General features: G+C 42.7%; 1 protein-coding gene and 1 pseudogene across 1 annotated transcript; both read right to left on the bottom strand.

Annotated features, from left to right (window-relative positions):
* Positions 1-21,639: 21,639 nt before the first annotated feature.
* On the bottom strand, positions 21,640-36,468 carry LOC116861877 (zinc finger protein 345-like). The gene is made up of 7 exons (XM_032848744.1): positions 36,442-36,468; positions 35,153-35,260; positions 29,783-30,713; positions 29,002-29,629; positions 28,492-28,833; positions 27,820-28,049; positions 21,640-21,869 (listed from the first exon to the last, which is right to left on the bottom strand). The coding sequence occupies exons 1-7, from the start codon at positions 36,466-36,468 to the stop codon at positions 21,640-21,642; spliced, it is 2,496 nt and encodes an 831-aa protein (XP_032704635.1).
* A 10,314-nt stretch (positions 36,469-46,782) lies between these two features.
* LOC116861876 lies at positions 46,783-55,913 on the bottom strand (annotated as a pseudogene).
* Positions 55,914-67,857: the final 11,944 nt, after the last annotated feature.

Here is a 67,857-nt window from a genome sequence, read left to right as displayed (position 1 = left end):
ATCCCACCTCCTAGGGCTAAATGTCTGAATTAATATCCAGTGGCCATTCATCTCTCTAATCTCAATTAACTCTTTGGAAGACACTCTCACCACAACTCGGGAAAAAAAGAATGGCTCTGATGCCTATGCAGCTGGAAAGTAAAATGAGGAAAAATACAACTGCAAATCAGGAGGTAACTAGGAAATAAAACAAGCAGAAATTATTTTTTAAATCCACAGCCAGCACTGTCATATGAGCATGTGAACTTCACAGACACATCAAAGGAACACCCCCACTAGAAAGTGGGGAACACAGCTTTTTAGAGCCCACGATTCAGTGCTTTAGAGTCCAAGGATTAACTCCAGATTAGGCCACTGAAGCTACAACAGGTCCAGGTCAGCTCTGTGGGAGTCTTCTCTAAGGGACACAGGAAGGGAAAGCATTGGGAAAAAGGAGAGATTGTTGCTCACAAGGGTAGATTGGGGTTGTTGTATCAGAAGTTACATTACCTTGTGATTCTGCAGAGTGTTGTCTGGGAAACATGCTAGTGGAAGGACAGGTGTCTGTTCATGGACCCTACCATACTACTGGCTACACAAAGTGAATGCTAAGTAGCAGTATCATGGAGTGCATGAACTAAAATGTCAACAATACCTCTACAAAATTTGTAATATATCCATAATAATATCACAGTCAGCGCAAAGAAGAGAAATGAGGACAATAGATAAAATAGGGGGGAAATCACTCATTTTTTTAAAGATTTTATTTATTTGACAGAAACCACAGGTAGGCAGAGAGGCACAAAGGGAAGCAGGCTCCCTGCTGAGCAGAGAGCCTGATGCAGGGCTTGATCCCAGGACCCTGAGATCATGACCTGCGCCAAAGGCAGAGGCTTTAACCCACTGAGCCACCCAGGCACCCATAGAAGACAGTTTTCTAACTTAAACTGAAAACTTGCCTTGGCCTCTTGGGCCAACTTAATAGTCCTTAAATTTCTGCATGCACCTTTCCATCAATGATGGACTAAACCCTTCTTTGTACATCTAAACATCACACCTTGTTTCCAAGAGGACTGGTAATCCCACCTTCTGGCACAAACACTTCTGGGGACCCATACGCAACCTCCAAGCAACTCTGCAATGTCCGTAGGAGGCACAGTAAGTCCACAGGTGATCATGAACTATGTCAGACTGCCCTGCTTCCCTCCTGTTGATTCACGGTCCTCAAGCTCCTTTAAAACTCTGAAGGCCTGGCAAAATCCTTGGAGTTGATTTTTGAACATGAGTCTTTCTTCTTTCCAAATGGCTCATCTCCTGAATAATGCTGATACTCCATTCCCATCAAAACTCTTGCCCTATGCATTGGCTTTTCAAAGGAATGGCAGCCAGCTTGGGTTTCTGGATAACAAAATTGTCAGATCCTTCAGCACAGTGATCAGGAAGAACTTCTGTGATGATTTATGGTGCAACTTAGTAAGTTTATTGATGTAGCACATGGTTGGGACTTCTGCTCAGAAAGAGCTACACTTTTTTTTTTCCTTTTTCAAATATTTGATTTGAGAGAGAGAGAGAGAGAGGGACTCATGGTGGGGCGTATTGATGGGCAGAGGAAGAGAGAAACCAAGTCACCACTGGGTAGGGAGCCAGTGCAGGGCTGTGCTGGGAAACTGACATCATGACCTGAGCCAAAGTGAGACCCTTAACTGACTGATTCCCCAGACCCCCTAAAAACTACACTTTTCATGTTTGAAGGAGGTGGTTGTATGCTTAGCACTGAAAGGGGTGGGCTCTTGCAGACAGTAACAGAGTATAAATGTTTCCACCAATTTCTTTATACTGTTTAAAATATTATTATTTTTTAATTATTTACCTGACAGAGACAGACACAGTGAGAGGGGAACACAAGCTGGTGGAGGGGGATAGGGAGAAGCAGGCTTCGGGCTGAGCAGAGAGCCGGATGCAGTGCTAATGACCTGAGCCTAAGGCAGACACTTAAAGACAGAGCCAACCACGTGCCCCTAGAACTACACCCATTATGGTGCTGAGGAAAGGGAGGCAGGTCCCACACAGCAGCTTCCCTGAAGGATCACCCAACCACACTGGATCTGACCTTGATTGGGGCTACCTACCTGGGAAATGAGGGAGCAACCACAGCACTTGCCTTGCTGATCTGGCCTATTCCACTGCCCAGAAGGCTTCTTTATCTCAAACATCTATTCTACCGTGTGATGCCTTAAAGTTGCCCACATGATTGTATCATCCAACCCCTCCTCCATCCCTTGTCACAGAGCTAGGCCAGGGACGTACAGTAATCACTGACATCCAACAGCATTATTCCCAGGTAGACACAGGAGATCGATCAAATCGTCAAGATAAACCAGGACCTCCCTACTCCTGAGAAACCCACATTTGCCATTTCTTGTCCCCATTACATGTATTCATGTGCCTTTGCAGTGACTAAAAGGAGCCACCTCCGGGTCCCTCCCCACACAGGAAAGCGTTCCTCACATTTCCTTTTAATAGGTCTTGTCTTTTTCTCTAAGGATGGTGCCTTCCTCAAATTTTACTCAGATTCACATCCCACATCCCAGTGCTAAATGTCTTAATACCCACCAGCTTTCCATCTGTCTAATCTCAATGAAGCATTTTCTGAAGACACTCTCTCCACAGGCAAAAGAGAACGGTTGTGGTTCCTATGTAGAGAGGAAGAAAAATGAGGGTGAATATAACTGGAGATATGGAGAAAAGTAGGTCATAAAACAAACAGAAGTTCTTTTTCCACAACTAGGGAGTCACTTGGGCTACTCAGGACAGTTGTCCTCCTCTACATGCTAATTTTTCATCTTAAGTATTTTCTGTCTCTCCTGGCTACCACATGACTCCTATTGGGATAGATTTCTCTTTATTATGGGGTATCTATGACACACATAGCATGGTCAGATGTGCATGTGTACTTCATAGACACTTCAAAACAATACTCAGTGTAGGGTGTAGGGCACATGCTTTCATTTGGGGCCATGGTACAGTGCTATAGAGTCCCAAGTCTAAATCCAGAATATGCCATTCCGACTAAAACAGATTTAGGAAAGGCCTGGGGGAGGGGGAATTTTCTCTATGAGACACGGGAGGGAAAGCATTGGAAGAAAGGAGAGATTGTGGCTCACAAGGTCGGAGGGCAGATGTCATATCACACGTCCTACTAACTTGTGACCCTGCAGCATGCTGACTGGGGAATGCACTAGTGAGAAGGGCTCCTGTCAGTGCAAGGCCCCTGCAAAACTACTGGCTACATAAAATCAATGCCCAGTAGCAGCATCATGGAGTATGTGAGCTAGAACGTCAACATCATCTCTATGTTACATACCTTGGTAATACACTCACAGTAATATCGTATTCACAAAGAGGAGAAAATCACAGCATAGACTAGGGGAAAACATAATCACATATCTCTTAAACCTTCAGACCACTGGGAAAATGGATTCCTAGGTATATTGTTTTACTCCAGTATCAAACAGGTGATTGACTCGATCAGCACCCTACAACCCTCAATGAGATAGATGAACATTAGACGTAGAGATAACACATAATTCAAGACACACCCATATCCATATGTTAAAAAAGTGTCTTATTAATGAAAATATATTATGTTCTAGAGTCATACTCTCTAACGATTGCATGTAGGAAGATACATTGGTAGTTTACTGGACGGTAACCTCTTTTTCCTTAAAAAACAATCAGGAAAATCTTGTATTTCTAATAATGAGGAAGTTCTTTAGTTTTAATACATGCAGAAGTGTGTGCTCTGAACACCTATTCCATGGAATATTACATCAGTGTTATAACCGTAAGCACCATCTCCACTGAGATGTACTTCATATGTTGTATATCATACGGTCATCTTCCATGGAAAATTAGGTACACATGTGTCCCACTTAATGGAGCAGGACATCTAATATCTTTGATGTACCAACAATCAACCACATGGTCTTACACACCCATGAGAAACGAGGAATTTTGGGGAGTGATTTCAGAGGAAAACAGATTAATATTGTTAGTCACAAATCTCAAATGTGGTCAATGTAAGAATGAAAAAAATACTGAAATCCCTTATATGTATGTAAAAGTCCACACTCTAAATCTGTTCAACAGAATACCACATACATTTTCTAAGTGTTTAAGTTTGATTTTTCCTTATAATGACTACGTTCATACAGAGTAATGTCTGATTAGAGTGAATAATATATTCCCCTGGCTTGATTTCTCTTACATATATTGGCATTTGATGTTCAAATAATTAGTTTTCTAAACAATGCTAACTTTCAATTAACTTTCCTTAATGCTCTCTCTGGTGTTTGCTCCAATGTATACTGAAATGAAGGTCTTCCCACATTTACTATGTTGCAAGGGTTTGAATCTAGTATGCATTTTGAGATACCGAGGAAGGACTGAATTCCGGTTAAATGCTTGGCCACGTCCTTTACATTTCACACTTTTACTCCTATGTGATAAGTATGATTTTAATAAGTTCAGAGTTCCAGTGAGAGGTCAGACACATTATTTTTTTAAATTTTACTTATTCATTGGAGAGAGAGACAGTGAGAAAGAGCAAGAGGGGGAGAAAGTCAGAGGGAGAAGCAGACTCCCCGTGCAGCTGGTGGCCCAAAGCAGGACTCGATCCCAGAACTCCGGGATCATGAGCCAAAGGCAGCCACTCAACCATCTGACCCACCCAGGTGCCCCACAGACACATTCTTAGTATTTGTACACGAACTCTCCTATATATAATCTCTGATATGGAGTGAGGAGGGAACAGTCCTTAGGCATTTTCTCACATACATCCATAATTTTCTCTCCAGTATGAATTCTGTGATGCCCAGCAACAGTCGTTTGCAGCTAGAGGGTTTGCCACATTATTCATTGGCTGTCATTCCAGTATGAATTCTCTATTTAGTAAATGTGTGAATGCTGGACAAAGGCCTTGTCACATTTGTTATATTTGCAGGGTTATTGTCCAAAATGAATTATCTGATGTGCATGAATGGGTAAGCACTCCTTAACTGATTTTTCTCACATTCTTTTTTTTATTTTTTAAAGATTGTATTTATTTATTTGACAGAGATGGAGAGAGAGCACAAGGAGGGAGGAGGAGCAGGCAGAGGGAAAGGGAGAAGCGGGCTTTCTGCGGTGCTCGAACCTGGGAACCTGGGATCAGGCATAGGGTCTAAGGCAGCCACCTATCCAACTGAGCCACCCAGGTGCCCCCTTTCTCAGATTCTGTACACTGGTAATCTATCTATCTAGAATGAATTTTCTGATGTTCAATGAGGATTGAGTGCGTGTAAAGGCCTTGCCACATTTTTAGTATTTGTACGGTTTCTCTCCAGCATGAATTCTGTGATGTCAAGGAAGTTCTGAGGGCCACATGCTTGACTTTGGTAAGGTTTCACTCCAGTATGAATTCTGCGATGTTGATTAAAGAGTGAAGACCACTTAAAGGCCTTCCCACATTCTGTACATTGGTAAGGTTTCTCTCCAGTATGAATTCTGTGATGTTCACTAAGACATGAGTTCCAGGAAAAGGCCTTGCCATATTCTTGACTTTGGTAGGGTTTCTCTCCAGTATGAATTCTGTGATGTTGAGTAAGGCTTGAGTTGTGGTTAAAGGCCTTGCCACATTCATGACATTGGTAAGGTTTCTCTCCAGTATGAATTCTGTAATGTTGACTAAGGTCTGAGCTGTTGTTAAAACCCTTACCACATTCTTTTTTTTTTTTTAATATTTTATTTATTTATTTGACAGACAGAGATCACAAGTAGGCAGAGAGGCAGGCAGAGAGAGAGGAGGAAGCAGGCTCCCTGCTGAGCAGAGAGCCCGACGCAGGGCTTGATCCCAGAACCCTGGGATCATGACCTGAGCCGAAGGCAGAGGCTTTAACCCACTGAGCCACCCAGGCACCCCACCTTACCACATTCTTGACATTGGTAAGGTTTCTCTCCAGTATGAATTCTGTGATGGTCAGTAAGGCTTGACCTCCAGTTAAAGGCCTTGCCACATTCTTGACATTGGTAAGGCTTCTCTCCAGTCTGAATTCTGTGATGTCGAATAACGGCTGAGCTCTGTATAAAGCTCTTCCCACATTCTTCACGTTGGTAAGGTTTCTCTCCAGTATGAATTTTGTGTTGTTGAATAAGCTGTGAAGTGCAGTTAAAGGTCTTGCCACATTCTTGACATTGGTAACATTCCTCTCCAGTATAGGTTTGTCTATGTCCATTTATTGATGGACAGTCCTTAAAGGTTTTACCACCTTCTTCGCATTTGTGTATTTTTTCTCCAGAATGCATTCGCAGATGTTGAGATAGTGTTGAGTGGCAGTCTAAGGATTTACCACATTCCTTCAAAGTGTAAGCTCCCTTTCCCCTAGGAATTATCTTATTTATATTTAGGCTTGATGACTGGCTAAACATGGTCCCTGCTTTATTAGATCTGAATAGGTTTTTTCCCTCATGAATTCTCTGATGATCACCAACACTGGAGGACTGGTTATGAGCTTTCCCACATTCATTATATTTATGAGGACTGTCTCCCAAATGGTGACCATTATGTACACTGAGCTTAGAGCCTGGATGAAAGCCTTCCCCACATTTATCACATTCATAATTATTCTCTGCAAACCTAGCCCTGACACATTTCTGAACACTGGAACCCTGGTTCAACGTTTTCTCAGATTCAGTGCACTGAGCTATTCTGTCTTCAGTGGAAACCCTCTGGTCATTCTGGAGGGTCGACTCCTCAGTGAAGCTCCTCTCGCATGGATCCCATGGAGCACTTTGTTCTTCATTTCTAAATCTCTGATGATCAGAAATATCTGATTGAAAAGTGAGGCCAATCCTATCTTTCAAATGGCTCAAATCATTATTCTCAGCATGGACTAGGTTACTTTTCAGATGTTCCAAATGTTCTGTCCACAAATAGCTATGTTTGAATATTTGATTGGAGCTTGTGCTGACAGAAACACACTGCTCTGCAGAAACAGTTGACTTTAAAAGGAGGGTTTTCCGCTGTGGTGTATATCCTTCACCATTTGGGGCAGTGAGATTCTCATTAAGGACCATGGCTTTGGTTTGGGTGTATCGTCCAGGATTTCTCTGATGCCTGTCACTATCCCCATCACTGTCCCAGTCTGTACATTAAGTGTAAAATCTCAACAGCACTATGTTTGTATCTGTGCACTGATACTGTCTGGAAAGAATCTTCTATGCTCTGCTTTAGCAGGAAACTCTGGGTGTCATGTGAAGATACAGCTGAAAAATACCAAATAAAAGTAAAATCACTGTACTTACTACATTCAGAAGAATATACTGGTGACTTCTTAAATAGAAGCATAGAGTCAATCAGACAAAGTCAGAAGATGGCTGAGGAGGAGTCATCAGGACTTCATTTCTCCATGGACACACAACATGGACACAACGTACTGAGCACATGGTCTAACAGATAATCTGTGCTATAGTCATGGTGTAGCACAAATCACTTTCCTGTATCTCTAATAATCAGGAAAAGAATCACATGAGCTTAAAATTAGCAGAACGATGGATATTGAAACAGAAAACTGAAATGAACCAACTAGAGTGCAGTAAAAATAGGAACATAACAACCACAGGAAGAGTTGTTTGTCAGAAAAGATCAACAACATTGACAGCCCATGAACTAAATTAAGAATAATAGGGGAAACAGTATTCATTGTTTTTGCACCACACCCAGTGCTCCATGCAATCTGTGGCTTCTCTAATACCCACCACCTTGTTCCCCCAACCTCCCACCCCCCGCCCCTTCAAAACCCTCAGATTGTTTTTCATAGTCCATACTTTCCTTTATTTTTCCTTCTATATGATAAAGTCATTCTTCTGCTTCTTCCAGCCTCCTCTTAACTAACGTCAAGCCTGTTTCTAATCTCGCTTACTGCCTTGTTCACCTATGTTTGATTTTTAGAAAGACATATATTTGAGGGGGGGATCATAAGAGTTCGGGTGGGAACCACAGAGAGAGGGAATCACATGCAGGCATCACACTAACTGCAGAGGCTGACTTGAGCCTGAATCCCAGGACCCTGAGATCAAGGTCTGAGCAGGAATCAAGAGTCAGTGGCTTCCCCGAGTGATCCACCAAGCACCCAAATATTTTTTAATTTAATTTTTTAAAATTTTATTTATTTATTTTACAGAGATCGCAGGTAGGTAGAGAGGCAGGCAGAGGGAGAGGGAGAAGCAGGCCCCCTACTGAGCAGAAAGCCCGATGCTGGACTCAATCCCAGGACCCTGAGATCATAATCTGAGCTGAAGGCAGAGGCTTAACCCATGAGCCACCCAGGCACCCCGCACCCAATTATTTTTTAACTCTTATCTCTGTGGTAAAGTTCACACTATTCTTTTCTCAACACTTTCAGTATCCTTTGTGATTGATGTGTTCAGTTGTCCATCAAGCTCCTTACTACGATCTGTTTGTATTGCATCTCTGGACCTTGTTTCATCCGCTGGTTTTGTTTAGATAAATTCTTTCATCTTGGCATTTTGTCTAAGTCTTTACCATCCTCTGTGTGATAGAAAAGCCAATGATGTTTCCTGCTGTATCCTTCAGGCCCGGGGTCTGCAGGGGCTCTCCTTGCCTGTTTGGTCCCTGGCCTGAATGTGGCCAGTTTGAACTAGGTGAGCTCTGGTATGCTCGTGAAAGGAGACCTGACGACAACTCTACCAGGACTGCAGCCCTGCAAAATCTCTGCTCAGGAGACAAGATGTGGGCAGGGGCTCACCTTGCTAAGCCTGAGACAAGCCTCACTGAGAAGGGCAGTCCCCTCAAATCACAGGATCTTTCACAAGAAATGCACATGCAATCTGCTTCTGGCTGTAAGGCTGGATTTTATACCAGAAACCATTGAATCCATCGTGTTCATAAATTTCAAGTTTTCCCTGCATTTTTACTAATACCCGTGGCTTCAGGTTATGGAATTACTTGTTTCAACTTAGACTTCCTCCTGAAAACTGACTTTGCCTAAAATGAGCACAATTATAAAACTTGAAAAATTCACTGTTCACGCAGGTCAGGAGGAGTGTAGGGACAGCATGGGCTCTGAAACAACATAGGGACAGCTTTCCCAAATATTGGGAAGGGTTTTTGAAGCAGCAATGATCACTGCTGGTTAATTAGTGTTTTATTTCTCAATGAATCAGTGCCTGGCACATAGATCAGAGCACAGGAAAAGATTCATCACTGGGCTGAGTGGAAGTGAGGGAGGGCCCTACCAATGACAGGTCATTATGCTTATAAGGTCACCCATCTAACCTGGATCAGACCTATGTTGCGTTATATTCCTGGGATATCAAAGATTTGTGCAACCACAGCACACACCTGGCTGGTTTTCACTAGCAGTATCCAGCAGCCTTCCTCATCTTCAATATCTATTGTCATGTGACATCTTTAAGCTATGCCCACCATGTTTAAATCAACCAGTACCCCCTTTCCATGCACTCCACGCATCTGGGCCTCAGAGAGTACAATTATCTCTGTCACCCGATAGCAACTGGTCCTGAGGACCAGCAGGGAATACATTACATCATGAGAAAAGCATCGGACATCCCAGACAGCCACATTTCCCAGGAACGCATCTCTGTCCCATTCGCTCATCATGAGTAGCTCCCTAAGGCCTTGCAGTGACCAAAGGGACCTCTCTACCACATCTTTGTTTGCATTTCAAGAGTTCACCATATTTCATTTCCATAGCACTTACCTTCCTCTCAAATTGTCACAACATCATGCTTTATCTGTTCTCACAACTTCAAGTGCCAAAGATCTAAACTAATCTTGTGACGCAATGATAGCTTTTTACTTTTCTTCCAGTGCAGTGGTGTCAACATTGTATTTAAAATGCACATATGGCCTCACATGATCCTGTTATCAACCATTTACAGTGGCATTAGAAAACTCCAAGCTACTCCTAAGGCTAGGCAAGGCCCTGCCTGGCTTAGGTGGGAGGGGGAGTACAGTGTCAATGAGGTTTCGAGAATACTTCAGGGAAAGTCAGCTGTGATGCCTCCATCACTGGAATGGAGATGAGACAGAAGAAATGGAGAGGATTTGGGAAAAAAGGAAGTACAATTTCTCCTTCTAGATTCAGAATCAGTAGTATAGCCTTGGACAGGGGTCCTCTCCCCAGATGAAGAATTCAGGCCAATGTTTCACCCTGGACCTGTTTCATCTCTTCCATTGGGCTGCTCCAACACTCCTAACAAAACACTGTGTTCTGTTTAAGTTAGAATATCTACTCAGCTCCCAGCCTGTCCCATCTTTCTTTTTTTCAAATAAACCTCAAAACAAAACACCTGTGACTCATGAAATCTCCACATTTCTACCTAATCAAATGTTTATGTTAAAGTGACCAACTTGGATGATGTCACTTCCCAGAAGGGAAAAGAAGAATAACTTAAAGAACTCTTACTTCTCCAATCGCAAAGGAAGGAGTTATGTCTATCAATTTAACTACATGGAATTTATAATGCTCCTTGGAGAATTACTCTCACATTTAAATTAAACTTAGAATACCATGTCATTCCATGGAAACTCTTGTTAAAATCTCTATCAAGGTAGGTAAGCAATAGTCAACACAGGATTAAGGAAAACAGAGTACATCCTACAGGAGTAAACCCAGTTATGTAAGAGAAGATTCACATGGGGAGATTCTCAAACTAAGATACATGAGATATAGGAAGCATAAATTCAATACAATACAGAGAAAACTATTTCTATTATGAATCTAGAATCTCTTTGCTTGCTAGGAAATCATCACTTTTCAAACTTGGAAATGACCTGGTTTGAACCAAGATTCCTTTTCCTTCTGAAGATATAGGTAATCACACGTATGTATGTACATGTGCTTCTTCCTACTTAGTTCTGGGACTTCAAAATCTGTCTTTAGCTTAATATGACACATCACATTCTGTGCAGATCAAAACTCTAAAACTCTGCTTGTGTTCTCCATGCTCACAAAACAACAGGAGAAACATACAGGGTAAAATTTTATCAATAGTCCTTGAGAATTGTATAGCTATGGCTTATCATTATATTTGTAGTGACTTTGTTCAATTAGCAATCATTCGGTAGAACCCCTGGGCATTAGATTGTGAGACTTGGTTCAGGACAAGAAAAAGAATCTAAAATTTAGGGGTGCCTGGGTGGCTCAGTGGGTTAAAGCCTCTGGCTTCGGTTCAGGTCATGATCCCAGGGTCCTGGGATCGAGCCCCACATCGGGCTCTCTGCTCAGTGAAGAGCCTGCTTCCCTTCCTCTCCCTCTGCCTGCCTCTCTGCCTACTTGTGATCCTGGTCTCTCTGTCAAATAAATAAATAAAATCTTTTAAAAAAGAAAAAAGAAACTAACATTTACAAAAATCATTCATGACAATCCTTATCAAAATCTTAGCAACAAAAAAATCTTATAATTTTGAAATAGAGAAATACACTCAAAGCCATTCTGTGAGGTCCGCAGTACCCTGATATCAAAGCAGTATAAACAAAAGATAAAAGGCTAGTTTATCTGATGAAACTTCTGCTACTCTGGCTTTCTTTGGACACCCATCTACATGTGCAAAATAGAGTCAAAAGGAATAATGAATCACACTGAAAATACTGATCCTTCTCTAGAGATCCATCTGCCCCTGAATCCTTTCAGGTCTACTAACAAATGGAGTCAACCACTGAATAACAAGCTTTTCATCAGTAATGGTCCACGTACACAGACAAGTTTATCTTTTTTTTTTGAGATTTTATTTATTTGTTTGAGAGAGAGAGAGTGAGCATGAGAGGAGAGAGGTCAGTGGGAGAAGCAGACTCCCTGCCGAGCAGGGAGCCTGATGTGGGATTCAATCCCGGGACCCCAGGATCATGACCTGAGCCGAAAACAGTCGCTCAATCAACTGAGCCACACAGGCGCCCCCAGACAAGTTACAGTGAATGTCTTTTCCCTATGATTGCCTTAATGTTTTATTTCCTCAAATTACTTCCTTATAAAACTATGATATATACTGCAGACCACATACAAAGAATGGGAGGACAGATGACATGTTGTAATTAAGCCATCAAACACCACAAATGAAAATGGACTTCTGAAACAGCATGGAAAATGCACTTGACCTTGTGCAAGAGCCCCTAGAAGAGCAGTAGTGGGATCTCAGTAGTCCCAACAAGAATGGGGCCGGCATAATGTACTCAGCTACTGAAAGATTGAAAAATACCACCAAGAATACTTTACAGGGCAAAACTCTTTTCCACAGATGTAGAAATGAAGACATTCCCAAGTAAAGACCCCTCTACGTTTACCAGTAGACCTGTCCTACAAGAACCATTAAAGGAGCGCTCTCTAGATGAAATAAAAGGATTCTACCCAGGAACTGCAACCACACGAGGACACAAAGCTCTCTGCTGAACATAAATGTGTAGACAATTACACCAACCTGCAATGTTGTAATGACATACCAGTCACATTTATTTCTGCTACAGACAATTGTTTTCAAAAAAGTATAAAAATTAGGGGCACCTGGGTGGCTCAGGTAAGCCTCTGCCTTCAGCTCAGGTCATGATCAGGGTCCTGGGATCCAGCTACATATCAGGCTCTCTGCTCGGCAGGGAGCCTGCTTCCTCCTCTCTCTCTCTCTGCCTGCCTCTCTGCCTACTTGTGAGCTCTGTTTGTCAAATAAATAAAATCTTTTAAAAAAAAAGTATAAAAATCATGAATGTAGGTCATAAAGTACACAACATAAAAGAATGTGTGATACTGGTAACAAAGTGGGTGCTGGGGTAGAGACAGGACAAAAAGTCTTCTATGTACCTGACACAGAGGTTGAAATGGTTTGTTTTACAACAATGTTATTTTAAGGAATCTCTAAGGTAAACACAAGGAAAATACTCCCAGAAGACACAAAAAGCAATGAGAAAGGTACCAAAGCATATCATGGGTATTCATCTTACAATTACAGATAAAATATATCTTTCATATTTCATACCAAAGCATAACAGAAGTATAAAATGTTTGAAAATTACTTTGAATTCAAAACAGTCTTTCTCAAGACAAACAAACAAACAAAAACAGTCTTTCTCTCATGCAGAGAGAAGAAAAATTCACCCACAAATACATGGTGAAATGAATTCTATGTTGACGACAACTCACCTAGACATGGTACAACATTTACTGACCACTCACCAAGGAGACAAAAAGTAGGGGTCACATGGTATGTATGTGTGACATATAAACACAAGGCAAAGACACACAAAATTTACCAGCAAAAAGCATGAAGGTCATTGTTTTTTGAGGCACACTTCGATGGTCTTGAAATATACTGAGCTGAAAATTCTCTTCCTATAACAACATACACAGATAAAACCGAATCTACACCTAGCTAATGTCATGGAATGAGCCAGACACAAGCAGCACATTAGTAGGATATTACCAAACCAGAATAAGACAAAACTCAACCCACAAAATTCTAAATAAAACATTGATGTATGACAGAAAAGGAAAACTTCCATATAACCATAATTTAAAACTGTGTCCACGTACCCATGAAAAACAAGCATTTGATTGCCATGTCTTCATGGACTATAACATCATAAAAAAATCTAATTAAAATCAATCATAAAAAGCTATAAATGAAAATTTTTTGAACACTTAAAAAGCTTGAAAGAAATGTATTACGTTATTAATATATTCCTCCTTCTTCACTGAATGTAAACCTATAATTCTGTGAGACAGAGGAAACAAATATCTTCATTTCTCAGTAAATAAACACTGTGAAAGTTGAAAAATATGCTGAGTACACTGTATATGAAATTAATATTTGGGGTTAAATTCTGATACATTCTAAGGAAAGTAGAAGAAAAAGCACATGATTAATTTCCCAGAAATGACACTGCATTACTGAAAAGAAGATTTTCCAAATATGGGCATTCGGGGTACCTGTGGGGCTCAATTAGTTAAGCAGCTTCCTTCAGTTCAGGTCATGAACTCAGGGTCCTGGATCCAGGGCTCCCTGCTCAGCAGAGACTTTGCTTCTCCCTCTCCTTTTGCCCTTTCCCTACTCATTTTTTCTCTCTCTCTATCTCTAAAACAAATAAAATTTTTATGGTCTAACTCACTACTTAAAAAGCACATGCGCATGTTGTATCAGGACATTTGATGTACAAAATATAGAGCTAAATCACATATAGAACTAATCAGAAAGTGAAAACACACATGACAAAGTCACAAGAAGTTCACAGAAGACAGAATCATGATGCAATTATGAAAAAATGAGGTAATAAATGAGACTTTATTAAAGGCTACAAGTTCAAGTTCTAAATGTGCTAGTTCCCCAACAGCATGTGTTATGTTGATATTCTAGGAAACAAAGAGAGACATTACACTATTTCACCACTGAGGAACCAAACTCAAAGAGTGGAAATATCTATATGTTAAAAAAAAAAAAAGAAAAGAAAGAAAGAATAAGAAAAAAGAACATCTGAAGGGAAATAAAGCTGTACATTTTCTCAATTTAGGGCAGTGCTTTGTTAACCGATGAAGTTAGTGAATCTCAGTTTTGTAGGCCTAAGATTAAAGCCTCTGTAGAGGCTTAGAAAGTATTAAGTATATTAAATATATAAGCCAGAGAACATTAGAAATCTGTCTCCAGTGTTCTGGAATTTCTGCACCAAACCCCCGACCTACTTGTCTCATGATGAAAACCAGAATTTACAAAGACTTTATCATAGAAGTCGTCAGAAATAGGATGACTTCCCCAGGGTCCCCATAGCAATGGACGGAGATTAAGGAGGCCTCCCCCTCCAATTATATGATGATTATATGCTGGATCTTCACTGGAGCTGAAGGAGAATCCCTAGAGAATGCAAGAGCTTGATAATGTTGGAGAGCAGACGTCCCTCTGGGAGAGAGAGAGAGAGACAAAAAACTGGGCATGTCTCCAACTGACATTCATTCAAGGAGAGCTACTCGAACCACAGCTTAAGGTCTACCTTCCTCCTTAAGACTTGGACGTCCCCTCTGTCACCTGCCTCACCCATTCCCACCCACGTGGATGGACAGCTACAGTCTCCTTTCTCTTCACATCCCAGAGCTGCTTCTCTTGCTTCAAAAACATGATCAGGCCTGGCTTTGACAGGAGGAGACCTGTTTATGAGGAAAAAGGAAAGTGATTATTGCTGCCGATTCTAACTTCCATTCAGGCTTGTGATTAGGTAGACAAGAAAGGATATTGTACAATTCTAGAAAATGGTTTTGTGAAAGCTGTTGCCCAACAGTCCCTTTAGAACACACTGTAGGCATTTCCAATGTTCACATACTGACCTCCACTTCTAAGTAGCAGACATGAAAATAAGAAGGGGGAGTTTCAGTCTCAGATGTGAGCAGCACCATTCTATGTCACTCAATGTTGAGAACTGCCACTCATCTTCACAAGCCATGATGTTACCTTGAGGAAGAAGAAGCTGAGGCTGAAAAGGAAACATCCTGAAGATTTGTCTCTCCATCCACAAACCCCTACTTTTTTCCCTTCTGCCTGGATCTGGAATCCAGTCATTCCAAGAGAAATCTCCCAAGAGGCAGTCTTCACAGGAAGCAACAAAACCCTATGTGGGGTTTTGAAAACCTGGAAGGAGTCTTCCTCATCCAAGAAATGGAGGTGTCTGTAGTTCTCTAACATCATGTCCCTTTACAGTTGCCGCTGAGTGTGGGTCAAGTGTCCCCACTTCTCCTCAGAGAATTTATGGCCACATAACTGAAAGTCAGCAATCCCTGTAATAAATACCACAGTCACTAAGTGGCCACTGACAAAGTGTGCCCCTAAGATGGTCCCTAAGATGAAGAGGAAGTTAGTGTCACCACCTAGAACCAGACCTGACCTTTTCATCTCCATGATATGAGTGTTGGAAAGAAGAAAAACCTATGGAGCAGGGGGCTGCCTGGTTGAGAACTTACACTCCTTTCACTTCCAGAAGTCAACTCTATCGACTACAAAGAGGTGACAGCCCTCCTTGTCCAGTGCAAAGTGTTGGGATGTGGGAGAGAAGCCAATGGTCAAGCAATTCTAGACATGCTTTGATGTGAAATATTGGGCTTCTGGAGTGAATGATGAAGGAATTGTTGAGATACTGATGGTACAAACACTGTGGTACTAAATAAAGCAAGGGGAGAGGAAAGTTGTAAGCAGTGACTGCTTCTATGCTGTCAGGTGGGGAGGGGGTGAGGGATAGCAGGAGGCTCTAAGGAATTTGGAAGCAAGTTTCCAGGACCCTCAAGGCCTCCCAGCTGGTGTTTTGATGAGGCCACTCACTGTTTAGTAACACTTTAGTCAGGAGACCCTCCAAATATCTATCAGTGGGCCCCAAGCTTGAAGGATGGTTCCCAAGCTACATTTGGGGAATAGAGTTCAAGGAAGTTTCCAAAGCAATTTTCATATGTTAAAGAGGAATTACAAGGTCCTGGAGGTCTGGCTAGTGTCAAGCTAAGGCTGCTTTTTGCATCCAACAAAACATTAACCTTGAGGCAGTTGTGAGTTCCCAGAGGAATGTCCTACTCTGTATTTCTCAGGTATTTATCAACAGACTGGAAGTTGAAGGAAATTTAACTTTATCCACACATCTTTTGACTTTGTTCTCCTCCTCAGAAACTACAAGCAAGGGGGACCCAGACCGTTCAGTTGGTTAAGGGTCTGCCTTCAGCTCAGGTCATGATCCCAGACTCCTGGGATGGAACCCTGAGTTGGGCTCCCCACTCAGTGGGGAATCTGCTTCTCCCTCTTTCCCTTTCCTCACTCACGTGCTCCCTCTGTCTCTTAGCTGAGAAAATGTGTAAAGGAAAGAAAGAAAGAAGGAAGAAAGGAAGGAAGGAAGGAAGGAAGGAAAGAAAGAAAGAAAGAAAGAAAGAAAGAAAGAAAGAAAGAAAGAAAGAAAGAAAGAAAGAAACGACAAACAGAAAGGCAGAAGAAAGAAGTTGACACCTGAAATGCGATAGTTCCTGCATATTCCTTAGTATCCTATGTTCCTTACAAATAATAGGAGGGAAAATAGGAACATGACAGGGGAGGGATCTGGCAGACAGCACCAAGCCAATAAAAGAAGTTCACATCAGCTGAATGGAAACAAATGTTATAAATGCCTAATGCAAATCAAAGTGTGGAGGCCAAGAAAATTAACGCCATCCCACCTCAAATTTAGCTGATGTGGGAAACAGGGGCAGAAGAAAATCATTAAAATTCCTTACCTACTGACAAGCCCTTGAAACAGACAGGGTGGCTTTCCCCTGGGGACTTAACTGCCCTCACCTTGAGATTTTGCTTAGGACAATCCTAACCTGACCAACCTCCTACCCCAACAGGTCCGACCAGGATCCTGTAAGTCTACTTTAACAATTCCTTTATCTCTAAACCTCCAAGATAGTGTCAAGAATCATTCCCAAGGGGGTGCCTGGGTGGCTCAGTGGGTTAAAGCCTCTGCCTTTGGCTCAGGTCTTGATCCCATGGTCCTGGGATGGAGCCCCACATCGGGCTCTCTGCTCAGCAGGGAGCCTGCTTCCTCCTCGACTCTTCCTGCCTCTCTGCCTACTTCTGATCTCTGTCTGCCAAATAAATAAATAAAAATCTTAAAAAAAAATATTAAAAAAAAAAGAATCATTCCGAAGTATATGGCCCACTGATATATATCTAAAGGGTCTCATGAGAAGATTTTTATTATTGGTAATAAATAACTTTTCTCCCAACAATGGCTAGCCCCTCAAGGTCCTGGAGACCTTACTTCCAAAAATCCTTGGAGACTTACATCATCCATAATCCCCTTTGTCCTCACCCATGGCCGAGTCCACCCCTACTCTGCCTTTAAAAACTCTGACTGTAGGGGCACCTGGGTGGCTCAGTGGGTTAAGCCTCTGCCTTCAGCTCAGGTCATGATTTCAGGGCCCTGGGATGGAGCCCTACATCAGGGTCTTTGCTAAGCAGGGAGCCTGCTTCCCCCTCTGTCTCTGCCTGCCTCTCTGCCTACTTGTGATCACTCTCTCTGTCAGGTAAATAAATAAAATCTTTAAAAAAAAACAACAAAAAAAAAAACTCTGACTAATCTGGTTCAGGATCCAAGTCCCTACTCTGCTGTGCCGGGTATACTTGGGCCCAAACTTAAGCTTGTCAAATAAACCCTCGTGTGATTGCATCAGTGCTTGGCTCCTTGGTGGACTCTCAGACATGAAAACTCGGGCATAACAAAAGGACACATCATCACTGGTATTTCCATTGGACTGAAAGCAGGATTTCAGAATATAAATCTAATTTTGGAAATACAGTAGATATATATAAACAATTGAATCACTATACGATCTGTAGAGGCTGCTTTTAGGCAAGGAGGCTTGAGCAAAGGAGTGGAGGAAGAGCCCCAGTGTCCCCTTGGCTGAGTCCAGACAGGCCCAACAGGAGGCCCAACAGGGGACCCACCTCAAAACTACCAATACCCTAAGGAACCAATGGGCTTCTGACAACCAGGTACAGTGAGCAGAAAGGAGCAAGTTCCAGGTTTCCCAGAATGCCTCACCTTCCTTCCCCCGATAAGAAACCCCCACACACTGCCCCTTGAAGACAAGCTCTCCTGTGCCCTCCTGCCTGCTGATCTCTTAGATATTCAGGAAACTTCCACCACTTTTGTCCTGCCTCAGGGAATTCCAGCAGCACTGCTGGACGGGCTTACAGCCAATCATGGACCCATGTCTGGGACCTCAAGTGACTGACAGAGACACTACACTGAGACGGCAGAGCGTCCCTGTGCTAGTAATAGCTAGTTTACACCTTTCTTTTCTTTTCATTTTTAAGATTTATTTTTATTTTCATCTTCTTTTTAGACTCTATTTATAGGGCCACCTGGGTGGCTCAGTCAGTGGGCATCAGCCTTCTGCTCAGGCCAAGACACAAGGTCCTGGGACCACCGCCTACATGGCAGGGTGGGGGTGGGGGAGTATGAGGTGAGGGTGAGGTGGGTGGGGGTGTGTCTTTGCTCAGCAGGTAGCCTTCTCTCTCTGCCCATAGCACACCCTACTTGTGCTCTCACTCTTTTTCTTATAAATAAAGAAATCCTTTTTTTTTTTTTAAGATTTCATTCATTTATTCGGCAGAGAGAGATCACCACTGGGCAGAGAGGCAAGCAGAGAGAGAGAGGAGGGAGCAGGCTCCCCACCAAGGAGGGACCCCAATGTGGGGCTCAATCCCAGGACCCCGGGATCCTGACCTGAGCTGAAGGCAGAGGCTTTAACCCTCTGAGCCACCCAGGCGCCCCAATAAAGAAAATTCTTTACAAAGATTGTATTTATTTCAAAGAGAGCCAAGTGAGAGAGCACAAGCAGGCAGAACAGGAGAGGAAAAGGGAGAAGCAGGATCCCTGCCCACCTGGGAGCCCAATGGGGGTTGGACCCCAGGACCCTGAGATCATGACCTGAGCTGGAGGCAAAGGCTTAACCCACGGAGCCACCCAGGTGCCACAATAAATAAAATTTTGAAAAAATTATTGTATTTATTTCAGAGAGTGCGAGAGAAAGACCACAAACAGGCAGAAAAGCAGAGGAGAGAAAGAAGCAGGATCCTTGCTGACCTGGGAGCCCGATGTGGGGATGGATCTCAGGTCCCCGAGATCACGACCTGAGCTGGAGGCAGAAAGCAGACTCTTAACCAACTGAACCACTTTCAGTCCCCAAGACTGACTTATATTTTAGAGGAGATGGAGACCGGCAGGAGAGGGAGAAAGAGAATGTCAAGAGGACTCCCCTTTGGGCACAGAGCCAGAAGCGGGGATACTAGTTCAGGACATTGAGATCCTGACCTGAGCTCAACCAACATTCCAAGTTTAGTCAACAAGAACCCCAGGCTCCCTCCGCTAGTGGACTTTAAGTAGAATATCTCCTTCATGTGCTAAAGATGAACACACACACACACCCTTTCTTAGAATGAGAAGTTTCCAAGTTTTTCTGGACTCATACTCATTGAGTTTATGTCAGCATTTCCTTACTCCTCAGCTGCACAGAGCTGATTGAGAATCCAGACGAGCCCAAATGAGGAGTGATTTCCCTTCCTGATATCCCAGGACCAGACCTCATCAGCCACAGGAATCTCAGACTCGACACCTTCCCCTTCGGATCTGCCACCAACGGAATATTGTCACTCCACATGGGACTTTAATTCAAAGTGACAACAGCTGATGCCCTATCGAAGACAGGTTTGGGACACAGGACAGAAGGCTCTGGGACATAGAGAAGCATTCTAACCATGAGTATCACTTCTGACCAGACCTTAAAAACAGGTGAAGGCAGAAGCGAGAAGCACCCGCACTGGAGGCATCCACATCTGCAGCTTCTAAACGTGAGGGTCTGTGGAGAAACAGAGGACACGGCTCCGTGGGGACACCAGGCTCACCTGAGAACCGGCCATTTCTGCCTTCGACTTCACCTCTAGATTTTTTCCTCACGAGGGATCTGGGGGGAAATCACATCTGCATCAGGAGAAAACGCCCCGCTCGCCTGCTGGCAGGACTCAGAGATGCAGAAAAGGCCCAACTTCCCAGTCCTTTGTGTCAGGAGCAGCTCAGTAACTGTGACCTCTTGTGAGGACACCAATCCCTGCATTTTCCTCACCTGCTTTGTAGGGAGGGAGGGGTCCCCTGCCACCGCCACTAACAACTTCAGCGTCAGCATCGGAACTTCGGGCTGCAGGGACCCGACCCTCCCAGACTCACGGAGCAGAGACCCTGTCACCTCTCCAGGACCAAAGCCGCAAATCCACTCTCAGAAAACCACTGAAAGCCCTCGGCTCCCGACCCTGGCCTCCTGAGAATCACAGGGAGCCCTTAATTAACACAACAGTGTTGTTTTTGCCCAACTGACAGAATCTGAGGGGGGAGGCCCGCAGAGGAGATCCTTTCTGAAACTCCACAGGTGACCCTGCTGGGAAGGAACTAGAGAGGTGACCAGGACAAGCAGGGGAACCAAGGCTGGGGCTGGGAGCAGAGATGGAGCCCTGCCTTCTCCACCATCAGTGTTTCTGGAGACCGCCTCCTTCTCCCTCTTTCTGCTACACAGAGGGAGACCACTGACAGACCAAACTTTCCTGTATAAAAGCAAACGTCTCTTGCAAAATAAAGCCTTCCAGAGCTTTTCCTTTATCTACCTTTGATTCAAAATAACCAGCTGAAAATAATGCTCAGGCCAAAGATACATATTTTTGGGTGACAAATAGTCCCCTTCAGTAGGTGTTTCTGTTCATAAGGACCTGCCACACAGTTTTCCACACTGCATGTTTTTGGTTTTTTTTTACCCTACCATCAGCGATATGCAAGAATTCTAATTCTCAGCATTCTCAGGAAAATTGGATGTTATCCTTTTTAAATTTTTTTATTTTAGCCATTCCAGAAAACACTGAGTGGTTTCTCAGTGTAAAGTATGAAGTCCTCTTACAACAGCTGTTTTCGTGACTGAAATGAAAACCACTTGGAAGGCATCAAGTTGAACAAAGAAAAAAGCAATTAATGCTTCAGTGAGACTCCCATTTCCAATAAGTAACCTTTCTCTTCTCCACAGACCTCTTCAACTCACTTCTCAGCCCTTTGTTTCAGGAACCTGGTTCCACCCCTACAACATGATGAACAGGGCTGGCAGCACAGACACAATTCCTCTGGAAATCAGCCATTATCCAGCATTTTCCAACAAACCCTTGGCCCCTTTCTCCGGGTGGGCTGCAGGTTTCACGGTCCCGACCTTCTGAAGCCTCCTTGGCTGGCAAAGCAATGAAGCTCCGGCTGCCCTTGATCCCCGGCTCTGTCTGCACGTTCTGTTCCAGGGCTGAAGCATGGAGGTCAGTTCACACAACAGAATGAATGTGAGGAGAGGAAAGTTTGTTTTTCCTACACGGTTCTCAATGACGTCAGGCAGTTTCACAAGAGAAAACAATTAAGTTATTAAGTATGGGAACAAGAAAGACATGAGGCTCAAAGAGAAGGTGAGGCTTCTGTGTCACAGTGACTTAAGGAGGAGGAGGTAGGATTTAGAATTTCCAAAGAGGGGATTTTATTCACAGGAGAAAGGAAAGATGAAATATTTATCAAAGAATGGTTTGTTCCTCCAGGTAGTCAATTTTTTTTTCTTTTCATAATTTATTTTCTTTTTTCAGTTTCCAAGATTCATTGTTTATGCACCACACCCTGTGCCCTCCTTAATACCTACCACCAGGCTCTCCCAACCCCCAACCCCCTCCCCTCCAAAACCCTGTTTGTTTCTCAGAGTCCACAGTCTCTCATGCCTCTTCTCCCCATCCGATTTCCCCAACTCACTTCTCCTCTACATCACCCAATGTCCTCCGTGGTATTCCTTATGCTCCACAAATAAGTGAAATCATGTAATTGACTTTGCTTGACTCAGTTCACTCAGCATAATCTCTTCCAGTCCTGACCACGTTGCTACAAAAGTTGGGTATCCATCCTTGCTGATGGAGGCATCATACTCCATAGCGTATATGGACCACATCTTTTTTATCCATTCGTGTGTTGAAGGGCATCTTGGCTCTTTGTGCACTTTGGTGACTGTGGCCATGGCTGCTATGAACATGGGGGTACAGATGGCCCATCTTTTCACTACATCTGTATCTTTGGGGTAAATACCCAAGAGTGCAATTGCAGGCAGGGTCATAGGGAAGCTCTATTTTTAATTTCTCAAGGAATCTCCACACTGTTTTCCAGTGTGGCTGCACCAACTTGCATTCCCACCAACAGTATAAGAGGGTTCCCCTTTCTCCACATCCTAACACTTGGTGTTTCCTGTCTTGTTAATTTTGGCCATTCTAGCTGGTGTAAGGTGGTGACCCAATGTGGTTTTGATTTGAATCTCCCTGATGGCTAATGATGATGAACATTTTTTCATGTGTCTGTTCCAGGTAGGCAAGTCTTTTTGTCTTTTTGTTTATTTTTAAGATTTTATTTATTTATTTGACACAGACAGACAGAGAGATCACAAGTATGCAGAGCAGCAGGCACAGCAAGCAGAGAGAGAGGGGGAAGCAGCCTCCCTGCTGAGCAGAGAGCCTGATGCTGGGCCTGATCTCAGGACCCTGTAATCATGACCTGAGCCGAAGGCAGAGGCTTTAATCCACTGAGCAACCCAGGTTCCCCTAGGCAATATTTCTGATACCAACTGCTGGGGTGCCTGGGAGGCTCAGAGGGTTGGGCTTCTGCCTTTGGTTCATGATCTCAGGGTCCTGGGTTCGAGCCCCATGTCAGGCTCTTTGCTCTACAGGGAGCCTGCTTTCCCTTCTCACTCTGCCTACTAGTGATCTCTCTGTTTCTGTCAAATATACAAAAAAAAAAACCTCTAAGAAATAGATATATATATATACTAAAAGAGTTTATTTATTTGACAGACAGTGATCACAAGTAGGCAGAGAGGCAGGCGGACAGAGAAGGGAAATCAAGCTCCCTGCTGAACAGAGAGCCCAATGCGTGCTCGATCCCAGGACCCTGGAATCATGACCTGAGCTGAAGGCAGATGCTTTAACCCCCTGAGCCACCCAGGCGCCCCATCTAAGAAATATATTTCATTTGAGAGAATGAGAGAGGCACTTGTGGTGCTGTGTGGAGATGGGCAGAGAAGAGAGAGAAACCAACTCACCACTGAGCAGGGAGCCCAATGCAGGGCTCATGACCTGAGCCTAAGGCAGACACTTAATAACTGAGCCACCCAGGTGCCCCTAGAACTACACTCATGATGGCACTGAAAAAAGGGAGGAAGGTCCGGCACAGCACTGAAGCAGCTTCCCTGAAGGATCTCCCAACCACACTGGATCTGACCTTGACTGGGGTTACCTACCTGGGAAATGAGGGAGCAAGCACAGCACATACCCAGCTGATCCAGCCTATTCCCCTGTCCAGAAGCCTTCTTCATCTCAAACATTTATTCTATCACGTGACATCTTAGAGCTGCCCACATGACGGCATCATCAAACACCCTCCACCATCCCTTGTCATGGATCTAGGCAGGGAAGTACAGTCATCACTGACATCCAATAGCATTAATCCTCAGGAAGACACAGCAGGTCAATCATATCATCAGGAAAAAGCAGACCTTCCCTACTCCTGAGAAACCCACATTAGCCATCTCTTCTCCCCATGACATGTATTCATCAATTGACACCAGCAACAGCTGCCTGTGCCTTTGCAGTGACTAAAGGGAGCCACCTCTAGGTCCCTCTGCACATGGGAAAGAGTTCCTCACATTTCCTTTTAATAGATCTTATCTTTCTCTTGAAGGATGGTACCTTCCTCATATTTTACTTAGATTCAATTCCCACATCCCCGTGCTATATGTCTTAATACCCATTGGCTTTCCATCTGTCTAATCTCAATTAAGCATCTTCTGAAGACACTCTCTCCACAACACAGGCAAAAGAGAATGGCTATTGTTCCTACGTAGGGAAGAAAAAAAATGAGGGTGAATACAACTGGAGATCTGGAGATAAGTAGGTCATAAAACAAGTACAAGTTATTTTTCTACATCTAGGAAGTCACTTGGGAAACTCAGCACAGTTGTCCTACCCTACATGCTAAGTCCTCATCATAAATATTTTTTGTCTCTTCCTAGGTTACCAGATCACTCTAGTTGGGAAAGATTTCTCTTTCTTATGGGGTATCTATGACACATATAGGATGGTCATATGTGCATGTGTACTTCATAGACACATGAGAACAACCCACAATGCAGGATGTGGGGCACATACTTTAATGTGGGGCCATGGTACATTGCTACAGAGTCCCAAGTCTATGTCCAGAATATGACATTCTGACTAAAACAGATTTAGGGAAGCTCTGGGGGGAGGGGGAGCCTTCTCTATGGGACATGGGAAGGAAGGCATTGGAAGAAAGGAGTGATGGTGGCTCACTAGGATAGAGTACAGTTGTTGAATGAGACATTCCATTAACTTGACACCCTGCAGTGTGGTGACTGGGGAATGCACTCTTGAGAATGGCTCCTGTCAGTGCAAGGACCTTCAAAAATGTTGGCTACACAAAACCAATGCCAAGTAGCAGTATCATGGAGTACATGAGCTAAAACACCAACAATACCTCTATGTCAGAAAGCTTGGTAATACACATACAGTAATATCATCCTATTCACAAAGAGGAGAAAATCATAGCATGGACTGGGGAAAAATAATCAAATATCCCTTAAACCTTCAGAGCACTGGGAAAATGGTGTCCTAGGTATATTATTTTACTCCAGTACCAAACAGGTGACGGATCTGATCAGCTCCATACAACCCACAATGAAATAGATGAACACTAGATGTAGAATAACACATCATTCATGACATACCCATATCTGTATGTTAAAAAACAGTGTTTTATTGGGGCACCTGGGTGGCTTAGTGGGTTAAAGCCACTGCCTTCAGCTCTGGTCATGATCGCAGAGTCTTGGCATCCAGCCCTGCATAAAGCTCTCTGCTCTACCGAGAGCCTGCTTCATCCTCTCTCACTCTGCCTGCCTCTCTGCCTACTTGTGATCCCTTTCTGTCAACAAAATAAATAAAGTCTTTTAAAGAAAAAAACACCACTCTTTTATTAATGAAATTAGCATCATACATACACTGAGTAATACATATCAAATCCACTCTATTGTTGACATTTGAAATACAGAACACACATGTGCAAAAGCATTCAAGTGTTGTCAGAAGGATGTGGGAGTACTTATTTCCAAAAATTTCACGACTGAGGTACATTGCTCAGAAATGTGTCTGTCCAACAGTATGGCATTGTAGGGAAGAGTTAGCTACCCTCCTGCAGTCATCTGTCAGGATTTCTTCATTTAACCACATCAAGTCATACTCTCTTAACATTTGCACTTAGGAAGATACATTTGTAGTTTACTGTATGGCTACCTCTTTTTCCTTAAAGAACAATTAGGAAAACCTCCTATTTCTAATATTGAGGAAGTTCCTTAGTGTCAATACATCCAGAAGTGTGTGCTCCGAACACCTATCCCATGGTATCTTACATCAATGTTATAACCATAAGCACCATCTCCACTGAGATGTACTTCATATGTTGTATATCATAGGGTCCTCTTGCATGGAAAATTAGGTACGCATGAGTCTCACTTAATGGAGCAGGACATCTAATATCTTCGACGTAGCAACAATCAGCCCCGTGTTCTTATAAACTGACGAAGAACAGAGGAATTTTCCGGAGTGATTTCAGAGGAAACACATTAATATTGTTAGTAACAAATCTCAAATAGGGTTAATGTAAAAATTTAAAAATACTGAAATCCTTATATATATGAAGAAGTCCATCCCCTAAATCTGTTCAACAGACTACCATATACATTTTCTAAGTGTTGAAGTCTGATTTCTCCTTATAATCACTATTTTCATGCAGGGTAATGTCTGAGTAGGGTGAGTAATGTATTCCATTGGCTTGATTTCTGTAACATTCATTGGCATCTGATGTTCAATTCAATAGTTTTCTAAATATTGCTAACTTTCAATTGACTTTCCTTAAAGCACTCTCTGGTGTGTGCTGCAATGTATACTAAAATGAAGGCCTCTCCACATTCACGATGTTACAAGAGTATGAATCTAGTATGCATTTTGACATATTGAGTAAGCACTGAATTCCAGTTGGCCACATTCTTTACATTTCATACTTTCACTCCTATATGAAAACAATGATGTTCATTTAAGAAAGTTGGGAGTCCCACTGAGAGGTCAGACACATTCTTAGCATTTGTACACTTACTCTATTTATTTATTTATTTTTTAAAGATTTTATTTATTTGTCAGAGAGAGAGGGAGAGAGAGCGAGCACAGGCAGACAGAATGGCAGGCAGAGGCAGAGGGAGAAGCAGGCTCCCCGCCGAGCAAGGAGCCCGATGTGGGACTCAATCCCAGGACGCTGGGATCATGACCTGAGCCGAAGGCAGCTGCTTAACCAACTGAGCCACCCAGGCGTCCCTTACTCTCCTATTTAAAATCTCTCATAGGCAGTGAGGAGGGAGCAGTCCTTAGGCACTCTCTCACATTCATTACATTGGTAATTTTCTCTGCAGGGTGAATTCTGTGATGTGCAGTAAGGGTTGTGTGCCTGCTAGAGGTTTGGCCACATTATTCAACCGGTGTCTTTCCAGTATGATTCTCTATTTAGAAGGTGTGCATGCTGGACAAAGGCCTTGCTGCACTGGTTATATTTGTGAGGTTATTGTCTAATATGAATTCTCTCGTAGGCATGAACCGGTGAGCACTCTTTAACCAATTTTGCCCACATTCTTTTTTTTCTTTCATTCTTCAAGATTTTATTTATTTATTTGACAGAGAGATGGAGAGATGGCACATGTAGAGAGGAGGGTCAGGCAGGGGGAGAGGGAGAAGCACGATGGCCGCTGAGCAGGGAGCCCGATGCAGAGCTCAATCCCGGGACCCAGGGATCATGACCTGAGCCAAAGGGAGCCCCGTAACTGCCTGAGCCACCCAGGTGCCTCTGTTCTTACATTCTATACACTGGTAAGCCTTCTATCTAGTATGAATATTATGATGTTTAGTGAGGACTGAGTGCATGTAAAGGCCTAACAACATTCTTTTTTTTTAAAGGTTTTATTTATTTATTTGAGAGAGAATGAGTGAGAGAGAGCATGAGAGAGAAGGTCAGAGGGAGAAGTAGACTCCCCAAGGAGCTGGGAGCCAGATGTGGGACTTGATCCTGGAAGTCCGGGATCATGATCTAAGCTAAAGGCAGTCGCTCAACCAACTGACCCACCCAGGAGCCCCGCCTAACAACATTCTTGACATTGCTAAGGTTTCTCTCCAGGATGAATTCTCTGATGCTCAGTAACACTTGACCTCCAGTTAAAGGCCTTGCCACATACATGACATTCGTCAGTTTCACTCCAGTATGAATCCTGTGATGTCGAGTAAGGGTTGAGCTGTGTATAAAGGCCTTGCTACATTCTTGACATTGGTAAGGTTTCTCTTCAGTATGAATTCTGTAACGTTGAGTAAGGCCTGAGCTGTGTCTAAAGGCCTTGCCACAGTCTTGATATTGGTAAGATGTCTTTCCATTACAAATTCTCTGATGCTGACTAAGCCTTAGACACCAGTTAGAGGCCTTCCCACATTTTTGGAATTTATGGGTTACGCTCTAGTAGGAGTTCTGCTATGTTGACTGAGGTGTGAGTTCACCTTAAAGGCCTTGCCACGTTCCTGACTTGGTAAGGTTTCTTTCCAGTATGAAATCTATGATGTCGAGTAAGGTGTGAAAGGCAGTTAAAGGCCTTGCCACATTTTTGACATTGGTAAGGTTCCTTTCCAGTATGAGTTCTGTAATGTTCAATAAGAGCTGAGCTGTCCCTAAAGGACTTGTGGCATTCTTCACATAGGTAAGATTATTCTCCAAAATGAATTCTGTAATGGTGAGTAAGACCTGACCTCCAGCTAAAGGACTTGCCACATTCCTGACATTGGTAAGGTTTCTCTCCAGTATGAATTCTGTGATGTTGTATAAGGTTTGAGCTGTGGATAAAGGCCTTGCCACATTCTTGACATTGGTAAGGTTTCTCTCCTTTATGAATTCTGTGATGTTTAGTAAGTTGTGAAGGGACGGCATAGGCCTTACCACATTCTTGACATTGATAAGGTTTCTCTCTAGTATGAGTTCTATGATGTTGAGTAAGGGCTGACCTGTTACAAAAGGCCTTGCCACATTCTTGATATTGGTAAGGTTTCTTCCCAGTATGAATTCTGTGATGTTCAATAAGAGTTGTGCTGTTCCTAAAGGGCTTGCCACATTCTTCACATTGGTAAGATTTTTCTCCACAATGAATTCTCTTGTGCTTAGCAAGACCTGACCTCCAGTTAAAGGCCTTGCCACATTCTTGACATTGGTAAGGTTTCTCTGCATTATGAATATTGTGATGTTGACAAAGATGTGACCTCCACTTGAAGGCCTTGCCACATTCTTGACATTGGTAAGGTTTCTCTGAACTATGAGTTTTCTGATGCCGAGAAAGATTTGACCTCCAGGTAAAGGCCTTGCCACATTCTTGACATTGGTAAGGTTTTTCTCCACTATGAATTCTGTGATGTTCAGTAAGGGTTGACCTGTCACTAAAGGCCTTGCCACATTCTTGACATTGGTAAGGTTTTTCTCCAGTATGAATTCGGTGATGCTTAGTAAGTTGTGAAGGGACAGCATAGGCCTTACCACATTCTTGACACTGGTAAGGTTTCTTTCCAGTATGAATTCTATGATGTTCAGAAAGGTGTGAAAGGCAGTTAAAGGCCTTGCCACATTTTTGACATTGGTAAGGTTTCTCTCCAGTATGAATTCTGTGATGTTTAATAAGGGATGACCTCTGGTTAAAGCTCTTGCAACATTCTTGACATTGGTAAGGTTTCTCTCCAGTATGACTTCTGTGATGTCGAGTAAGGGTTGAGCTGTGGTTAAAGCTCTTGCCACATTGTTGGCACTGGTATGGTTTCTCTCCACTATGAATTCTGTGATGCTGAATAAGTTTTGAGCATGATGTAAAGGCTTTGGCACATTCATTACACTTGTAATTTTTCCCTGCAATATGAATTTGGTGCTGTCTATTAAGACTTGAGTGATCGTTAAAAGTCTTGCCACATTCTTGACGTTTGCAGGGTTTCTCTCCAGAATAGATCTGCGAATGTCCATTTATTGATGAACAGTCCTTAAAGGCTTGACCACCTTCATCACATCTGTGTATTTTTTCTCCAGTATGCATTCGTTGATGTTGAGATAGTGTTGAGTGGCAGTCAAAGGATTTACCACATTCCTTAAAAATGTAAGTTTCCTCTCCCTGAGGGATTATCTCATTGATGTTTAGGCTTGATGACTGAGTAAACATGGTCCCATGTTTATTACATGTGAATGGGCTTTTTCCCTCATGAATTCTCTGATGATCACCAACACTGGAGGACTGGTTACGAGCTTTCCCACATTCATTATCTTTATGAGGACTGTCTCCCAAATGGTGACCATTATGTATACTGAAGTTAGAGCTTGGATGAAAGCCTTCCCCACATTTATCACATTCATAATGGTTCTCTGCAAACCTACCCCGGACACATCTGTGAACACTGGAGCCCTGGTTCAATGTTTTCTGAGATTCAGTGCATTGAGCAATTCTGTCTCCAGTGAAAAGCCTCTGGTCATTCTGGAGCATCAACTCCTCAGTGAAGCCCCTCTCAAATGGATCCCACTGAGCACTTTGTTCTTCATTTCTAAATCTCTGATTTAAAGTCAGACCAATCCTATTTTCCAAATGGCTCAAATCATTACTCTCATCATGGACTAGGTTACTTTCCAGATGTTCCAAGTGGTCTGTCCACAAATCGCTATGGTTGACTATCTGACTGGAGCTTGTGCTGACAGAAACACACTGCTCTGCAGAAACAGTTGACTTAAAAAGGGAGGTCTTCCATAGCGGTTTATAACTTTCACCATTTGGGGCAGTGAGATTCTCATTAAGGGCAATTGCCTTGGTTTGGGTGTATCGTCCAGGATTTCTTTGAGGCCCTTCACTCTCCCCATCACTGTCCCAGTCTGTGCGTAAGTGTAAAATCTCAACAGCACTATCTTTGTATCTGTGTGTTGACCCATTCTGGAAAGAACCTTCTATGCTCCACTGTAGCAAGAAACTCTTGGTGTCATGTGAAGATACAGCTGAAAGATACCAAATAAAAGTAAAACCATTGCACTTACTACATTCAGAAGAATATACTGAAGACTTCTAATACAGAAGCATCAAGTCACTCAGACAATGTCAGAAAGATGGCTGACAAGGAGTCATCAGGACCTCATTTCCCCATGAAAACATAACATGGTACACAACATATAGACCATATATCCAAATAGATAATTCTGTGATATGGTCACAGTGTAGCAGAAATCCCTTCCTGTATCTCTAACAATCACAAAAAAGATCATATGAGCTGAAACTTAGCAGAAGAATGGAGAATATGGAAAAGAGAAAACTGAACTGAATCAAAGAGAGTACAGTAAAAAAAGAAACATATCAAGCACAGGAAGAGCTGTTTGGCAGAAAAGATAAACAGCACTGACAGCCCATGAACTAAATAAAGAATAACAGAAAAAAGACTGAGTATAATGACAAGTGAAGAAGTGAAAGAGGACAAAGTATAACTGACTGTAGGAATAAAATTATAAGAGGCAACAATTTTTTAAGGGGGGGAATCACAAGATTTTGGGTGGGAGCTACAGAGAGAGGGAATCCCATGCAGCCATCAAACTGAATACAGTATGACTTGAGCCTCTATCCCAGGACCCTGAGATCAAGATCTGAGCAGAAATCAAGAGTCAGTACTTACCCACGTGAGCCACCAAGCACCCAATTATATTTTAACTCTTATCTCTGTGGTAAAATTCTCACTATTGTTTTCTCACTCCTTGAGTATCCTTATGATTGCGACCTTAAATTCTCCATCAAGCTCCTTACTACTGTTTCCACTGGATCTCTGGGCTTGGTCTTATCTGCTGGTTTTCCTTGGGATAAATTCTTTCATCTTGGCATTTCTCTAAGTCTCTACTTTCCTCTGTCCATTACAAAAGTCAGTGATGTGTCCTGTTGTATCCTTCAGACCAGTGGTCTGCAGGGTCTCTCCTTGCCTGCTATGGGCAGTGTTTGGTCCCTGGCCTGAATGTGGCCAGTTTGAACTAGGTGAGCTCTGCTCCAATTGTGAAAGGAGACCTGACATCAACTCCACCAGGACTGCAGCCCTGAAGAATCCCTGGTCAGGAGATGTGATGTGGGCAGGGGCTGATCTGGCTTAGCCTGAGGCAAGCCTCACTGAGAAGGGAAGTCCCCTCAGATCACAGGGGGTGAGGCCTGGTGCAAGCAAGGCAGACAGCCAGTGTCCTCACTGAGTGGGGTTCAGTCTTTATGCTACAGGACAGGAGAGGGCTCCCATGTTTTGGAAGCCACATGTCACTGAATGTTTCCTCTCAGGAATGTGCTCCTAGACTACTGAATACTCTCCCCACTATGCACCTCAGGTGTTCTCCAGATGACTGTTTCCATGCTGGGTGCCCCCAGGTTGTTTGCCAGCCTTCTCTCAAAGAGCACCCAGGTGTCCTCCTGATTCTATACCATCCAAACCTGCTGACCATTAAACCTCCAGGCTTTAAGATGTGCTCGTTCCAAGAACTCATGAAATTTAGCCCTTCTCCCTCTCCAAGCCAATGGCTTTGGGAAACTTCCTTAGGCATTCCCCTGAGTGCTCCTCTGTCATGAAACCTACCACACAACCAAGGCTCCCTGCCCTCCACGATGCTATACTCCTTTCCTCTCTAAACCATGTCTCCACACAATCTCCATCTTCCATGTGGCCTCTTCTCTACTATTACTTGAGGAGTTTCTCCTGTCACTCTTCAGCCCAATGTCTGGGGAATTTAGGATGACCTGACTTTTACGTAGTGCTGCTCATGACAGGACAAATGAGTCTAGGACCCTCCTACACCACTGCCATTTCTTCTCCTAGGAATCCTTATTGTTTTAATCCTGCTAAAACTCATATGGATTTTATAAAGCTGGTACACAAACCAACACATTAAAAATTAGCTTTGTTTCTACACAACAAAGAACAATTCCCAAAACAGAGACATCATACATTTACAACAACCCCCCACCCCAATAAATGCTTCCAATTTAACATAATGGTAGAGGTCAAACCAGAAACGATGAAAAGTGCAAGATACTCTTCAGGAATCCTAGAAACCTAACCTATGGTTAGGTTTCCTATGTAGGAAAACTAACTATATTCTTTCACTGGAATAATTGAAACACAATAAATCTTGAAGCGATCTACACAAAATGCAATCTCTACCAAAACTCCAATGCCATTTTTGCACAAAGATCAAAATCCATCCTAAATTTACGTAGATGTTATGGGATAACCCATACCCAAAGTAATCTGGGAAGTGAAGAGCATATATCCTGATTTATGGCATACAAGGCACAGATATCAAACTGATGTCCTACAGACCTGACGTCAGGAGTAGAATAATGTAAGAGTCTGGCTGAGCTAGAAGTGCACGTCACCAATGTTAATGTGAATGACAATGAACTGAAGATCCTGTTATAATTTATAGTCTGATTTGCATGTTTGGGTGGTGTCTGAGTTTCTACTTTTCACACATGTGGCACTGATCAACAATGCATGCTCCGCCAAAATTCCAGGACTGAATCACGATAGTTTCAAAGGTTCCTAAAAAGGGGGCAGAGCATACAGGTGAGTATGGAGTCCTTTGCCTCCCTTCACTCTTCATTCAAGCCAACCCTACTCCTGCATAACAAACTTAACCCAATCACTCTTCTCTGGACCTCCTATTTTTCTTTCTTCAATTTCCCATACCACCATACTCATGGAAACAGCTCCCTCCTTCACAAGAAATGCAGGTGCAAATAGCTTCTGGCTGCAACGCTGGGTTTTGTATCTTGGACCCCACTGCATCCATGGCCTTTATCAATTTCAAGTTTCCCCTGCATTTTTACTAATACCCATGGTCAGGGTACAGGATCACTTCTTTGAACCTAGAGTTCCCTCTAAAAACTGACTTTGCCTAAAATGAGCAGCTTTACAACCCGATTGCACTTTCTGGTCTTCCCCAAAGAATTCACTTCCAAGGAAAAGCCTTTCTGATGCTCCTCAGTGGTGAGAGGAGAGAGACCAAATTCAAGGAAATGGAGTTAAGAAGCTCTCACAGAAATGACTGTTCTTCCATGGACGGCCTGGGCTGCTCTTCCTGGGCTGCCTGTGAGGACCACAGGATCTTCTTGGTCTTCCAGTTCCCTTCTTTGCTCTGCTGGGCACATGCTTCTCTTCCCCTGTCCCTTCCCTTCTACACTGAGGAATGTTTATCAGTTTGCTTTCCTAGGACTTTATCCTACTGTGAGTACTGAGGATTAGCTTCTTTGGAAGAGCAGGTTTAGATTTCTTTACCTGCAACTTCCTAGGACACTACTTTAATCTACACATGTATATGCTTCTTGATACCCATCTTGATTTCCTTTCTATTAATATATACTTTACAATGTCCCATTACATTAGGTGTACACCATGGGGATTCAACAACTCTATAGGTGCTGCTATACTCACCAATAGTCACTAATATCTGGCACCATAAAATGCTACAGGAAAACCACTGGAGGAGTTCCCTGTATTCTTTTCACTCCACGGAAGCCTGTGCTTCCCATTCCCACTTCCTCATGTTGCCCATCATCCTTCTCCATTCCACACTGGTAACATTCAGGCTATACATTTTATTTCTGTCTCTTGCAGCTTTTTTCTTTGTATCTTGTCATTTGTGATAAGTGGTTTGACCCAGAAGGTGTTATGAGATGTGAACTAAGTGACATACAAATACTATACGTATTCACTTATGTGTACAACCAAAACAACAACTTAAATGGACAAACAAGAAACAGACCTATGAATGTCTATTTTGTTTTGAATAAAGTCCATGGATAACCTTAATTAATATAAAAATTCGAAGATGACACACATTCTATACTGTGACCCGTTGGTCTGTAACAGTGTTCCAATACTGGCAAAAGACAAGAGGTTCCCAGGTCAAAATTCAAGTGTCTTATGGCTCATGATACAGCAAACATCATAAACATCATCACACTAATTCCACTGGCCAGCCGCCCACCCCCAACTCATACAGGGACACACTGCACATGCGGTGGGTTTGTGTTGGACACTCTGAGCATAGGAAACCCCAGTATCTTCAAGGAACATCTAGCATTTATGCCCGATCCTTGGCCATGAAAACAGACCATCTGTTTTCCTATACAATAAACTCACCTGTCCTAAACCCAAGATTAAGATGCTATCACTATACTACCAAGCTTTCTTATACACAAGTATAAGTGGAATGACCATTATAACTAAAACGTCAATCAAGGAAATGCTTCCGCAGATCACGAGGTCACCACATGACTTCAAGGAAGAGTGACAATACTGTATAAGGCACATGTATGATTTGGCTCAGATATCCACCACAGTACAGATACATTTTCCTTCATGATCTTTTGCAGCTCACCTGGCACTGCTGTACAGTCACATGCAGGGTAGATCCAAAAGTCAATGTACCTGGAAGATTTGACTTTAAGATTTTCCCGCCATTGGCCATAGGGCCAACTGCAAAGGTCTGGAAGATACCCAAGATGCACACTGCAGCACCAAAGACACATCCCTGGCAACTCTGTGAACCTAACAAGGTAGCATTCATTCAAAGTCATGGTAGAAATCTTTAACCAAAGCTGTCAGTGTGGGTGGGAGTCCATTACAGACAATGTCCACTGATTGCCTATTCCCCTGTTTAGATGAACCTACCTGGCTAAGGGGAATTGTCAGCATCTGTGACTGACTTGGGTGTCCAGCCAATGCTCTGAACTAGGGCATTCTCTGCTCTCTGTCTGGGTAGCTATGCACTTTCTAAGTCACTTCCCATGGCTGATGCTAGCCTCCAATCCTGCCCCACTGGAAGCCTCAACAGAGACCCTAGACAACCCCAGAGGCTTCTGGGTAGAAAACCAAGCCAGCAGCACTGACCAATCATTTAGCATAACCTCTTGCTTGCATGAACAGGAAGCCTCATCAGTGAATCTGGTCAGCCTCAGAACCCAGTCTACAGTCCTGCCCTGCAACAGAGAATGGCCTTCGGTCTGGCCACATGTTCAGCATCACCTGTGTATTTCACTACATTACCCGTGGGCTACTACCTTTCTTGAAGAAACCAACTATGAATGTGTTCCCAGATATAGGGTCACAAGGTCTAGTCCCTAGACAGTTACCTGAGACTGGGTAAAGGAAATTGGGGGGGCTGCAGCCCAGAGCTACTGACATGGTAATGTAAGGCTGGGCACAGGGCTCCACATTTAAAGTGTTCCCAGTGATTCTGACCAGACAAAATTTGACAAACTCTGCAGGAACTAAGTCACAACAGACACCTGGCTGGTTCTCACTGGTAGTGTCCAGCAGCCTTCTTTGTCTTCAACATCTACTCTATCATGTGACATCTTTAAACTATGCCCACCATTTTTAAATCAACTAATACCCCCTCTCCATACACTCCATGCATCTGGGCCTCAGAGAGTACAATAATCTCTGTCATCCAATAGCAACTGGTCCTCAGGACAGCAGAGAATACATTACATCATGAGAAAAGCATCGGACGTCCCAGACAACCACATTTCCCAGAAACACATCTCTGTCCATTCGCTCATTATGAGCAGCTTCCTTAGTCCTTGCAATGACCAAAGGGACCTCTCTACCAGATCTTTGTTCACATTTCAAGAGTTCACCATATTTCATTTCCATAGCACTTACCTTCCTCTCAAACTGTCCCAACATCATGTTTTATCTGTCCTCACAACTTCCAGTGCCAAATGCCTGAACTAATGCTGTGGCCCAGTGATCGATTTTTGCTTCTCCTCCAGTGCAGTGGTGACAACATTGTATTTAAAATACATAGGCCTCACGTGATCCTGTTATCAACCATTTACAATGGTATTAGAAAACTCCAAGCTACCCCTAAGGCTAAGCAAGGGCCTGCCTGGCTTAGGTGGGAAGGGGGAGTGCAGGGACAAAAGGTTTCCAGAACACAGGAGGGAAAGTCAGCTGTGATGCCTCCATCACCGAAACAGAGATGGGACAGAAGAACTGGACAGGATTTGGGAAGAAAGGAAGTACAATTTTTCTTTCTAGAGTCAGAGTCAGTAGTATAATCTTGGACAGGGGTCCTCTCCCCAGATCAAGAATGCAGGCCAATGTTTCGGCCTAGATCTGTTTCATCTCTTCCATTGGGCTGCTCCATCACTCCTAACAGAACACTGTGCTCTGTTTAAATTAGAACATCTACTCAGCACCTAGCCCTGTCCAATCTTTGTTTCCTTCAAGTAAGTGTTAAAAAAGAAAAAAAAAAAAGGATTCGTGAAATCTCCACGTTTTTAACTAATCAAATGCTGACACTGAAGTGACCAACATGGATGGCATCACTTCCTGGAAGGGAAAAGAGAGTAACTAAGGAACTCTTACTTCTCCAATCGCACAGGCAGGAGTGAAGTCTATCAATTTAACTACATGGAATTTATAATGCTCCCTGGAGAATTACTCTCACATTTAAATTAAATTTAGAATACCATGTCATTCCATGGAAACTCTCATTAAAATCTCTATCAGGTAGCTAAGCAACAGGTCGACAGAGGAATAAGGAAAAAAGAGTAGATCCTACAGGAGTAAAACCCAGTTATGTAAGAGAAGATTCACATGGGGAGATTCCCAAAGTAATATACACGAGATGTAGGAAGCATAAATTCAATACGATACAGAGAAGAAAACTATTTCTATTATGAATCTAGAATCTCTTTGCTTGATAGGAAATCATCACTTTTCAAACTTGGAAGTGACCTGGTTTGAGCCAAGATTCCTTTTCCTTCTGAAGATGTAGGTACACACACGTATGTATGTACACGTGTTTCTTCCTCCTTAGTTCTGGGACTTCAAAATCTGTCTTTAGCTTAATATGAGACATTGCATTCTGTGCAGATCAAAACCCTAAAACTCTGCTTGTGTTCTCTATCCTCACAAAACAACAGGAAAAATATACAGGGTAAAATTTGATCGATAGCCCTTGAGAATTGTGTAGCTATGGCTTATCATTATATTTGTAGTGACATTGTTCAATTAGCAATCACTGGGGAGAACCCCTGGGCGTTAGATGGTGAGCCATGGTTCAGGACAAGAGAAAGAATCTAACATTTACAAAATCATTCCTGACAATCCTTATCAAAATCTTAGCAATAAAAAAATCTTATAATTTTGAAATAGAGAAATATACTCAAAACCAGTCTGTGAGATCAGCAGTACCCTAATATCAAAGCAGTATAAACAAAAGATAAAAGGCTAATTTATCTGATGAAACTTCTTCTACTCTGGCTTTCTTTGGACACCCATCTACATGTACAAAATAGAGTCAAAAGGAATAATGAATCACACTGAAAATAATTGTCCCTCTCTAGAGATCCATCTGCCCCTGAGTCCTTTCAGGTCTGCTAACAAACACATTTAACCATTGCATAATGTGCTTTTCATCAATAACGGCCCACTTAGAGAAGTTTGCTTGATAAATCCAGTGCACTACAGTAAATGTCTTTTCATTATGATTGCCTTCATATTTTATTTCTTCAAATTACTTCCTTATAAAACTATGGTATATACAGCAGACCACACACAAAGAATGGGATGACTCACAACATGTTGTAATTAACCCATCAAACACCACAGATGAAGAGAGACTTTTGAAACACAATGACAGGGGCACCTGGGTGGCTCAATGTGTTAAGCCCCTGCCTTTGGCTCAGGTCATGATCTCAGGGTCCTGGGATTGAGCTCCCCCATCCAGCTCTCTGCTCAGCAGGGAGCCTGCTTCTCCCTCTCTACCTGCCTCTTCACCTACTTGTGACCTCTCTATGTCAAATAAATAAATAAATGAATAAAGAAACAAATAAATAAATCTAAAAAGAGACACAATGGCAAATCCACTTCATCTTGTGCAAGAGCTCCTAGAAAATCACTAGGAGGATTCTCAGCAGTCCAAACAGCAATGGGGCCCAGCATAACGTACTCAGGTACTCAAAGATTGAAAAATAGTCACCAACAATACTTTACCTAGCAAAATTCTTTTCCACAGAGCAGAAACGAAGACATTCCCAAGTAAAAACCCCTCTAAGCTTACCAGTAGATCTGTCCTACAAGAACCATTAAAGGGGGTGCCTGGGTGGCTCAGTGGGTTAAGCCGCTGCCTTCGGCTCAGGTCATGATCTCAGGGTCCTGGGATTGAGTCCCGCATCTGGGCTCTCTGCTCAGCAGGGAGCCTGCTTCTCTCTCTCTCTCTCTCTCTCTCTCTGTCTACTTGTGATCTCTCTCTGTCAAATAAATAAATAAAATCTTAAAAAAAAAAAAAAGCACCATTAAAGGAAGTCTTTCTAGATGACATAAAAGGATTCTACCCAGAAACTGCAACCACATGAGAACACAGAGCTCTCCGCTGAACATAAATATGTAGACAATTACACAAACGTGCTGTGTTGCAATGAGATACCAGACACTTTTCTTTCTGCTACAGAGTTTTGTTTTGGGAAAAAAAAAAAAAATCACAAGTGTGGGTAATAAAGGATCCAACATAAAAGAATTTTGTGATGTTGTTAACAAAGTCGGGACGGTGTGCAGGGGTGGAGAGAGGAAGAAGTGTTTTCTATATAACTGACACTGAGTTTTAAAAGGTTTGTTTTAGGGGCACCTGGGTGGCTCAGTCAGTTGAGACTCTGCCTCGGTTCAGTTTAGGATCTCAGGGTCCTGGGATGGAGACCCACCCTGGGCTCTCTGCTCAGCAGGGAGCCTGCTTCCCCCTCTCTCTGCCTGTCTCTGCCTACTTGTCATCTTACTCTGTCAAATACATAAACAGTCTTAAAAAAAAAAGAACTCACAGGAAGAATTTCCAATGTTCACATCCTGACCTACACTTCCAAGTAGTAGACATGATAATCAGAAGGGGAAATTTCAGTTTAAGATGTGAGCAGCACCATTTATGTCACTAAAGGTTGAGAAATGCCACTCATTTACACAAGCAACGATGTTTGCTTGAGGAAGGAGAAGCTAAGGCTGAGAAGTAAACACCATGAAGATTTTTCTCCCCATCTACAAAGCCCTACTTATTTCCCTTTCTGCCTCAATCTGAATTCTAGCCATTCCAAGAGAAATCTCCAAAAAGACAGTCTTCACAGGAAGGAACAAAACCCTGAGTGGGGTTTGGGAAATCTGAAATGAGTCTTCCTCACCCAAGAAGAGGAGGTGTCCGTAGTTCTCCAACATCACATCCCTGTACAGTTGCCGCTGAGTGTGGGTCAGGCGTCCCCACTCCTCCTCAGAGAATTCTATGGCCACATCCCTGAAGGTCAGCTGTCCCTGCAAGAAGTACCACAGTCACCAAGTGGCCACTGACACAGTTCATGATGTTTCCTAAGATAAAAGTTGGTGTTAATGTCACCAGCTAGAACCAGATCCAACCTTTCCTTCTCCCTGACATGGGTGTGGAGTTAAGGAAGAACCTATGGGGGCGCCTGGGTGGCTCAGTGGGTTAAAGCCTCTGCCTTCACCTCAGGTCATGATCCCAGGGTCCTGGGATTGAGTCTCGCATCGGCTTTCTGCTCAGCTGGGAGTCTGCTTCTCCTCTCTCTCTGCCTACTTGTGATCACTGTTGTCAAATAAATAATAATTTAAAAAAAATCTTAAAAAAAAAAAAAAAGAAGCACCTATGGAGCAGGGGGCTGCCTGGTTGAGAACTTTCACTCCTTTCACTCCCAGAAGTCAACTCTATCCACGACAAAGCGGTGACAGCCCTCCTTAGCCAGTGCAAAGTGTTGGGATGTGGGAGAGGAACCAATGGACAAGATATTCTAGACATGTTTCTGATGTGAAATATTGAGGTTCTGGAGTGAATGATGAAGAAAGGATTGTGGAGATACCCGTGGTACAACAACTGTGGTCCTAACACAAGGAGAGAGGATTGTGAGCGTTGAGTTCACCCAAATCAACAGGTATTGCAGGCATGTCTGATGGCAACTACGTGGTTTGGCTTCTGTCCCAGAGAGGCCATTAAAAGTTCAACCTAGAGATTCCTTATAAGAAGTTCCAGCAAAGGGAGATAAACCATAAGTGATTCTTAATCTCACAAAACAAACTGAGGGTTGCTGGGGGGAGGGGGGTTGGGGGGGATGGGGTTATTATGGACATTGGGGAGGGTATGTGCTATGGTGAGTGCGGTGAAGTGTGTAAACCTGGCGATTCACAGACCTGTACCCCTGGGGATAAAAATATATTATATGTTTATAAAAAATAAAATAAAAAATAAAATAAAATAAATAAATAAAATAAATAAATACTCAAAAAAAAAAAAAAAAGAAGTTCCAGCAAAGCAGATTCTAAAAGATCTATATGATCACTCACTCTTCTTACTGAGCTTATCTAAATAATTAGGCCAAGTTTGTTAAAAGTGGACTTGTTTTTCAAATAAATTAGTCCTGATTTGGCTATCTCTGGAAATGAGGATTATTTTAGAGAGAAAAATTATTTTTTATTAACACACCTTTATGGATGTTAAATTCTAGATTTGATTGTCTTTAAATCTTTGTTTACCTAAGCTAGACAACTTGAGGTAAACTTCCGAGAAGTTGCACAATAGATAGTTTAGATGATCTTGCTTAATATTCTGTAGGGATAATAACAGAACCCACTGGGCACATAGCTTAAATATTTAAACAAATGGAAAATGAAATTGATTCCCCAAAAATTGTATAACTTAACTTTCACCTTGTGTGTGGCTGGAATAATGAAATTGCCTAAAAGCCAGCATACCGCACTCAATAGCATTAACTATGGGCTTGTGGAGATACTGGATGACCCCACTTTATGACTGGATTGGATGATGCCTGGGGGACTCCCCTTATCTCTTTTTTTTTTTTTAAGATTTTGTTTATTTATTTATTTGACAGACAGAGATCACAAGTAGGCAGAGAGGCAGGCAGAGAGAGAGAGGAGGAAGCAGGCTCCCCGCTGAGCAGAGAGCCTGATATGGGGCTCGATCCCAGGACCCTGGGATCATGACCCGAGCCCAAGGCAGAGGCTTTAACCCACTGAGCCACCCAGGCACCCCTCCCCTTATCTCTTGACAAGTTTTCTCCCACTTGCCAATGATCCTCTGTAATCAGGATATCGTCAAGTCTGGACCACTCAAAGGGCTTCTTAATGGTTTCATCCCTTACTCATATTTATCCTAGAAGCCACTTCTGAGGTGCAACTGCAAACAGATGTTTTAGCTAAGCATAGAACAGCCCTCCTCATAAAAAAAACAGCCTCAAAGCTCACTATGGGACAGTCCCTGACTGTAATGACTTCACATCAGGTCCAGATTTGTCTTAGAAGCCAAAGGCCACCAATGGATGATGAGGGCCAACTTACTAAATACTGGGCTACACTTACAGATATGCCAGAAATAATACTTAAAACTTGTCAAACTGTAAACTTAGTTACCCGTATGCCTGAACCTGACCATTGTGCTTCTTTCTCTATGGAGCAAAAACTGTTCAGAGGTTATTGATCTTGCTTATCTGTTTGGCCAGAATTAAGATGTCCCTGTTAAAAATACAAATGACAGTTGGTTTACTGATGTCAATACTAGTCATAAAAAGGATAAGAAAAGCTAAGTATGCCTTAGTGCTCACTAGCACTTTGCAATTGCCAAAGCCTTAGAAATAAACATTAATACTGACTCCAAATATGCCTTCCATCGTCATACATGCCCATGGAGCTATTTGGAAGCAAAGGGGATTGCTGTCAAGCCATAACTCCCCAATCAAATATGGGCCTAAGTTACAAAACCCTCCATATCGCTATACTGAGGATGGCATAAATGAAATCTGGGATACATATTTGTGGCTCACACCCACTACTGGAAAGCTCATTCAAAAGGCAGTTTAATGCCAGGAACAAAGAAATCATACATGTGATATGTGGGCAAATAACACACAACATCTGGGATGGCTATCATTAGAAATGTGTTCCCAATGGGACGCCTGGGTGGCTCAGTTGGTTAAGTGGCTGCCTTTGGCTCAGGTCATGATCCCAGCGTCCTGGAATTGAGTCCCACATCAGGCTCCTTGCTGGGCAGGGAGCCTGCTTCTCCCTCTGCCTCTGCCTGCCACTCTGTCTGCCTGTGCTTGCTCTCTCCCTCTCTCTCTCTCTGACAAATAAATAAATAAATAAAATCTTAAAAAAAAAAAAAAAAAGAAAGAAAGAAAGAAATGTGTTCCCAAATAATAGTACTCCAAGCTACTAATTGGTCTGCTACCGATTGGGTAAGGTGACCTGGCATTAGATGGCCAGCTCCAAACGGAACCCACTGGATCTGTGGAACTAACCTGTGGCCCTGCCTTCCTCCAGGGTGGATAGATCGCTGTACCTTAGGATTTGCCTGGATTCATGGGCGCATTACTAAAACCATCACCACTCCAGCTAATCTCCCCAATTTAAAGCAAAGATGGACACGATCTCTTTTTAAATGGTGTGGTCACTTAACATCCATTTTTGCTCCATCTGTGGGACTAGAGGGTGTCATGTGGCATGTAGATGCCCTTAATAAATATACTACAAAGGCACTCAATCATTCACTAAATAGCATCTCTTTACTTAATATTGAAGTCTCACAGATACGCAAGACAGTCCTACAAAATAGAATGGCCTTAGATGTCCTGACAGCAGCACAGGGTGGCACATGCACAATTATCAAGCAGAATGTTGCATGTACATCCCAGACTATCACAAAAATGTCACAGGACTAATAAAAGATATGAATACCCAGATTAAGACTCTACAAGATCCTTCTCTCCCTCTCAGTGATTGGTTAAGTTCCTGGTTTAAAGGAGGACTATGGCCAACAATTAAAAATCTCCTTTTCGGGCTTCTCATTCTTATAGCCTTATTAATCTTAATGTGTTGCCTTGTTCAATGTTTCTCTACTTGGTGCTGAGACTCCATTGCTGCAATGACTTCACGAGGATCCTTACCACGCACAGAGACACTTCTTCACTGTCAGCGCTGGATTCAGCTACTCCGTCTTCACTCCCCTACACATACCTCAACTGATCAATGTTGACCCGAGTAGGTAGGGACAACTCTACGCCCCTATTCAGCAGGAAGAAGTTACAGAAGATGAGACCTTCCACCTTCAACTACCTTAAATATTTAAGGGTCAAAATTGTCCAGGGGGGAATGATGAGGGAGCAGGAGGCTGGCTGAGGACAAAGCAAAAGCTGGTACCTTGCACCCCCTCTCCACCCGCTCCCCTCAGTAGTATGTGTAACATTGCTCAGGCACCCCTGGCTACCCTAAAGGAAAACAAATAGTTAACTTGCAGAGATCACAATCCTGCAAGACAGGAGTCTCCCTCAGTCTACAAATGTCCTAGTGATTTATAACAAAGAAGCTATCTTACCAATAGCCCAATTTCCAGAGACAAATAACTCAGTTCCTCAAGCCCTAATGTCGCCCTCCCCTCCATAAAAACTGAAGGAGGCTGAGGTAGAAGGAAATGTAAATAAAGTTAAATTTCTTCTAAACCCAAATCTCACTAACAAGGATGTTTGATAGGAGGAATGTGATATTCCCCAGGAAACTCCCAATTGTCTTCATGTTAGTCCCTCATTAGATGGAAAAACAGCTTTGGCTTGACAACAATCAGGCCTTCAATAGCCTGACAGTCTTCTTTACCCTGATAGCCCTTCTGAACACCCTTTTTGTCCTCACTTACCCAACTCCTGTGTATATAATCAGCCACTCCTCCAGATAGCGGGACAGCAGCTCTTCCTGCCCACGGGTCCTGTCCCCATGCTTTAATAAACCACAATTTTGCACCAAAGATGTCTCAAGAATTCTTTCTTGGTCATCGGCTCCGGACCTCACCCCACCAAACCTCACCTATGTTCTAGAACTTCATCCCCTGGAAACCTGGGAGCCCGATGTGGGGCTGGATCTCAGGTCCTGGGATCACGACCTGAGCTGAAGGCAGAAAGCAGACTCTTAGCCAACAGAACCACCCTTGGTCCCCAAGATTGATTCATATTTTAGAGAAGATGGGGAAGGGCAGGAGAGGGAGAAAGAGAATGTCAAGCGGACTCCCCTCTGGGCACAGAGCCAGAAGCGGGGATACCAGTCCAGGACCCTGAGATCCCGACCTGAGCTGCAAAGAAGAGTCCAACCTTAGTTGACTGAGCCCCCATGCACCCTCTTCTAGTGGATTTTAAGCAGAATATCTCTTTCACATGCTAAAGATGGAGACACTCACACCCCCTTTCTTAGAATGGGAACTTTCCAAGTTTTTCTGGACTCATACCCACCGAGCTTCTGTCTGAATTTCCTTCCTCCCTGGCTGCACACAGCTGACTGAGAATCCAGATGAGCCTGAATGAGAAATGATTTCCCTCCCTGACATCCCAGGACCAGACCCCATCAGCCACAGGAATCTCAGACTCAACCCCTTCCCCTCCAGATCTGCCACCATCAGAATATTGTCACTCCTCACAAGACTTTAATTCAAAGTGACAATGGCTGATGCCCTATCGAAGCCAGGTTGGGGTCAGGACAGAAGGCTCTGGGACATGGAGAAGCATTCTAAAGACCTAACCCTGAGTATCACTTCTGACCAGGTCTTAAAAACAGGTGAACGCAGAAGCCAGGAGCACCCAAACTCGAGGCATCCGCATCTGCAGCTTCTAAACTCGAGGGTCTGCAGAGAAACAGAGGACACGGCTCCACGGGGACACCAGGCTTACCTGACAACTGGCCATTTCTGCCTTCACCTCCACCTCTAGATTTCGTCCTCACGAGGGATCTGGGGGGAAATCACAGCTGCATCAGGAGAAAATGCCCTGAAATCCAGCAGCAGACCTCCTTGTCCTCACACCGCTCGCCCGCGGGCAGGACTCGGAGATGCAGAAAAGGCCCAACTTCACAGTCCTTTGTGTCAGGAGCAGCTCAGAAACTGTGAGCTCCCGTGAGGACACCCATCCCTACATTTTCCTCACCTGCTTTGTGGAGAGGGAAGGGTCCCCTGCCACCACCACTCAGAACTGCAGCGTCAGCATCAGAACCGCGGGCTACAAGGACCCGACCCTCCCAGACTCACAGAGCCAAGACCCTGTCACCTCTCCATGACCAAAGCCACAAATCCACTCTCAGGAAACCACTGAAAGCACTCGGGCTCCCCCCAGGTCTCGCAGAGAATCTCCTGGAGCTCTTAATTAACACAACAGTGTTGTTTTCGCCCAAACCAACTGACAGAATCTGAGGGGGAGGCCCGCAGAGAAGATCCTTCCTGAAACTCCACAGGTGACCCTGCAGGGAAGGAACTGGGGAGGTGACCAGGCCAAGGAGGGGAACCAAGGCTGGGGCTGGGTGCAGATTTCGAGCCCTGCCTTCTCCACCATCATTTTCGGGAGACTGACACCTTCTCCCTCTTTCTGCTACACAGAGGGAGACCCCTGACAGACTGAACTTTCCTGTATGAATGCAAATGTCTCTTTCAAAGTAAACACAGGATGTCAGAGCTCTTCCTTTATCTGCTTTGATTCAAAATAACCAGCTGAAAATAACGCTCAGGCCAAAGATACATATTGTAGGGTGACAAAATATTCCCCTTCAGTGTTTCTGTTCATAAGGACCTGCCACACAGTTTTCCACACTGCATGTTCTTTTTACCCTCCCATCAGCGATACACGAGAATTCTAATTCTCAGCCTTCTCAGGAAAATTGGATGTTATCCTTTTTCTTTATTTTAGCCATTCCAGAAAACACTGATGGTTTCTCAGTGTAAAGTATGAAGTCTTCTTACAACAACTATCTTGGTGACTGAAATGAAATTCACTTGAAAGGCATCAAGTTGAACAAAGAAAAAAGCAATTAATGCTTCAGTGGAACTCCATTTCCAAGTAAGTAACCTTTCTCTTCCCCACAGACCTCTTCTCACTTCTCAGCCCTTTGTTTCAGGAACCTGGTTCCACCCTGACAGCACGATGAACAGGGCTGGTGGCACAGACAAATTCCTCTGGAAATCGGCCATTATCCAGCATCTCCCGACAAACCCTTGCCCTCTCTCCCCAGGTGGGCTGCAGGTTTGAAGGCCCGACCTGCCGAGGCCTCCTTGGCTGGCAAAGCAATGAAGCTCTGGCTGCCCTTGATCCCCAGCTCTGTCTGCATGATCTGTTCTAGGTGTGAAGCCTGGAGGTCAGTTCACACAACAGAATGAATGTGAGGAGAGGAAAGTTTGTTTTTCCTGCGCTGTTCTCAATTCTTCGGCTGGTCTAAGACTTAAAATGATGTAAGACATTTTCAGTAGAGAAAACAATGAAGTTCTTAATTATGGGAACAAGAAAGACATGAGGCTCAAAGAAAGAAGTGTTATGTCCCAATAATGGGTCTGAGATTAAAGGAGTGAGGCTGATATAAAGCGAAGGTCAAGCAGATTTATTTCACACCAAGCATCAAGAATCTAACCGAACGTTCGGGGACGCACCTCTTACAAGAGAGGGCGACCCTTCTCCTTTCACAGACTAGCTTTTAAGGGCAAAGGCCATGCGGTCGGGCCTGGCCATGCACAGGTGGCCAATGAGATTGTCATACACAGGAAACCCCACAGTGATGCTAGGACCTATTGAATTACAATTTACCCTAGTAGACATTTGAAGCAGCCTATCACCTTGGTCAGAATTCGTGCCCAAAATGCGCCCAAAGGGCGGGTCCAGACTCCTTGGTAGCTAGCGAAACAGTATGCAACCCCCCTCTGATCGGATGTCTCCACCTGGGCTGACCCACCCTTGTATCTGGGCTTTGTCACCGGGAGCTGGTTTCTGGACTTGTTTTTAAGTAAATCCCCTGGGGGAAGGGGAGCAGGGACAGGTTAATTTTAATGAAAGCCTCTTGCTAAATAGGTCCTTACTAGGTGATTGAAGCTTCTGTGTCGTGGTGACTTAAGAAGGAGGAGGTAGGATTTCGAATTTCCAAAGAGGGGATTATATTCAGAGGAGAAAGGAAAGATGAAATATTTATCAAACAATGGTTTGTCCTCAAGGTAGACAACTCTTCTTCTTCTTCTTCTTCTTCTTCTTCTTCTTCTTCTTCTTTTTTTTTTTTGCAATTTTATTTTTTTCCAATGTTCCAACATTGTTTATGCACCACACCCAGTGCTCCATGCAATACATGCCCTCCTTAATACCCACCACCAAGCTCACCCAACCCCCCCACCCCATCCCCTCCATAATCCTCAGTTTCTTTCTCAAAGTCAACAGGCTCTCATGCTTCATCTCCCCCTCTGATTTCCCCCAACTTACTTCTCCTCTTCTTCTCCTAATGTCCTCCGTGTTATTCCTTATGCTCCTCAAGTAAGTGAAACCATATGATAATTAACTCTCTCTGCTTGACTTATTTCACTCTGCATAATCTCTTTTAGTCCCCATCCAGGTTGATACAAAAGTTGGGTATTCATCCTTTCTGATGAAGGCATCATATTCCATTATATATATGGACCAGAGCTTCTTTATCCATTTGGGTGTTGAAGGTCATCTTGGCTCTTTGCACACTTTGGTGACTGTGGCCATTACTGCTATGAACATTGGGGTACCCATGGCCCTTCTTTTCACTACATCTGTATCTTTGGGGTAAATACCCAGGAATTCAATTGCAGGGTCATAGGGTAGCTCTATTTTTAATTTCTCAAGGAATCTCCACACTGTTTTCCAATGTGACTGCACCAACTTGCATTCCCACCAACAGTGTAAGAGGGTCCCCCTTTCTCCACATCCTCTCCAAAACTTTTTTCCTGTCTTGTAATTTTGGCCATTCTAACTGATGTAAGGTGGTATCTCAATGTGGTTTTGATTTGAATCTCCCTGATGGCTAATGATGTTGAACTTTCTTTCATGTGTCTGTTATAGGTAGGCAACTGTTTGTGATATATACTGTTAATCTCTGGTATCCATGTAGGAAAGAATGTTATGGTTTGATCCCCATGACAAGGAAAGAATTCTCGAGATGTCTATGGTACAAAAGGTGATTTTGTGAAAGCATGGGGACAGGACCCAGGGGAAGAAAGACTGCACTCTGTCATGAGGCATGGCCCATTATATACTTTCAAGCTGGAGGGGATTTGGGATAGCACAAGTATCTAAGGAATTTTGGAAGCAAGGTATCCAGAACCCTGAGGGGAATATCAGTTCTTGGGAAAAGGTCATTTATTACCAACCAAAAATCCTTAGTCATAGGACCCTTCTGATGTTTATCCGTGAGCCATCTGCTTGGAGGATGTTTACCAAGAGGTAGTTAGGGGGTTTGAGAGAAAAGAGAAGTTTCCAAAGGAAATGTTTTATGTTAAAGTAGACTTACAGGAACCTGGTGGGGGTTGGGGAATTCAGGTCAGGATTGTCTTTTCCCATTAGCCACCTATTAACATCATGGCAGTTGAGTCCTTGGAGGAATGTCACTCTGCCTGTTTCAAGGATATGTCAATGACCTGTAGGTATAAGGATATTAGTATCTTTTCTTCTGCCTTTGTTTCCCACATCATGATCAGTTCTCTTCCTAATAAAGGTCCTCCACCTAATTGATTCTTGAATACACACACACACACACACACACACACACACACACATAAAACTCGGCATCATAGCAGAAGGCAATAATGCCATTTGTATCACAGGACAAATCTTGTAGACAGGTTTCTAACTTTTTTTTTTTTAAGATTTTATGTATTTATTTGACAGACAGAGATCACAAGTAGGCATAGAGGCAGGCAGACAGAGAAAGGGAAGTAGGCTCCCTGCTGGGCAGAGAGCCTGATGTGGAGCTCAATCCCAGGACCCTGGGATCATAACCTGAGCCAAAGGCAGTGGCTTTAACCCACTGAGCCACCCAGGAGCCCCAAGACAGGTTTCTAACTTAAATTGAAACCCTCCCTTGGTCTCTTGGGCCAACTTAAAAGCCTTTAAATTTCTGCGTGCACCTTTCCATGAATGGAGTAAACCCTTCTCTGTACATCTATATATCACACATTATCTTCAAGAAGGACTGGTAATCCCACCCTCTGACACAACCATGCCTGGGGACATATACACATCCTGTAAGCACCTCTGTAATGTCCATAGGAGGCACAGTGAGCGCACAGGCCATCAAGAACTGTGTCAGACTGTCCTGTTCCCTCCTCCTGATTCACTGTTCTCAAGCTCCTTCAAAACTCTGAAGGCCTGGTAAATTCCTTGGAGTTGATTTTTGATCAGAAAAAGTCTTTCTTCTTTCCAGTTGGCTCACCTCCTGAATAATGCTGATATTCCATTCCAGTCAAAACTCATGCCCTAACCATTGGCTTTTCAATGGAATGGCAGCCAGCTTGGGTTTCTGGATAACAAAATTATTGCATCCTTCAGCACAGTGGTCAGGAAGAACTTCCATGATGTTTTATGGTACAACTTAATAAGTTTATTGAAGTAGCATGTGGGTGGGACTTGTGCTCAGAAAGAGCTACACTTTTTTTTTTTCTTTGAGAGAGATGCCCTCCTGGTGGTGGGTAGTGATGGGCAGAGGAAGAGAGAGGAACCAACCTACCACTGGGCAGGGAGCCCACTGCAGGGCTATGTGCTGGGAACCTCACATCATGACCTGAGCCAAAGTGAGACCCTTAACTGACTCACCCCCAGAACCCCTAAGAGCTATACTTTTAATGTCTGAAGGAGGTGGTTGCATGCTTAGGGCTTAAGGGGGTGGGCTCTTGCAGACAGAAGTAGATTATAAATGATTCCACCAGTCTCCTTATATTTTTTAAAATATTATTTTTCTCCCTTTTCTATTTTTTAATTTTTTAATTTTTTTATTAACAGATAATGTATTATTAGCCCCAGAGGTACAGGTCTGTGAATTACCAGGTCTACACACTTCATAGCACATACCTCCCCCAATGTCCATAACCCCACCACCCTCTCCCAGCATTCCCCCAGCAACCCTCAGTTTATTTTGTGAGATTAAGAGTCTCTTATGGTTTGTCTCCCTCCTGATCCCACCTTGTTTCATTTATTCTTTTCCTACCCCCCAATAAAAATATTATTCTTTTAAGATTTTATTTATTTGACAGAGACAGACACAATGAGAGAGGGAACACAAGCAGCAGCAGAAGGATCGGGAGAAGTAGGCTTCCCTCTGAACATGAAGCCCCATGCAGAGCTCATGACCTGAGCCTAAGGCAGATACTTAATAACTGAGTCACCCAGGTACCCCTAGAACGACACCCATTATGGTGCTGAGGAAAGGGAGGAAGGTCCCGCACAGTAGGAAGGAGCTTCCCTGAAGGATCACCCAACCACAGAGGATCTTATTACCTTCGCTGGGGTTATGTACCTGGGAAACAGGCCTTGGGAGCAACCATAGCAAATGCCTTGCTGATCTGGCCTATTCCACTGCCCAGAAGGCTTCTTTGTCTCAAACATCTATTCAACCACATGACATCTTAAAGCTGCCCACGTGATTGCATCATCCAACACCTCCTCCATCCCTTGTCACAGATCTAGCCAGGGGAAGTACAGTAATCACTGACATCCAACAGCATTAGTCCTCAGGAAGACACAGGAGGTCAATCAAATCATCAAGATAAAACAGGACTTCCCTAGCCAGAGAAACCCACCTTTTGTTTCCCTATTACATGTATTCATCAGATGACACCAGCAAGAGCTGCCTGGGCCTTTATAGTGACTAAAGGGCGCCACCTCCTATTCCCTCCCCACACTGTAAAGAGTTCCTCACATTTCGTATTAATAGGTCTTGTCATTCTTTATAAGGGTGGTGACTTCCTCAAATTTTACTGAGATTCACATCCCACATTGTCATGCTAAATGTCTGAATACCCATTGGTTTCCATCTATGTAATCTCAATGAAGCACTATCTGAGGACACTGTCTCTGTAGCACAGGCAAAATAGAATGCCTGTGGTGCCTATGCAGATGGAAAGAAAAGTGAGGGGGAATACAACTGGAGATCTAGAGATAAGTAGGATCTAAAACAAGTAGAAATTCTTTTTCTACATCTAAGGAGTCACTTGGGCAACTCAGCAACTCTTCTACATGCTAATTCTTCATCTTAAATATTTTCTGTCTCTTCCCTGGGCTACAACACCACTCCTATTAGTATAGATTTCTCTTTCTTAAGGGGTATCTATGACACACATAGCATGGTCATATGTGCATGTGTACTTCATAGACACATCACAACAACACTCAGTGTAGAATATGGGGCACATGATTTCATTTGGGGCCATGGTGCAGAGCTATAGAGTCCCAAGTCTAAGTGCAGAATATGCCATTCTGACTAAAACAGATTTAGGGAAGTCCTGGGGGAGGGGGAGTGTTCTCTGAGGTCTGAGGGAGGGAAAGCATTAAGAGGAAGGAAAGATGGTGGGTCATAAGGGCAGAGTACAAATATCCTCTCAGATCTCCCACTAACTTGTGACCCTGCAGCGTGTTGACTGGAGAATGCACTAGTGAGAAGGGCTCCTGTCACTGTAAGGCCCTGACAAAACTACTAGCTACAAAAAATCAATGCCAAATAACAGCATCATGGAGTATGTGAGCTAAAACACCAACAATATCTCTATGTTACACACCTCGGTAATACACCCACTGTAATATCATCCTATTCACAAAGAGGAGAAAATCATAGTATAGACTAGGGGTTAAACAGTCACATATCTCCCAAAACTTCAGACCACTGGGAAAGTGGATTACTAGGTATATTGTTTTACTCCAGTGCCAAACAGGTGATTGATTCCATCATTAACCTGCAACCTTCAATGAGAGAGATTAACACTGGAGGTAGGATAACACATCATTCATGACACACCCATATCCATATGTTAAAACACACTAGGTTTTATTAATGAAAATATATTAAGTTCACACATACACTAAGTTATGCATTTCAAATCCAGTCTATCGTCACCATTCAAAATACAGAATACACATGTGCAGAAGCATTCGCGTGTTGTTGGAAAGATGTGGGAGTCCCTATTTCCAAAAATTTCAGGACTGAGGTACATTCCTGAGAAATGTGCATGTTCAATGGTATGGCATTGTAGGGAAGGTTTAGCTACCCTGCTTCTCATCTGTCAGGATTTCCTCATTTAACCACATCAAGTCATACTACAAATCGATGGTGCTTACAAAGACGCCTCGGTAGTGTACTGCCTGCCACCTCCTTTTTCTTAAAGAACAATTAGTAAAACCTTCTATTTCTAATATTGAGGAAGTTCTTTAGTTTAAAACATGGAGTAGTATGTGTCCTGAACACCTACTTCGTGGTAACTTATATTAATGTTGTGACCTTAAGCATCTCCACAGAGATTTTCCTCATATGTTGTATATTATACGGTCGTACATCTTCCATAGAAAATTAAGCATGCGTGCATCCACTTAAGGTAGCAGGGCATCTGCTATCTTTGATGGAGCTACAATCAGCCACATGCTCTTCCATATTCAGCAGGAGTAAAGGGATTCTCAGGAGAGATTTCCGAGTAAAATACATGAATATTGTTAGTCACAAAAGTCACATAGGGTTAATGTGAAACATAAAAATATTGAAATCCCTTATACATATGTAAACGTCCATTCACTAAATCTGTTGAAGCGGAATACCATATACACATTCTAGATGTTTGAATTTTCCTTATAATCACTATTTTCATACAGAGTACTATCTGAATAGAGTGAATAAAGTATTCCTTTTACTTGATTTATGGTACATTTATTGGAATTTAATGTGCAATTAAATAGTCTTCTAAATATTTATGCCATTCGAGTTACTTTCCTGAATGCACTCTCTGGTACATAATATCCCGTGTATATTAAAATGAACGTCTACCCACATTATGTTACAAGGGTTTGAAACGCGTATGCATTTTGTGAGACTGAGTAAGGATTGAATTCCAAAAAAGGCTTGTCCATTTTCTTTACATTTTACAGTTTTGCTCCTATATGGTAACTAGGATGTTAAGTAAGTTGGGAGTTCCTTTGAGAGGTCAGACACATGCTCTCTCTCTGTACAGTTACTCTCCTATATAAAATCAGATATGCAGTAAGGGAGGAGCAGTCCTTGGGTGTTTTCTCATATACATTACATTTGCAGGTTTTTCTCCAGTACGAATTTTCTCATGTCCAGTGAGGGTTGTTTGTGTGTTAAAAGCTTTGCCACAGCGGCGCCTAGGTGGCTCAGTGGGTTAAAGCCTCTGCCTTTGGCTAAGGTCATGATCCTAGGGTCCTGGGATCGAGCCCCGCATCGGGCTCTCTGCTCAGCAGGGAGCCTGCTTCCCTTCCTCTCTCTCTGTCTACCTCTCTGCCTACTTGTGATTTCTGTCAAATGAATGAATAAAATCTTAAAAAAAAAAAAAAGCTTTGCCACATTAAATTCACTTGTCAGGATTCTTTCCAGTATGAATTCTGTTTGCTGGACAAAGGCCTTGCCACATTCTTGACATTTGTAAGGCTTCTCTCCAGAGTGAATTCGGAGATGTTTAGTAAGTGATGAGAGCCATGTAAAGGCCTTCCCACAGTCTTTACATTGGTAAGGTTTCTCTCCAGTATGAATTATTTGATGTTTAATAAGCTCTGAGGGCGATGTAAAGGCCTTTGCACATTCTTGACATTTGTAAGGTTTTTCTCCAGTAGGAATTACGTGATGTTGGGTAAGCGCTGAGCTCTGTTTAAAGGACTTGCCACATTCTTGACATTGGTAAGGTTTCTCTCCACTATGAGTTTGGTGATGTTGAGTAAGGTCAGAAGACCAGTTAAAGGTCTTACCACATACTTGACATTGTAAAGTGTTCCCTCCTGTATGAATTATGGGATGTTGAGTAAGGTCTGAAGACCAGTTAAAGGTCTTGCCACATTCTGGACATTTGTAAGTTTTCTCTCCAGGATGAATTATATGATGTCAAGTAAGGTTTGAAGGCCATCTAAAGGCCTTGCCACATTCTTGACATTTGTAAGGTTTCTCTCCAGTATGAATTCTGTGATGTAAGTAGGCCATGAACTAATGTTAAAGGCCTTGCCACATTCTTGACATTTGTAAGGTTTCTCTCCAGTATGAATTATCTGATGTTGGGTCAGCCCTGAGCTCTGTTTAAAGGCCTTCCCACATTCTTCACATTGGTAAGGTTTCTCTCCAGTATGAATTCTACAATGTTGCATAAGCTTTGAGCTGAGGTTAAGTGACTTTCCAAATTCTTGACATTGGTAAAGTTTCCCTCCAGTACAGATTTGCTTATGTCCATTTATTGATGAACAGTCCTTAAAAGTTTAACCACCTTCTTCATATTTGATTTTTTCTCCAGTATGCATTTGCTAATGTTGAGATAGTATTGAGTGGCAGTCAAAGGATTTACCACATTCCTTAAAAATGTAAGTGTCATTTCCTCTAGGGATTATCTTATTGATATTTAGGATTGATGACTGACTAATCATGATCCCTGGTTTATTACATCTGAATGGGTTTTTTCCCCTCGTGAATTTTCTGATGGTCACCAACACTGGATGACTGGTTATGAGCTTTCCCACATTCATTATATTTATGAAGACTGTCTTCCAAATGCTGACCATTAGGTATACTGAGGTTAGAACTTGGATGAAAGCCTTCCCCACATTTATCACATTCATAATGGTTCTCTGCAAACCTAGCCCTGACACATCTTTGAACACTGGAGCTCTGGTTCAATGTTTTCTCAGATTCAGTGCACTGAGCAAGTCTGTCTCCAGTGAGAAGCCTCTGGTCATTCTGGAGGATCGAGTCCTCAGTGAAGCCCGTCTTGAATGGATCCCACTGAGCACTTTGTTCTTTATTTCTAAATCTCTGATGATCAGAAACATCTGGCTGAAAGGTCAGGCCAATCCTATCTTCCAAATGGCTCAAATCATTATTCTCAGCATGGACTAGGTTACTTTTCAGATGTTCCAAATGGTCTGTCCACAAATAGCTATGTTTGAATATCTGGTTGGAGCTTGTGCTGACAGAAACACACTGCTCTGCAGAAACAGTTGACTTAAAAAGTGAGATTTTCCACAGCAGTTTATACCTTCACCATTTGGGGCAGTGAGATTCTCATTAAGGACAATTGCCTTGGTTTGTGTATCATCCAGGATTTTTTTGATGCCCTTCACTCTCCCCATTATTGTCCCAGTCTGTGCATAAGTATAAAATCTCAACAGCACTATCTTTGTATCTCTGCATTGACCCATTCTGGAAAGAACCTTCTATGCTCCACTTTTGGGGGAAACTCTGCATGTCAGATGAAGATATAGCTGAAAGATTTCAAATAAAATAAAAATCATTGCACTTACTACATTCAGAAGAATCTACCCTTGAATGCTAATATAGAAGCATCAAGTCAATCAGACAATGTCAGAAAGATGGCTGAGAAGGACTCATCAGGACTTCATTTCTCCATGGAAACGTAACATGGCACACAACATAGTAACCATATATCCTAATATATAATTCTGTGGTATGGTCACACATATTTGCTGTCTCAAAATCAATTTCCTTTATCTCTAACCATCAGGAAAAGGGTCGCATGAGTGCAAAATTAGCAGAATGATGGAAACTGAAACAGAAAACTCAAATGAACCAAACAGAGTACCAAAAAAATAGGAATATATCAACCATAGGAAGAGTCATTTGTCAGAAAAGATCAACATCATTGACAACTCATGAACTAAATTAAGAATAATAGAGAAAAGACTGACTAAAATGACAGGTGAAGAAGTAAAGGTAGATACAGTATAAATGACCGTAGGAATAAAAGTACTTATAAAGGCAAAAATGGGTAATCAGTGCCCACGAATTCATACCAAAAGATGAGTATGAATTTCAAAAGAAATGTATAACCAATTTAGACTCCATCATTCGAAAAAATTAATAAATAACTGATCTATAAGCACAAAGCAGAATGAAGGATGAATAAAAGAAAAAACTCCCAATAAACAAAAATTGTGTGCCAGATGAATTCGGCTTATATACAGACAGACACTGAAGAGAAAGGACTGCAAATCTCCTCAAACATTTCCAACGAGTGATGATCAGGGAAACTAGCAGAACACTCTGTCTGTGGCACCAGCATTCCCAGCTCATGCAAGCTAGACAAAGACACTACAAATGATGAAGTTTGCAAAACTCTACCTGTGAGGAATAGTCACTCAAAGTCCACAATAAATAGCAATCTGAATCAACAGCACATTTTCCCTTTTTACAAGATCATCAAGTAGGAAACAGTTCAGGAATTAAGGGCGCTCCAACATATAGAAAACCATAACTTGAAGACTCCACATTAACAGAATGAAGATCAAAAATGACATGATCATATTAAGTGAGACAGAATACAAATATGGGCACAGTGGACAACATGTCACATTAAAAACACTCGACGGAGAGTGGGAAGGAAACCCCTCAACCTAATGAATGCCATAGATGTGTGAAAAGCTGAAATCTAACCTATTCAATAGGGAAAGACTGCAAGCTTCTCCTCTATGATTCTCAGCGGGTCTGATAGGACTGGGGCCGGCATCGAGTACTCAGGTACTGCAAGGTAAAAAATGGCCACTAAGCATACTTTATCAGGCAAAACTCTTTTCCACAGTAGTAGAAATGAAGACATTCCCAAGTAAAAATGCTCTAAGTCTAAGACCTGTCCTCGGAGACACGTAAAAGGAACACACTCTCAATGAAATAAAAAGGATTCTACACAGAAACTGCAAACTGCAACCACACGAGGACACAAAGCTGTCTTCTAAACATAAATATTTAGATAATTACACAAGCCTGTAGTGTTGTAAATGTTGTAATTAGGTATCCCTGACGTTTATTTCTGCTATAGAATTTTGTTTCTAAAAGAGTATAAAAATCTTTGATGTAGGTAGTAAGGCACGTGACCTAAAGACAGAATCTGTGATATCGGTAACAAAGTGGGTGCAGGGGTGGAGACGGGATGAAGAGTTTTGTGTGCAATTGACGGTATGAGATTTAAAATCTTAGTTTTACTTCTAACTTGTTTTAAGCAATCTGCAAGGTAACCACAATAACAATACTCACAGAAGACACAAAAGTTAATGAGGAAGGTACCAAGGCATATCATGGTATAATACTACAATTAAAGATAAAATATATCTTTCTTATTCAATATCAAAACACGGTACAGAGCTATAAAATGTTTCAAAATCACTTTCAATTCCAGAAAGTCTTTTCTCTCATGCAGAGAGAATCAAAATTCACCCACAAATACCTGATGAAATTAATTCTGTGTTGATGACAACTCATCTAGACAGAGTGCAACATTCACTGACCACTCACTAAGGAGAGAAGTTAGACAGTAGGAATCAGAGAGTATGTATGTATGACATCCAAATACATCCAAATACACACATAACTTTATTGACAAAAAGCATAAAGCTCATTTTTTGAGTTAGGTAATGACTGGGGCTTTACTAAAGGCTACAAGATCTGAGTTCTAAATACTCTGGTTCCCCAATAGCATTATTTATGTGGGAAGGCTAGGAAACAAATAGAGACATTACATTGTTCCACCCCTGAGGAATAGAACACAGAGAGTGGAAGTTTCTGTATTAGTTAATATTTTATTTAAAGATTTTATTTATTTATTTATTTGTCAGAGAGAGAGAGGGAGAGAGAATGCACAAGCAGGCAGAGTGGCAGGAAGAGGCAGACAGAGAAGCAGGCTCCCCGCTGAGTGAGGAGCCTGATGTGGGACTCGATTCCAGGACCCTGGGATCATGATCTGAGCCAAAGGCAGTGGCTTAACCCACTGAGCCACCCAGGCACCCCTGTATTAGTTAATATTTTTAAAAAAGAACTTTTGAAGGGAAATAAAACTACACACTGTCCGTTTTTGGAAAGTGCTTTTTTATCTGATGAAGTTCCTGAGTCTCAGGTTTTTTTTTTTTTAATTTATTAATATGACAGAGAGAGACACAGCAAGAGAGGGAACACAAGTAGGGGGAGTGGGAGACGGAGAATCAGGATCCCGCCAAGCAGGGACCCCGATGCAGGGCCCGATCCCAGGACCCTGGATCATGACCAAAGCCGAAGGCAAATGTCCAACCATCTGACCCACCTGGAGAAGCTCTCAGTTCAGGGGGCACTCTCCCTCCAAGCAGTCTCCTGACCCTCCTAGTGGACATGACAGACCATCACTGGAGCTGAAGGAGAATCCCTAGAGAAATCTAAGAGCTTGATAATGTTGGAGAGCAGATGTCCCTCTGGGAGAGAGAGAAAAAAGAAACTGGGCATGTCTCCAACTAATCTTCATTCATTCCAGTCAGGCACTGTCCCATTGGGAGATTTGAGACTCCTTTTACCAGGAGGGATGTTTATGGTTGACTAAAGCCTCTACTTGTAGTGTTACATCAATATGATGTGGGAAACAGAGGCAGAAGAAAAATTATTAAATTTCCTTATCTACTGACAAGCCCTTAAAACAGGCAGAGTGACATTCCTCTAGGGACTCAACTATCCCCACCTTAAGGCTTTGCTAACAATCCTAGCCTGACTGACCCCCCCCCCCAACCAGGATCCTGGAAGTCTACTTTAACAATTCCTTTGGAAACTTTTTCTCTAAACCCTCCAAGATAGTGTTGACAATCATTCCTCAGCATATGGCCCACAGATATACATCTAAAGGGTCTCACAAAAAGGTTTTATTACTGGTAATAAATAACCTTTTTCCCAACAATTGCTAGCCCCTCAAGGTCCTGGAAACCTTGCTTCCAAAATTCCTTAGAGATTTATGTCATCCCTAAACACTGCCCCCCCCCACCAACTTGCAAGCATATAATGGACAACTCCTCACAACCCCGGGGCAGCAACTCTTTCTGCCCACGGGTCCTGCCCCTGTGTTTTAATAAACCACCATTATGCACCAAAGATGTCTCAAGAATTCTTTCTTGTCCATTGGCTCTGAACTCTACGTCATTGAACCTTATCTATATTCTAAGACTTCATCAAATAGAAACAGCTCCTAAGACAAATATTACTAAGGAACAAAGCATCAAAAACCCTCTTTGAGGTCTAGCCTTAAGAATATCCTAATTAGGGCGCCTGGGTGGCTCAGTTGGTTAAGCAACTGTCTTCGGCTCAGGTCATGATCCTGGAGTCCCAGGATCGAGTCCCACAACTGGCTCCCTGCTTAGCAGGGAATCTGCTTCTCCCACTGACCTCTCTCCTCTCAAATAAATATTCTCTCTGTCTCAAATAAATAAATACATTCTTTAAAAAAAAAAGAATATCCTAATTACATGGAATACATTAACAAGTGGGAGACAACTTGTCTCAAGAGGTAAGGGTATTCCCAAGTGCATCATCCAATTGAATCATAGAGAAAGTGGGTTATCCATTATCTCCACAAGTCCTAGTTAATCCCATGGAGTAGGGTACACTCCAGTTTTTAAGGAGTGATTTTGTCCTTCTGAGCCTCACAGAGTTGGTCCAAGTCCTAGCTCAGATATGCAATTCTTGGGGAATCTATCCCATTTTTCAGCTGCTCATGGGGTTATTATCCCCACAGAACAACAAGCAAGGAGACTGTCTATACACAAACTAGTGTGGCAATCTCTCTGACGTTTACCTCATGTTGTTTAGCTTAGGCAAACAGCATTCAAAGACAATCAGAACTAGGATTTAACATCTGCAAAGATGTGTTACTGAAACATAATTTCTCTTGAACATCACCCTTATTCCCAGAGATAGGCAAATCAAGATGAATTCGTTTTCAAAACCAGTCCAATTTTCACAAACTTGGCCTACATAAGCTCAGCAAGAATAATGACTGATCATACAGATCTTTTAGAATCTGCTTTGCTGGAACTTCTTAGAAGGAATCTCTAGGGTGAACTCTTAGTAGCCTCTCCAGACCAGAAGCCAAGTCAAGTACTTGCCATCAGACGTGCCTGCAGGCCCTGTAGATGTAGGCAGATCCCTCTTCACAAGGTCCCCAAAATATCCTGAGGTTTCTGCACCTGCCAGGAAGTGACATTCTTTCCTCATTGGGTAAGGCTGCTGGGAAATCTGAAAGCAAGGGGCTTTAGGGCTCCAGGTTTCATAAAGTCAACCTTAGTTCTTTAAAACAATTTATAGTCCTGAGTCTATGTGGCTCTTTCAAATAGGACACTCCAGTCAAAGCCTTGGTAAAATAACTAGTGTTTCCAGTGGTGTCCCCTTAGGAGAACAGATTTTATCGAACTTATGTAAATGACTGTGATTGCCATGGAAGAAAGAATACTTACTGAGACCTTTTGAATTTCAGAGGGTTCTGGTAGAAAGAAAAGTTAAATGCTTCAGTTTGTTCACAGATCAATCCTTTATCACATTCCATTCTTTTAAGTCACAGATATCTTAAGAGAAAGTTTTCTTAATCTGGAAGAGCAAACATTAGAGAACCAGCCATGTGTTAAGAGGCAAAAAACTATAATCACCTTTTTAGTTCATGTAGTCCTATGTTATTAATTCTTGATTAATTTGAATGCAGTTTTTTAGTTAGTTCTGGAAATTCTTACCCATTTCAGTTTTAACCTCATAGATAGCGAATACCTGTATTTTTCCTAAAAGTCCTTTATATGAACTTCTTTGCAGATTAAACTTGTTTTGCAAGAGAATAACAGCAATTAGAAATGACAAAAACTCAGAAATGGACACTACTAATGATCTGATAAGAGAGTTCATTATGATGTAAATCACAAGGAAATTTTGTTATTTCTGTATCAGAATATCAATAATCAGAGTATCAAGTGATGGTGACCTTATACCAGAGGTAATATACCTAGCAAACAAGCCTAGTTAGTCAGCAAGACTTTGTTTATGATTTATGTCTTGGGGAAGTTTGTTAAAACCTCAGAATTGTAAGGACCTATTTTATATTTTTATATTTTAGCCAGAGGCTTCCATTGAGGTTAAACAATAACCTTGTTGTTGAACCCTTAAACTGTCCCTGCTCCCCTCCCCCCAGGGGATTTACTTAAAAATGAGTCCCAGAAACCAGCCCCAGGTAACAAAGCCAAGATACAAGGGTGGGTCAGGCCAGGTGGAGACATCCAATCAGTGGGGGGATGCATACTGTCTCCCTAGCTACCAAGGAGTAGGGGCCCTGCCCTTTGGGAGCCTTTTGGGTGCCAATTCTAACCAAGGTGATAGGCTGGTTCAAATGTCTACTATAGGGTAAGTTGTAATTCAATTGGTCACCTAGCATCACTGTGCAGCTTTTTCTGTGTGTTACAATCTCATTGGCCACCTGTGTGTCGCCAGGCCCAACTGCATGGCCTTTGCCCTTAAAAGCTAGTCTGTGAAACAGAGAAGGGTCACCCTCTCTTGTAAGAGGTGTGGCCCCGACCGGTCGGTTTGATTCTCAATGCTTGGCATGAAATAAAGCTTTGCTTGATCTTTGCTTTATATCAGTCTCGCTCCTTTAATCACAGACCCATTTTTGGGGGGGACATAACAAGAATGTTTTTAACCACAGGCCTAAAGAGGATTAGGCATCCTTAGAGAAAAAGGCAAAACAGAGAAACTGTTTTTTCCAGGCAGGGAAAGAGAAAAACACCTCTTCACATTTTCTCATCAAGAGCAGACCAAAAATTCAAGAAAATTTTGCCTTTTACAGAAATAAAGGAGACTCTCAGTCTTACACCAATGTACTTTAAAACCCTTCATTTCAGTCTTAGTCTATCCTGACCACACCTAAAATTCCTTTCCAAAGATTTCCCTTCAAAACGTTCTATAATTTTCCTTGCATTCAGATTTTTCCCAGGCCACTTTTCTCCAAAGAAGCAGTCTCATTTAGGACAAAACCACTTTCTTTTACCTTCAACAAAAATGTATTCCCATTCCTTGATCTTCCTTATAAACACAGAGTTGCTTTTCTTATTTCTATGAGTGTTAATGACATTTAGCAGCATTTTGCACTCTTCGAAATCTTAGTCTCCAGTGAAGACTAAGTAGTAATCAACTGTGAACTGTTACACCAGAACTCTTTGGATGGCAAATTTATGAATCAATTAAGCACAAAGCATGTTTACCCACACATTCAAATATCCTTAGTTCCTTTACAATAAGAAGTCAAAAGCACAGACCTACATTCAGTAATCAATGCTTTAGTATTTTATCTCCTTTGAAATAAAACTAGATGTCCAATGAATTCAATCCCACTTATCATCCAAGCACAACGTTTCAGGTTACTGAAGACTTTGAAAGCTTTCTTAACAATGTTCCATGAAAACTTTGAGACAGACAAGGTTGACCATCATTTCAAGTCATCTTTTTGCTATCAAATCCCAAAAGAGGTACCATGAGCTTATTTGACCTTCAGCAAACCTCAATAGGATAAAAGTTTCACATTTAATGCCAATAACCTTAAAGACATGTCTATCTTAATTAAACCAACAAAGTACCTCCCCATTGCCAATTTTTACCTGGAACACTGGTGGGAAAATCTGAACTGGTCAGTGGTTAAGTCCACAGGGTAGTCTTCTTTGCTCCTCACAATGAGTAGAAAGAGGAGGAGAAGCCAATGGTGCTTGAGGCAGGGAGACCAGTAGAGAAGCCAGTAATTCAGGCCCCACCCAAGCTGGTGCAGAAATGGGAGGAGGGGGAGGGGAAGTGCTCCCAGAAAGCAGACAGAGGGTGTCGTCCACTCGGCCAGAGGATCAAGCACCATGTTTTTCCACCAACAAGGGGAATTAGGCAGTCCATGACAGACCAGAGATGACAGGGAATTTCCCATGAAACAAAGGGCGTTTCAGCAGCTGCTTGGGAATGCCCCTTAAAGTCCCATCTTGAGGGAAACCAAACACAGATGGCTCCAGTCAGAGCCATTAAAATGGGCAATGAGTGAGGGAGAAGCCCCCACATCTATTAGGAGAGGAACAGTGAGAGAGAGAGTCAGAGTCCCCTTTGTCCATGATGGCCTCTTTCCTCCCATAACCTGGGTTTGTTTGGAGGAGGCCTATTTAGATAATTAGTAGATAATCCAGATAGATAATTAGATAATCCAGTAGGTCAGGAGGGAGTTTACTGGTCTGCTTATGTCCAAACATATTCTGCAAGAGGCCTTTAGGTCATGTCCTGATTTAGAGCCTTGAAGGCCTGGGATGGACCAGGGTCCTTATGTCTATTTTCCCAGTTTCCTGCAGAAAAGATCTAACTGATAGATCATACTGAAGCCATGAATGCAGTACCTTTCTTAAATTTTACAGCCCACATGGTTTCTAGTGGCTTAAAAGGTATCCCAAGGTACAGTCCTTTGGGACTTGAAGAAGCCTACTAATGCCATGCTATGTAATTAAATGTATTTAATTGCATTAATTACATTTGCAGGCAATGTAATTAAATGAGGCAATTACATGAAAACTAAAGGAGAATGGTGATTCATGATTAGAACAAATGTTAAGCCAGTTTCTTCTTCTAAGGGTAGCAGTTGACCAGACATCTGGTCAGATGTCAGACTTGAAGTATCTTGAGATAGAGGACAGGTAGCGACCACTGGACAGATCTTCCTGGTTTATAGTTCAAATGCATCTGCTCTTGTTTTCAGTGGCTCATGGAGCCACAGCCCTAAGACTGTTTATACAGGAGCTATTAGGACAATTTTATTACATCAGGTCATTTACGTTAAGTTTGCTGACCTTTAGGGGAAAAAGGCAGTTTTTGTTCTCAAATGATTCCAAGTGTGAAACATGGGAGAAGAATCAAAATGTTAATTTAGGAATTGTAAGCCAGGCACTAGACAACCCTAGAAGAAATCTGGATTCAGTACATTTTATTATGAATACTATTAAAATTTTTAATCTATATATATGTGTTATTAAAACATATTTTTCTCTGTAATCACCTCATTGTTACCAAACACACCCAAATTAACACTAACTTTATTGTAAAGTAAGTCTAGCTCAAGAACGAAAACTTGGCCTGGTTATTTACATAAGCACACCAAGAATAGAGGTTTGACTTATAGTCTCTCTTTTTTTGTTTTTAGGTTTTATTTATTTGAGAGAGAGAGACCACAAGTAGGCAGAGAGGAAGGCAGAGAGAGAGAGAGAGAGGGAAGCAGGCTCCCTGCCAAGCAGAGAGCCCAATGTGGGACTCAATCCCAGGACCCTGAGATCGTGACCTGAGCCAAAGGCAGCAGCTTAACCCAATGAGCCACCCAGGAGCCCCATCTTACAGCCTCTTTAAAACCAGCTTTGCTGACCATTTCATAATGAATCTCTAGACTGAAACTTCAATAGTATTCCCAAGCCAGAAGCCAAGCCAAATACTTCCCAACAGACATTGCCCAGGAGTCCTATAGATTTGGGTGACTTCCTCTCCTCTTGAGGTCCCCCAAATATCCCTAGGTTCCTGCACCTGTTACAGAGTGATCTTCTTAATAACCTGGTAAAGCTGCTGGACACTCTCTAAGCAAGGTGTCAGGCTGATATTTCCAAAGGGGCTTCATTGGTTGCATAAAGTGAATCCTAGTCCCTTTTAGCTATCTCATCATGTCTGAGTCTATGCAGCTGATTCACAGCTACGACACTCCAGTCAAAGCTTTGGTTATATAACCAGTGTTTGTTAAATACTTTTTGTTTAAAAAAAATTTTTAAGATTTTATTTATTTTTGACAGAGATCACAAGTAGGCAGGGAGAGAGGAAGGGAAGCAGACTCCCTGCCAGGCAGAGAGCCCAAAGTGGGGTTCAATTCCAGGACCCTGGGACCAGGACCCAAGCCAAAGGCAGAGGCTATAACCCACTGAGCCACCCAGGTGCCCCGATACTTTTTATTTTATGTATTTCTTTGAGAGAGAAAGTATGAGCATGAGCAAGGAAAGGGACAGAGGGAAAGCAAGAGGCAACCTCCCCAGAGCAGGGACCTGATGCTGAGCTCCATCCAGGACGCTGGGATCAAGGTAGATGCCTGGTAATGTGCTGAGCCACCCAGGTGCCCCATAGCCAGTGTTTGTTTATGTTTCTTGTCATAAGCAGACATAGTCTTATTGAAATTATGCAAATACATATTTTGGTATAAAAGTAGAATAGTCACTGAGAGTTTCTGAACTTCGGAGGAATCTGGAAAGGAGGAAAGAGAAATGTTTCAATTTGTTTCCAAAGGTATTTTTTTCTGCAATGGCTAGGAGTCAATCAATCTAAGACAAAAAGTTTAAGTCTGAAAAAACAAAACATTTCTAAGGCTCTTGTTTGCATTTCAGTTAGTTAACATATAAGGTAATATTCGTTCCAGGAGTACAATAGTGACTATACAATTCCATATAAAACCTGGTGCTTGTCACAATTGTACTCCTTAATCCTTGTAACTAATTTAACTCATCTGCTTACCCACTTGGACACTGGCTTCCATCAGCTTGCTCTCTATAGGTAAGAGTCTGTTTCTTTCTTTGCGTCTCCCTTTTTTTTTTCTTTCTCATTGCACACTTTTTCATTTGTTGAATTCTACCTATGAGTGAAATCATATGGCATTTGTCTTTCTCTGACTGATATCACTTAGCATAATACTCCCTAGCACCATCCACGTTGTTGCAAGTGGCAAGATTTCATCCCTTTTTATGCTAATATTCCATTGTACATACATATCAAATCTTATTTATTCATTCAGTAGTCAATGACCAATTGGGTTGGATTGTTTGAAGCAGAAATGCTCATTGCCTCTGCCTGCTGAACTGCTCCTCCAGCAAATCAGCACCACGGACAGAGCCAGAACCTGAGTGCTTGCTCATCATCGTACTGACTAGAGAGGAAGGCCCCACACAGCAGTGCAGCTGCTTCCCTGAAAGGTCCCCCCATCAGCAGTGGATCTAACCTTGACAGCGGTTGTATCGTTACGGGCTGTGGACTGGATCCTGGCCAAAGGACCAAGTGGCACTCAGAGACCTTGGAAGATCAGAGGTTGACTTCACACTGGCAGGCTCAGAAGAGAGTACTCTCTCAAGGTCTGAACCCCGAGCACAAACAAAGGGGGTATTTATACATTTTTAATCCGTATCTGTGCCACTCTTGCAGCTGTGGCTGGTAGGGCTAGGGGAAAGCCTGGAATGGCCCTGGGGCCGGGACTGGGATTACCCTGCTGGACTGGTCAGCCACTTCAGAACATAGGGTTTCCTTATCAATAAACATGGGAAACGAGGGTTTGGGTGCAACCACAGCACACACCTTGCTAATCCTGCCTATTCCACTATCCAGGAGGCTTCTTGCTCCCCACGTTTGTGACATTTTAAAGCTATACCTAAATGTGTTGGGGGCCATGAGGCCTGGTCAAGGGCATTGCCCCACTAGGTTAAGGTTTGAACTGATGCAGGCCTAATTCTGCTGAGGGCCGGATGGCGCCACAGATAACCATGGTCTGATAGTCTCATGCCTTTTCCTCTGATCCCTGTATCTCTCTCAAAGAGCCCCTTGCTAATCTGTCAAAAACATCTCTCAGGCTTGTGAGCCAGAGCAACTTCAAGGAGGTAAATTATTCTGTACCCAAGACACTGGAGAACTTGAAACGTGTACCACAATAGACACTTTCCTCCCTGGGTTGATGTTTGTCCAAGGCTTTCACAAGCCAAGCCACTGGAATACATCCTGCCTCCAGCAAAGGTAATGCCTTCTGGATCCTACTTCTCTCCTGTATACTTAGTTTCTTCAGATAGCTTCCTATTTTCCATTTACCTGTATCCTGTTTCCTGCAGTTCCTTACTACCTAGTTCATCCCTAAAGCTTCTCATTTTCAATTAACCTATATCCTGTTTCCTATAGTTCTTTACTATCTAGTTCATCTCTAAAGCTTCTCATTTTCCTTTAACCTATATCCTGTTTTCCTTCAGACTCCAGACCAAAAAGCACATATTTCTGCTACCTCCCATGGCTTTCTGAGGGACATGACTACTCAAGAGGCAAGACCCTGTCCCCCATCCCTGCTGCCAGTCTGTACCCACTAGAGCTTACACTAGAATAACTTGTGCTGAACAAAGAGAAATTATCTGATGAGTGCTTGAGCCCTTTGATGTCCTTTGCACAAATGTAATCTCCTACCCCAATTAAACTGCCTATAAAAGAAGCTCTAAAATAAAATAA

Source organism: Lontra canadensis, unplaced genomic scaffold (genome assembly GCF_010015895.1).
Source record: "Lontra canadensis isolate GAN:19392208 unplaced genomic scaffold, GSC_riverotter_1.0 scaffold206, whole genome shotgun sequence".
Lineage (NCBI taxonomy): Eukaryota > Metazoa > Chordata > Mammalia > Carnivora > Mustelidae > Lontra > Lontra canadensis.
This window is presented reverse-complemented; position numbering and strand designations above follow the sequence as displayed.

Bases quoted from the DNA above. Each gene is read 5' to 3' on its own strand.
- LOC116861877 (XM_032848744.1), bottom strand. From the start codon at position 36,468: ATGATGTTGGGACAGTTTGAGAGGAAG. The intron at 29,630-29,782 runs GTGATGAAGGTG...TTCATATTGCAG, and splicing joins TGGAGAAAAAATACACAGAT to GGAAAAATTACAAGTGTAAT. The intron at 28,050-28,491 runs GTCAGGTCTTAC...TCAACGTTACAG, and splicing joins GGCAAGTCCTTTAGCTGGAG to AATTCATACTGAAGAGAAAC.